The 72,089-nt window shown below is 36.1% G+C and overlaps 1 protein-coding gene across 1 annotated transcript; it reads right to left on the reverse strand.

The window, feature by feature from the left end:
• Positions 1–23,862: 23,862 nt before the first annotated feature.
• Positions 23,863–29,396, reverse strand: LOC114416762 (methyl-CpG-binding domain-containing protein 11-like). Its single transcript, XM_028381756.1, has 3 exons — positions 29,204–29,396; positions 28,993–29,086; positions 23,863–25,008 (listed from the first exon to the last, which is right to left on the reverse strand). Exons 2-3 carry the CDS (start codon positions 29,077–29,079, stop codon positions 24,175–24,177), a joined length of 921 nt encoding a protein of 306 aa, XP_028237557.1. The 5' UTR covers positions 29,080–29,086; positions 29,204–29,396; the 3' UTR covers positions 23,863–24,174.
• Positions 29,397–72,089: the final 42,693 nt, after the last annotated feature.

Here is a 72,089-nt window from a genome sequence, read left to right on the forward strand (position 1 = left end):
AAAGCTCTTTATCACTATGAAGTTTTTCACAAAAATAAGCAATAGGGTGCCCACCTTGTAACAATACAGCTCCAACTCCCACTCTAGAGGCATCAAGAGCTAGAACAGGTGCCTTAGTAAGCTTTTCTTTGAGCAAAGCAAAGGCTTGCTCTTGTTTTTCACCCCAGGTAAATGCCACATTCTTCTTCACCAGCTCATTGAGAGGTGATGCAATTGTAGAGAAATTAGGAATGAACCTTCTATAGAAGCTTGCTAACCCATGGAAGCTCCTAATATCTCCCACACTTTTTGGGGTGGGCCATTCTTGGATGGCCTTGATTTTATCAGGGTCCACTTGGACCCTATTTCTACCAACTACAAAACCTAAGAAAACTATATTATCTACACAAAAGGTACACTTCTCTATATTTGCATAGAGGGTGTTTTTCCTAAGGACTGAAAGAACTTGCCTGAGATGTCCTAAGTGATCATCTAGGCTCCTACTGTACACTAAAATATCATTAAAATAAACAACTACAAATCTACCTATGAAATCCCTTAAGACATGATGCATAAGCTTTATAAAGGTGCATGGTGCATTAGTGAGCCCAAAAGGCATCACTAGCCATTCATACAAACCAAACTTGGTCTTGAAAGCGGTTTTCCACTCATCACCCTTTTTCATCCTGATTTGGCCACCTGTGAAGGTGTTTGAGGATGCAACACAAATTTAGTGCCAAGATGGGTGAGGGTAATCTCATTAGTTAGGCCATTATAAATGATCTTCCTATCAAATTGCCATGGCCTTTCTAAAAGAATATGTCCTGCCTCCATGGGAACTATATCACAATTAACTTCATCCTTATATGTCCCAATGGAGAAAGGTACCTTCACTTGTTGGTTAACTATCATTTCCCCTTGCTCATTGAGCCATTGAAGTTTATAAGGTTTTGGGTAGGGAATGATAGTGAGGTTCAACTAGGAAACTAATCTTCTGCTACAACAATTGCAACAAGATCCACTATCCACAATGAGAGAACAAGTTTTATCTAAAATTTTGCATCTTGTATGAAAGATTTTCTCTCTTCGAGATTGAGATAGATCACAAGATTGACCTCCAAGGAGCCTTCTAACCATTAAGAGGTCACTTTCTTCATGGGGGTAGACTTCTTCACTAGACTCTTCACCCCTTACATCATCTTTACTTCCACTAGAGGAAGGGGAAGAAGTAGTTTCCTCTTGACTACTATAAATGTCTTGACCCCTTATAATCATGGTTTTCTTTGTGGGGCATTGAGAGGCAATGTGACCTCTCCCAAGACATTTGAAGCGTTTAATGTTGCTAGTCCTTTCTTGGGAACTAGTCTTAGGGGCGGATTTCTCTATGGTCTTACCCTTATCTTCCTTGGGTTTTGAAGGTGCAGCCCCCAAAATTCCTTGGGCTTGGTCCTTCCATGGATAAGAGTGAAAGCCATAAGATTTTGAAAAGGCTTTCTTTTAAGTTGTTGCTTCACTCTTATACAAATTTGGACTAGCTCATCTAGGTCCCTATATGGAAGGAGTTCAAACTTATCCCTCACTTCCATATTAAGCCCACTAAGGAACCTAGCTATGCTTGTTCTTTCCTCCTCCCTAAGTCCAGTTCTTAAAAGGAGTAGTTCCATTTTTTGTCTATATTCTTCGACACTCATACTCCCTTGTCTAAGTCTTTGGAGCTTGTCCATAAGCTCCCTTTCATAGTAGGAAGGAATGTGCCTCTTCCTAAGGGCACTCTTAAGATCATTCCAATATTCTACTGGAGGATCCCCATGAATCCTTCATTCCCTAACAAGGGAAGTCCACTAATAGAGGGCATACCCTTGAATGCTAAGGGTAGCCAATGGAACTTTTCTCTCTTCACTAATATGATGGCAAGCAATGAGTTGTTCAACCTTCATTTCCCAATCTATGTAGGCCTCAACATTATCTTTTCCATGGAAATATAGGAGGCTAATGTCAATCTCTTGAGGCCTTCTATCCTTTTCTTTTCTTTGGGAGTGATGTTTAGTATGTGAACTATGACACCCTCTATAATAGTCGCTAAGTTCTTCACTTAAATCTTGCAAGAGTCATGTCTACTATAGGAGGCATATTTTTCTCTTTTCATTTCTTTCATTATTTTTCTTCTTTCTTCCTCTCTTATTTTCTCTCTTTCATCTTGACTTATTTCTTCCACTCTTTTTTTTTACCTTTTTCTTTTCTCTCTTGTTTTTCTTTCTACAACTTAAGGGATCTCAACTCATCTAATATCTTATACAAGGGGGTCCTTAGGAGTATAACCCTCACCATTAACACTAGATGAAGAATGAAGACTCATGTTGGTTCCTAAGTTATGGTTCTTTCTTGTTGGGGTTTGAAAACAAGGTAAAAGAAACTATGGTTGAAACTAGCCAAAATAAACACTAAAAGAGGTGTAAAGGAAATAAGCTATGAAAGTAAGCAAGAAATTAAAGTGCAAGAAATGCAAACTAGGCAGATCCTAAGAGTGTTTGGATGACCTCATTTAAGGTTCCCAACAAAACACTCACTATCCTAAAGGAAATTGACTAAAATTATTACACACAAATGGAAGTAGGGTGACCTATTGGAGGCTCCCAACTTACTTCCAATGAAAGGCCTTTCTGTTACAAAGTTTGAAAGCAAAGAAAATTGACAATTACAAATTACAAAAAAAAAGTCCTCAATTATGGTGGCTATTCTCTCTTTTGTGTTTCACTCAATTTGGAGTGCTTCTTATTCCAATAGCTCTTAAGGTGGTTGGCCCCCTTCTTCTTGACTCAAATTCTTCAAGGGATGACACCAATCCTCCTTTCCAATTCCCTATATGGCAACTCACAAACAAGGAAACAAAGAGACAAGCAATAACCAAAGACCAAAAAATGAGATGAAAGCTAAACCAAAAGAGTTTTGACAAGACACATTTTCAAGGATGATTCAACAATTAAAGCAATGAAAAGAATTCGCCAAGGACTAACTGCCTGAATTCTTTTTGTGTCTCTCTTCTCCCTTTTCCAAAAGAACGAAGGACTAACCGCCTGAATTCTTTTGTGTCTCCCTTCTCCCTTGTCAAAGAATTCAAAACGACACAGTCTGAGAATTCTTTTGATTCTTCCCTTTCCCTAATACAAAAGTGTTCAAAGGACTAACCGCCTGAGAATTCTTTTGTATCCCCATTCACAAAGTATCAAAGGTTTAACAGCCTGAGATCTTTGTCTCAACACATTGGAGGGTACATCCTTTGTGGTACAAGTAGAGGGTACATCTACTTGGGTTTGACTGAGAACAAGAGAGGGTACATCTCTTGTGGATCAGTACTAGGGGAGGGTACATCCACTAGGTTCAAAGAGAACAAGGGAGGGTACATCCCTTGTGGATCTTTGCTTGTAAAAGGATTTTTACAAGGTTGAAAGAAATCTCAAGGACCGCAGGTCGCTTGGGGACTGGATGTAGGCACGGGTTGTTGCCGAACCAGTATAAAAACTCTTGTGTGTTTGTTTCCTTCTTCCCTACTCTTTTACTTTCCGCTGTGCATTTAATTTCCGCTTTTACTTTCTGTTAAGTTTCTCTTCTACTCCATATTCTCTTAATAACATAAGTAAAATCCTTAAAAGAGAAAATTTTAATTAGTAAAGGTTTAGGAATAATTAATTCAACTCCCCCTTCTTAATTATTCTGAGGCCACTCGATCCAACACTTAAGACTTATTTTGATTCACAAATCCAGCCACAACTCAGCACCACAACTCAACTTCATCATAGGCATCATGTAGGAATCTTAGGGAACAAAAAAGAGTTCAACAACAAGACTACTTCTAGGAATTGATTTAGAACATGTTATGAACTAAATAACATGCATGAATTAGACTCAAAATTCAAAAGATAGGCTAAGAATGACAAGAATACATGAACAATGTATCTAGAATTCAATAAACAAAATAAAAATTCAACACATACTTAGATCATAATGTGACAATTACTATGACTAAACATGACTCTAAGACAACATGGATTAAGTGATTTACACTTAAATTTTTGTGTTTTTTTTTCTACTCAATATTTTGGAAGAAAATTTAGATCTAAAGGTTCAGCACAAGAATATTATGAATGAAAATTGATAGAACCTAAAATCAACACAAAAACAAGATTCAAGAGTATATCTACAAAATTTGAACCACAGAAATGCAAGAACAAGTGTAGATCTAAGATTTAATCAATTTTTTTTTGAATCTACTCTAAACAGAACCAAACCACAAGAAAATGGAGGATATACATGGAGAATAAGATGAATAACAAGGAATTAAAGAGAATTCACCAAACAAAAAGATAGAGGAAGCGAAAGAACATCACCTAGATGAAGATGCTCTGATACCACTTGATGTAAGCTCCATTGGAGCTTGTAGGCCTAGGATCTTCTTCATCAATGGATTCCTTTGCTTCTTGGAAGATGAATGGAAGCGGAATGGAGAAGGAAGAGAGGGAGGAGACGCCACTCAAGGAGAAGATGAGTCTAGAAGAAGCTGACCACCATAGGAGGCCATGGATAAGAGCTTGGAGGAAGAAGGAGATGAATGAAGGGAGAGGAAGAGAAGAGCACGAAATTTTATGCTCTAAAAGAGCTCTGAAATCTGAAGTTTAATTTTCAAATGATCAAAGTTGAAAAAAATGCACATACATGACCTCTATTTATAGCCTAAGTGTCACACAAAATTGGAGGGAAATTTGAATTTCAATTCAAATTTCACTTGAATTTCAAATTGAATTTGTGGAGCCAAAATTTGGAGCCAAAATTTCACTAATTATGATTGGTGAATTTTAGTTATCGTTCAGCCCACTAATCCAAGATCAATTCCAAGATTCTCCACTAAGTGTGCTTAGGTGTCATGAGGCATGTAAAGCATGAAGGACATGCACTATATGATATGGAAATGGGGTGTAGTAAGCAAATGCTCACCTCCCCCTCTAAAATTTAATTGGATTGGGCTTCTACCATTTCAATTTAATTTATTTCCAACAACACACATCAAATATTCACTTAGTGCATGTGAAATTACAAAACTATCCCTAATACAAAAACTAGTCTAAGTGCCCTAAAATACAAGGGCTGAAAAATTCTACATTTCTAGGGTACCCTACCTACATTATGGAGCCCTAAATACAAGGACCAAATATAATGACATCCTAGTCTAATATGTACAAAGATAATTGGACCCAACCATGGCCCATGGGCTTAGAAATCTACCATGAGGTTCATGAGAACCCTAGGGTCTTCTTCAGCAGCTCTAGCCCAATCCTCTTGGAGCCTCTTGCTCGTGGCTCTAGTGATTGGTCCCTTCCTGGGAAGGACTGCATCACCTTAGCCTTGCATGTGAGGTTACTCCTAATAGTGTGAGATTAGGAACTTTGAGAATCACTAGTGAGTTACTAGGAGATATCAGGGAAGGCCAGAAGACTGATCCTTTTCTGAAGACCCATTTAGAGGCTATAGAGTCAGGAAGAGATAGTAGTTTCAAGGTTGGATCAGATGGAGTCTTGAGACTTCAAGATAGGATTTGTGTTCCCAATGTGCCTGAACTTAGGAAGATGATCCTAGAGGAAGGACATAGGAGTAACTTGAGCATACATCCTGGTGCTACCAAGATGTATCAGGATTTGAAGATGATGTTTTGGTGGCCCAACATGAAGAGAGAGGTTAGTGAGTTTGTGTATGAATGTTTAGTCTGTCAGAAGGCTAAGATAGAACACCAGAGACCTTTCGGGAAGTTACAACCCTTGGAGATACCCCAGTGGAAATGGAACAGTATTTCCCTGGATTTTGTCGTAGGACTACCTAGAACCCCCAAAGGTTTTGATTCTATCTGGGTTATTGTTGACAAGTTGACCAAGTCTGCTCACTTTATTCCCATTAATATTAGATTTTCCTTGGAAAAGTTGACCTCCCTGTATATTTGTGAGATTGTTAGATTACATGGTGTGCCATCTAGCATAGTGTCTGATAGAGATCCTAGGTTTACCTCTAGATTTTGGGAGAGCCAGAACAAAGTGTTGGGGACCAAGCTTAGACTAAGTTCAACCTACCATCCTTAAACTGATGGCCAAACTAAACAGACCATAAAATCGTTGGAGGACCTTTTGAGGGCGTGTGTCTTAGAGCAAAAGGGAAGTTGGGAGAGTTTTCCTGCCATTGATAGAGTTCACTTACAACAATAGTTTTCACTCTACCATTGGCATGGCTCCCTATGAAGATTTGTATGGTAGAAGGTGTAGGACACCTCTATGTTGGCTAGATCCTGGAGTAAACCTCACCTTAGGACCTGAGGTGGTACAGCAAACCACCGAGAAGGTGAAGTTGATCCAACAAAGGATGAGTACTGCTTAGAGTAGACAGAAAAGTTATCAGGATAAGAGGAGGAAAGACCTGGAATTTGAGGTTGGTGATCATGTATTCTTGAGAGTCACTCTGTGGACTGGGGTTGGTCAAGCATTGAAATCCCGAAAACTCACACCTCGCTTTATCGGTTCTTTCCAAATTCTTAAAAGAGTCGATCCCGTGGCATACCAAATTGCATTACTCCTATCACTTTCTAATCTTCACAACGTCTTTCATGTGTCTCAACTCCGTAAGTATATCCATGATCCATCTCATGTGGTCGAATTGGATGACGTACAAGAAAAAGAGAACTTGACATATGAAACATTTCCTTTGAGGATCAAGGATAGAAGAACAAAGCACCTAAGAGGGAAGGAGATTCCATTGGTTAAGGCGATCTGGGGAGGTACATCAGCAGAAGATGCGAGCAGCCTATCCATCCTTGTTTGAGTCAGGTAAATTTCAAGGACGAAATTTCTAAAAGGGTAGGAGAGTTGTAACACCCTGAGATGTTATTAATTATAAATCGATGTTTGATTGTGTTTAGCTTGTTGTTTGAATATATGTTTGACTTGAATGATTTGAAATATGACTTGAATTAGTCATGTGTGAATTTCTTGATGTGGATGTTGAATTATATGGAGTTTTATTGAACGAAGTTGAAATTATGAGATTTTAGATTTTACCAAATCCTAGTTCAGTGAAATTTCCATACCAGATTCGTTAACCGTTGGATATTCAAATTTTGTCTGCATCCCTTTAAGGTACGTTTCTCCAGTATGATCGTTGGGATTTTGAAAAGAGTAACATTTGGTCTCCTGCTAAGCGAGAATGGCGCGCTAAGCGCAATTCCAACCGAGGGGAATTGCGCTAAGCAACCCAAAGCTATGCTAAGCCCAATTCCAACCGAGGGGAATTGCGCTGAGCGGCCCAAAGGTGCGCTAAGCGAGCCCTAGTGCAGATGGGGCTGTGCTAAGCCTCAATTCTTGCGCTAAGCGCAAGAAGTGAACTTTGGCTTAGCGCAACAGGCCCGCTAAGCGAAAGTTGCAGGTTATAAATACGTCTTCAGCGTTGAAAACACGATTTTCACTATCCTCTTCTCCAAAAACACCACCCAAACCCTAAAACCTCATTTTTCACCACCCAAGACCACCGGTGGCCGCCGTAAGCCGCCGTTGCTTGCCGTTGGAACCCCACACCAAGAGGAACACTTTAATCGAAGCGGAATCCTCAGAATCCTCCTCGAAGATTCGATGGAGAAAATCCCTCAATCCTCCATTTCAAATTTTCTCTGAGGTAATCTTGACTTCTAAGCCTTCTCCTAGCTAGGTTGAGTTCCTCTTAGTGTCTCTCATGTGTTGGGTATTGTAATAGGGTGTTTTTACACTTCCTTTGAAAAACCCTAGAGAATGAGACATTGTAAAAGTTATCTTTTTCTAACATTGAGGTTATTTTTGCGGCATTCACTAAACCCCGGTCACATTGGCGTGATCGGAATTTCAAAATGATGTTTCCATTTGTAGAATCCGAAACACCCCTCATCACTTTATGTTTTGACAGGGGTATTTGACCCCGAATGTTACCTTTGACCTTGTTTTTGAAATCCATATTAAATTCCTTTCATTTTGGCGTAATAGAGACTTGCGTTGGACCGACAAGCGCGAACGAGAGAGGGACCTCTAAGTGACACAAAGAGGAACCGACAGGGAGCTCACGATATGTGAGCGGAGTTATTATAAAATTTACCGTTTTGACACCATAGTTAGGGTCAGGGAACCTAGCTATGAGAATATCTGCCTGTCCCTATTGCATGCTGATTTTCTTTCAAGAAAACTATGTTTTTAACTAATGGGATGCGATACATTTGGTATTGATGTGAATGTTGGTTTTCAAGAAAAACTCTATTTTTAACAAATGGGATGTGATATATCTATTGTTGATGAATAACATTATTGTTTATTAAACTTGTCTTATTTTTGCAGCATTCACTGAACCTCGGTCACATTGGCGTGATCGGAATTTCAAAATGATGTTTCCATTTGTAGAATCCGAAACACCCCTCAACCCTTTATGTTTTGACAGAGGTATTTGACCCTGAATGTTACCTTTGACCGTGTTTTTGAAATCCATATTAAATTCCATTCGTTTTGGCCTAATAGAGACTTGCATTGGACCAACAAGTGTGAACGAGAGAGGAACCTCTAAGTGACGCAAAGAGGAACTGAAGGGGAGCTCATGATAGGTGAGGGGAGTTATTATAAAATTTACCGTTTTGACACCATAGTTAGGGTCAGGGAACCTAGCTATGAGAATATTTGCCTGTCCCTGTTGCATGCTGATTTTCTTTCAAGAAAACTACATTTTTAACTAATGGGATGTGATACATTTGGTATTGATGTGAATGTTGGTTTTCAAGAAAAACTCTGTTTTTAACGAATGGGATGCGATATATCTATTGTTGATGAATAACATTATTGTTTATTAAACTTGTGTTGTTTGAAGACCTGGGAAGTGTGAACCTCAGGCATGAAAAAATATATTTATATGCAGAATGCGACTTATTGTTGATGTTGCTATTGGTGACTTTAATTGATATGTGGTGATGTTGATATTTACGATGATATTGATTTGAGATGACGTTGTTAATGTGATCATGTCAACATGAATTGATGTTATTATTGATGGTTATGTCAATATGGAATGAGGTTGTTGTGGTTATTGGTGATGTCATTGAAATGGAATGTTGATGATGCTAGAAATGCATTGACAAGTGCATGTTATGTATGTTCATGGGGGGAAGGGGGTGCATTGGCCTTGTCGGATGTCCCTTGTGTGGGAAAATAGAGTGGTTAAAGAATCTAAGCATTTCCGAAGGGATGCTTAGGAGCTTTAATTCATCCATGGTCATTGTACTTGATGGTGCCCACGTTCATACGTCGTATGTTGTGTACGTCCATGGGGGTGCATTGACCTTGTCAGACGTCCCTTGTGTGGGAAATTAAAGTGGTTAAAGAATCTAAGCATTTCTGAGGGATGCTTAGGAGCTTTAATTCATCCATGGTCATTGTACTTGATAGTGTCCATGTTTCATATCTCATATGTCATGGGAAATAGTATAAATTGTGGCAATATGTACTTTGTACTAGGGGGTGTGTCACCTGGTAGGGAACTCCTTGTGGCCCTAGGTTGATCACCTAGGGGGGAGTTATGGTGCACGACCGGGTGGCCTCGACAAATACTGCATGGTTTCCTAAGTGAGGTGTCATGTAGACACGCTTAGGGCTATTTCCTTGGTATTGGATACGGTACGTACCGCATTGCATCTAAGAGTTGGGGTCAGGTGCATGCATCATTCTGAGCAATCTTGATTGGATCCATGGATGGATGATGAATAATTGTTGAATGTGAGTGTTGAATAATGAATGTTGTGTAAGCTCATGATGTTTTCTTATGTTTTCTTGCTAAATGTGATTCTTTGGTTTTAGCATTGGTTCTTTTTATAATGAACTCACCCTTGCAATTTTGTATCGTGTGGTTGATACCTGTGATGATCGCGAACCTTGTTCATGGGAGCAGAATGACAACAGTAGGGTGTAGGAAGTGAGATTCTGTTGAGGAGCCGCCAAGCCGATGTGATGGTGTTGGGATTATTTTGGGAGAGAGTTGTGTTTTGTTAATCAACTCCTCCATAGTTGGTTCATGATTTCATTTGTTGGATTAAGGATGTAAATCACAAATTTAATTATATGTTCGAACTTATTTAATCTTCATTATGTGTATGATGTGTACTAAACTACTGTATTAATATTCATGTATTCGGTTAAACATTGGTGCGTGTTTGGGGACATATATATATATATATATATATATATATATATATATATATATATATATATATATATATTTGTGAAATTCAAATTTACTACGATTTTCATAAGCAAGTTTATGGAATTTTCATAAAAGAAAGAAAAAGAATTTAATTTCTTGAGTTATTAGAGTGGTGATATTGTAGCGATGAGGCGGGTCGTTACATCTTAGGTTTTCATACCTTGGGAAAACTATCTTGCGCCTTCAAGTTTATCTGAGCCTTGGAGTACGTCTATCCAATAGCGTTTAGATTTTTTAGAAGAACTTGAAGTCTTCCAAACATGTCATCCACAGACTCTTCATCCTTCATTGTGAAGCTTTCAAAGTGTCTAGTCAAAGTCACAACATTCCTCAGTCTGACATCTTCAGTGCCTTCATGGTTTATGCTCAATGAGTCCCAAATCTCTTTAGTAGTTCTCAGTCTGCAAATCTTATTGTACTCATTTTTTGATATGGCACATGTCAGGGTATATCTAGCTTTTGTGTTAAGCTCCATAATGGCAAGATTGTCATCTATCCATCCAGCTTCAAGTCTGTGAATGCGAATATCCCCATTGGTGATGATAAGCCAAATTCTATACTGAGTGGACTTGATGTACATCTTCATTTTATCTTTCCAGTAGGGGTAGTCTTCTCCAACAAAGCCTGGTGGCCTTGTGAGAGATGTTCCCTCAGTGATAAACTGACATTGGTCATCTGCCATCTAGATCTTTTCCTCTAAACATTGTTAAGTGTTCAACCCTTAAAGGCTGAGCTCTGATACCAAATTATTGAAGTAAATAACACAAGAAGTAGGGGTTGAATGGTGTTTTAAATTCAAAACCTTTTTTTAATATGAAAAAACATTTATCGTCTAATGTAGATAAACCTAAAAATAGATAAAGAAGGTTTTGACACAAACTCTATCAGACAATGAGAAAAGAGTTTTCTTTGTGAATCAAAACAAGATATAAGATCTAACAATAAATTCAAACCCTTTTTCAGTTAAAGAAATAAGAAGAGGCACATGGAAAATTATATTGGTTCATCTCAAACCCGAGACTACATCCAGTTCTTGTCAATCCACCAAGTTTCTACTAACCTATCAAAGTTACAAGTGTTTTTCACTGTCACTTTTGGCTCTTACATATGCAAGCTCTACCCCAAGCTTGACTTAAACCCAATATTCTTTGTCCTACCAAGCCATTACTAGCTCGAAACAAATCAACAAGATTTGTTGGATGTTTGCACACTGACTATGCTTGGGATCATCTTATAGATGGATAAAACACTCAAAACTTTTAGTCTTTTCTCTCAAGGTATACAAAGTGTTCTGAGATCTTAGTGTCTATACAAAGATTTACAAAAGACTTTACAAGAAAGAATGAAAGAATATGTTTATGTAGATGATTTGTATGTTGTTTCTTCAAAGCTTCTTCTATATATAGCCTTCATCTTCAAGTGTATGTTGTCTCACAATTGTTGGATTCTTCAATCTGATCTTCGTCTAAAGTCTTGAGCCCATTAGAGCATTTAAATTAAATGCACTTCCCTTCTTCATGCAAAGTTCATGTTGATAGGCTAGCGTGTCTTGTACTTCAGTAGGGAAGTCACTTTTTTCATCATAGTAGGTCTGCAACAATAGAGTACACCTTTTGATGAGGATCAATATCTTCCAAATTGTGGACTACATTTATTCTTCATTGGATTTGACAGATCCTAGGAGAATGTTTTCTGTATGAAAGAATCTCAGACACAAAATGTTAAATGAAGGTCTTAATTGCACTACTTAATTGATATGCTAGATTGTCTTATGGATGCATCATCTACAAATATAGACACAAAGATACAGATCATGATCTAATAGCACATCAAACACAACTTTTACCATTGATATTTATTTGCATCTAATTAAAATAATTAGGAGTCTAGATTCGTCTTTAAGACAAATTTCTTTTGACTTAACATTATATAAATTATATTTTTATGTACAATAACTTGGTGAGATTATTTTATTAAATTTATAAAAAAATTTAAATTAAATTTTAAGTAAAATTAAAATTATATCCTTAGTTAAAGAAAACTTGACAAAAAAATACCCCTAGGCCCATGAGAGACCAATGTGTGCAGCTATGTGGAATTTATAAGTTCAAGTAGTTTTACCATTAACTTAAGGTTAATATAAGTAGATAATATCAAAGTTTGGATTTTATTCAATTACCTTATTACTACAATGCATCATAAAAGGTCACTAGAAAGGGGAGAAATAGTGACATTTAATTGCCTATGACTTTCTTTGTAAAAGAACATGCAGCTTCTAAAGTTTTAAAGATTTACCAAAGTTTTATCTTGGTTAAATTAGTTTTTAAGTCCTCTGATTTATTTTTTAGATTCAAGTTTGTTCTTTAAATTTTTTGGGTTCAATTTAGTCCTTTAATTTTTTTTAAATCGATTAAATTTGATCCTTCAGTCTATATTGTATGAAATCACACTTGGTGCCCGTTCAAAACCACCACAAAATACATATTTCCCAAAAAATGAATCATTTTAAAAATTAGAGGACCAAATTGAACCCAACAAACTAGAGGACCAAATTGAACCTAAACAATAAATTAGAGAACAAAAAAATTAATTTAACCCTTTTATCTTTTAGAAGCTTTATTAAGAGCAATCTTTATTGTTTGATGGTGTACTTTCTATAAAAATATTTTTCTAGTAAAAAAGATATAATAATATTGTCATTTATTGCTTCAAAAGCTACTAAAAATATTATCATACTCAACATAGGTATAATATGTTTTTATCTTTTATGCATATGTGTAAAGGTTGCTTCTGAAATTTGCTTAAACATGTTTTTCCTACCTGTAAAATTGTTCATTTTGATTTTACTAACTAAACTACTTTTTTTTTCAATTTTAGTACCCAACATTTTTTTATGTTCAATTTAAGTACCTCCAAAGATGAACCACAATAATAAATTAAAAAATTACACATGATAGTCTTAAAGGACACCACATCATCATTTAACGACACACTTTATTTGTCATGTTATGACTTAAATGGATAGTTGTAGTACCAAAATCGAACATAAAAAATGTGAGGTACTAAAATCGAAAAAATTGAAGTTTAGATAGTAAAATAAAAATAACTTATTTTATAGGTAGGAAAAACATATTTAAGTCAAACATTTATCAAGCACTAGAACCAAGTTCTAGTCACCCAAATGCACTAACACATTGAATTCCTTTAGCTTACACCAAGGATTCCATAATAATCAAACCAAAATAAACAACAAAACATCAATATATTTGCATCACATAATTGAGTTTTCATCACACAATTTTTCCAAGAGGGGGTCTGATGCAATCCTACCCCGCAAGGGCATTGGATAGAAGACTCAAAGTAGATTAGGCCAGCGATGCAAGAAAAGGCCCTAAGGTTCTCACGAGCCTTAGGGTAGATTTCGGGCCCATGGGCTAAGCACGAGTCCACTTATCTTTGTAAATATTAGATTAAGATTTCGTTATTTTTGGGTCTTGTATTTAGGGCTCCATAATGTAGGTAGGGTACCCTTGAAATGTAGAATTTTTCAGCCCTTGTATTTTAGGGCACCTAGACTAGTTTATGTATTAAGGATAATTTTGTAATTTCACATGCGTTGAGTGAATATTTGATGTGTGTGTTGGTAAATAAATTTAATTGAATTGGGAGAAGCCCAATCCGATTATATTTTAGAGGGGGAGGTGAAAATTTGCTTGCTACACCTCATTGCCACATCATATAGTCACACTTTGTGCATGTCCTTCATGCTTTACATGCCTCATGACACCTAAGCACACATAGTGGAGAATCTTGGACTTGATCTTGAATTAGTGGCCTGAACCATAGCTAAAATTCACTAATCATAATTAGTGAAATTTTGGCTCCACAAATTCAATTTCAAATTCAAGTAAAATTTGAATAGAAATTCAAATTTCCCTCCAATTTTGTGTGACACTTAAGCTATAAATAGAGGCTATGTGTGTGCATTTTTTCAAATTTGATCATTTGAAAATTAAACTTCAGATTTCAGAGCTCTTTTAGAGCACAAAATTTCGTGCTCTTCTCTTCCTCTCCCTTCATTCATCTCCTTCTTCCTCCAAGCTCTTATCCATGGCCTCCTATGGTGGTGAGCTTCTTCTAGACTCATCTTCTCCTTGAAGTGGCATCTCCTCTCTCTCTCTTCCTTCTTCATTCTGCTACCATTCATCTTCCAAGAAGCAAAGGAATCCAATGTTGAAGAAGATCCTAGGCCTACATGCTCCAATGGAGCTTACACCATGTGGTATCAAGAGCATCTTCATCTAGGTGATGTTCTTTTGCTTCCTATATCTTTTTGTTCGGAGAATTCTCTTTAATTCCTTGTTATTCATCTTATTTTCCATGTATATCCTCCATTGTCTTGTGGTTTGGTGCTTTTTAGAGTAGATTCAAAAAAAAATAAACCGATTAAATCTTAGATCTACACTTGTTCTTGCATTTCTACGGTTCAAATTTTGTGGATCTACTCTTGAATCATGTTTTTGTGTTGATTTTAGGTTCTATAATTTTTCATTCATAATATTCTTGTGCTGAACCTTTAGATCTAAATTTTCTTCCAAAATATTGATTAGAAAAAAAAACACAAAAATCTAAGTGTAAATCACTTAATCCATGTTGTCTTAGAGTCATGTTTAGTCATAGTAATTGTCACATTATGTTCTAAGTTTGTGTTGAATTTTTATTTTGTTTATTGAATTCTAGATATATTTTTTCATGTATTCTTGTCATTCTTAGCCTATCTTTTGAATTTTGAGTCTAATTCATGCATGTTATTTAGTTCATAACATGTTCTAAATCAATTCCTAGAAGTAGTCTTGTTGTTGAACTCTTTTTTTTTTCTAAGTTTCCTACATGATGCCTATGATGAAGTTGAGTTGTGGCTGGATTTGTGAATCAAAATAAGTCTTAAGCTCTCTTGAATTGTGTTATTCAAGATAATTGAGCATAAGCAAACACAAATTGTAACTATCCAAGCCTGAAGCAACATAAACACTACTCTTGATTTCTAGGTTGAAATCGCTGGTGCTGGCAGCTTGAACATATGAACTTGTATAAATTACTGGGAATTGGTCACTACGTGTTTTGAGCTGAAATTTGTACTGAATTTTCTAGACATCTGGACCAAAATTATGAAAAAAGAACCAAGTAATTTGGATTAAAGGAAAAAATAAGAAAAATCACACAGGTTGGCAGAAAAATCAGTGTCCAGGAAAAAAAAGTGAAAGGGAAGTGTGCTTGTTGTTTTGACTCAAAATTTGTTCTATAATTGGTGCCTATTTTATACCAATCCTAGTTCTGAAATTTCAATTGAAAATTAATGTGAAAAAAAAAGTTCCAAAACTAGAGGTTTAGCTTTCATTCTAGGTTTCTCTTTGAGTCCTAGTTTGCTTTTATGTGCTTTTCATTACTTTAATTGTTGAATAATCCTTGAAAATTTGTCTTGTTAAAACTCTATTGGTTTAGCTTTCATTTCATCTTTTTGGTCTTTGGTTATTGCTTGTCTCTTTGTTTCCTTGTTTGTGAGTTGCCATATAGGGAATTGGAAAGGAGGATTGGTGTCATCCCTTGAAGAATTTGAGTCAAGAAGCAAGGGGAAAACCACCTTAAGAGCTATTGGACTAAGAAGCACTCCAAATTGAGTGAATCACCAAATAGAGAACAACCACCAAAATTGAGGACCTTTTTGTAATTTTTTAATTGTCAATTTACTTACTTTCATTGCTTTCAAATTTTGTAACAAAAAGGCCTTTCATTGGAAGTAAGTTGGGAGCCTCCAATAGGCCACCCTACTTCCATTTGTGTGTAATAATTTTAGGCAATTTTCCCTTAGGATTGTGAGTGTTTTGTTGGGAACCTTAAATGTGGTCATCCAAACACTCCTAGGATTCGCCTAGTTTTCATTTCTTGATTACTTTCATAGCTTATTTCCTTTACCTTCCATTGTCAAACCGCCTAGATAACTTGTCTTTTACTTATTAGTTTTTAGCTTATCTTTCACACCTCTTTTAGTGTTTATTTTGGCTAGTTTCAACCATAGTTTCTTTTACCTTTTGTTTTCAAACCCCCAACAAGAAAGAACCACAACTTAGGAACCAACATGAGTCTTCATTTTTCATCTAGTGTTAATGGTGAGGGTTCTACTCCTAAGGACCCCTTGTATAAGATATTAGATGAGTTGAGATCCCTTAAATTGTGGAAAGAAAAACAAGAGAGAAAAGAAAAAGGAAAAAAAAAGAGTGGAAGAAATAAGTCAAGATGAAAAAGAGAAAATAAGGGAAGAAGAAAGAAGGAAAATACTAAAAGAGTTAAGAAAAGAAAAACATGCCTCATATAGTAGTCATAACTCTTGCAAGAGCCTAAGTGAAGAACTTCATGAGTATTATGAAGGAAGGAATAGGTCACATCTTAGTCCTCACTCCCATAGGAGAGAAAAGGAAAGAAAGCCTCAAGAGGCTAACATTAACCTCCCATACTTCCATGGAAAGGACAATGTAGAGGCTAACTTAGATTGAGAAATAAGGGTAGAGCAACAAATTAAAAGGAAGTCTACTTCAAATCTTATGGCTCTCACTCTTATCCAAAGAAAGACCAAGGTCAAGGCATCTTAGGGGTGACACCTTCTAAGCCCAAAGATGATAAGGGGAAGACAATAGAAAAGCAACCCCTTAAGGATAGTATGCAAGATAAGACTAGCTCCATGAAGTGCTTTAAATGTCTAGGAAGAGGACACATTACTTCTCAATGCCCCACCAAGAAAACCATGATTATGAGGGGCCAAGACATTTATAGTAGCCAAGATGAGGCTACTACTTCACCTTCCTCTAGTAAAAGTGAATAAGCAAAAGGGGAAGAATCTAGTGAAGAGATCTACCCCCAAGAAGAAGGACAACCTTTAATGGTTAAGGAGGAGTGTAAGGAGGTAAGTGTCTCCTCCAAGAGGTTAGCTAAGAAGGAAAGACATTTTGAAATAAAGACAAATATTAAAGAAATTTCCCCTCTTAGACAACCTCCACATTTTCTCCTATGTAAAAAGACACTTGTTAGCATTGCCACACCTCTTGGGCTTGAGTTTATTCCTCAAGTAAAGGAGTTGTTGGATGAGGTTTTGGTTCACAAGAGCTTAAATCCTTGTGCTTTGCTGGTGCCCAAAATAGGTATTATTACGCACCAAATCCCTAAAATAGGTGGTATGATGAATGTTTTGAGTGGTGCAACCCTCTTTTGAAAAATCACTCGTGCACCCAACATCTTCATGATTTGTGTACATAGGGACTCATTAGGTAGGTTTGTTCTTATTTTTAGTTTCAATACAAACTTAGGTACTCATATGGGACTCCTTAGGTTTGTTATACTTTTTGGTAGGAATAAAGGTATGTTTTATTGCATTACTTTTCTTAATTTTTTAAATAGTGATCAAGGGGTTCCCATGAACTATAAGAGAATAAAGGTCATTCCTGAGTGGCCTACTCTACCAAGTATAAGGAAAATTTGGGGCTTCCATGACTTAATAAACTTTTACAAAAGGTTTGTCCCATATTTTTCTATACTTGAAGCACCACTCATTGAGTTCGTGAGGAACCATGTTCCTTCATGGAAAGATGCCCTGAAAATGGGTTTTCAGACCTTACCTTACTTCAACTTCCCAAACACCACTAATATGTATGTTTTTGTTTTTTTTACAAGTGTTGAGGAAAAAAACCCAGAGTTTCAAGAACCTCGGGATTTGAGGTCAAATTCTTTTCAAGGGGGAGGGAATGATGCAATCCTACCCCGCAAGGGCATTGGATAGAAGACTCCAAGTAGATTGGGCCAGAGATGCAAGAGAAGGCCCTAGGGTTCTCATGAGCCTTAGGGTAGATTTCGGGCCCATGGGCTAAGCACGAGCCCACTTATCTTTGTAAATATTAGATTAAGGTTTCATTATTTTTGGGCCTTGTATTTAGGGCTCCATAATGTAGGTAGGGTACCCTTGAAATGTAGAATTTTTTAGCCCTTGTATTTTAGCACACCTAGACTAGTTTTTGTATTAGGGGTAGTTTTGCAATTTCCCATGCATTGAGTGAATATTTGATGTGTGTGTTGGTAAATAAATTTAATTGAATTGGGAGAAGCCCAATTCAATTATATTTTAGAGGGGGAGGTGAGAATTTGCTTGCTACACCCCATTGTCACATCATATAGTCACACTTTGTGCATGTCCTTCATGCTTTACATGCCTCATGACACCTAAGCACACATAGTGGAGAATCTTGGACTTGATCTTGGATTAGTGGGCTGAACTATAGCTAAAATTCACTAATCATAATTAGTGAAATTTTGGCTCCACAAATTCAATTTCAAATTCAAGTAAATTCAAATTTTCCTCCAATTTTGTGTGACACTTAGGCTATAAATAGAGGTCATGTGTGTGCATTTTTTCAACTTTGATCATTTGAAAATTAAACTTCAGATTTCAAAGCTCTTTTAGAGCACAAAATTCCGTGCTCTTCTCTTCCTCTCCCTTCATTCATCTCCTTCTTCCTCCAAGCTCTTATCCAAGGCCTCCTATGGTGGTGAGCTTCTTCTAGACTCATCTTCTCCTTAAAGTGGCATCTCCTCTCTCTCTTCCTTCTCCATTCCGCTGCCATTCATCTTCCAAGAAGCAAAGGAATCCATTGATGAGGAAGATCTTAGGCCTACAAGCTCCAATGGAGCTTACATCAGGGTCAATCCCTCTGGACCCAATTTCACAATTATCAACTCATGTTCACAATTGAATGGCATCATACAGCAAGTTAATTCCACAAATCATCACTAGAATTATTGGGATCTCCCTCTAGGTAGAACCACTCGGCCAATAATTTACAATAATTAAATATCACTCCCAAATGATTTATTAAAGCCCATTATCACATTTTACCAAGTATTGAAATGTACAATCCAAAAACATCTCAGAAGCTTGTAAAAATTTATAGGGACACCCTTCAACATACATATAGTGTAACACAAATTCACGTCACTCAGTTTCACTTTCCAAAGGAATTGTTTAATTTAAAAACCATAGTTGGCATATTTTAGAAAAATAAGAGTCTAAGATTATACTAAAATAGGAAAACACTTTAAAAGTTTGTGGGGATTTACAGAGACTATTTACAATGTCATAGTAACAAAACATATTTTTCCAAAACTAAATTTGCATTCCAAGTACCCTTTTCAAACTTATTTTCCTTTTGTTGGCAAAATTCTATTTTAGTCGTAATAAATCATTTTTAATTAACAAAGTACCTTGAAAATTTATGAGAAAAATGAAGCATTCTCTTTAGAGATAACTTTACGACATTCATTTTTCATGCATGAAATATATGCACTAAATCACTAAATATATACTTTTTTTCAATAAATATAGTGTAGGTAAGGGTCACCCACAAACCGAAATTGACCCAAACAATTTGGGTTATGTATTTAGTGTGTTTGATTCAAACTTGAATCAACCAAAATCACTTTCATTAATGGTATACTTTTACCCCTCAATTGCTTTACCCTTCAATCACTAACTCACAAGGGAGTTATTGTTGAGACAAAACTCTCTAGAAGCTAATGTTTTAATGATGGCAAACCACTATGAAGTAAAACTACAAGGACTAAACTTAGATACTAATGGTTGCTCTAAATGTTCTTAATTAAGACAAGACAAATTCAAAAGCATCGTATAGGTGTAAAGCATATGCCTGTAGTGGAAACCTTTCATGAAATAGATTATGCAATTAGAAGCATGACTATTAAAAGGAGAGCTATTCAGAAGCTAAAAAGAAAGTCATGTTTTCCTGATGAAAGTTCAGATATTTAAAACTACTTATGATCATAGCTATGTTGGGGTAGCTTAAGTCAAGGGGTAGATATCAAAAGCTATACATGACTTGAGGATCATTTAAAGTTACATGGCAAGTTGGTAGTGATGACAGACATGTCTCACCAATCCAGAAGCACACCAGTCAAGACATGCATCAATAATTAGACAACATTGATTCTGAAGCTGTGAGTTCCTTTATTATCTTTGATTATTTTCAATCAAAGCAACTAAATGAGACAACTATCCTAGTGAAAGAATCAGCAACCAAGTAGAAGGGAGATTGTAACACATTGCATTATAGTAACAATGCATCTATAGAAGACATGTTACAAAAATAATCACTAGAAGACTTCCTATGATTTGAAATTCAAAATCATGTGGAATAAATATGACCAAAAGCTAGCATAACACCCCAAATTCTGTGTATTAACAATTGTTAGACCAAAGCTTGAATCCCTTAGTTTTGGTTTGATAATTTTGCAATGCCTACCATGTTTGATTAATGATGCATTTGTATTGAATGTTTTAGATTAGGAATGTGTATGATATAGTATAAGTTTGTTTCATTCTTAGTCATAGATCAAATATGAAGTGAATGAAGTATTCTTATTTTCTAAGTTTCTTAAGAACTTACTTATACTTGAAATTTGGCTAGAAGCATTGAATTAATCTATTGCCTAACCTGGTAATCGAGTGCTTAAGTCAGTTTCAGAAGAAGAAATGATTTGAAGCTTAGGATAACCTATTACTCCATTTGATAATCAATTTCCCAACACTTGGAAACAAAGAGAAGCTTTTTGTTTGATTCTATAATTGATTACTGTTCGGCTTCCGGCAAGTGCATCGGATCGCACAAGTAGTATAAAACGGTAAGAACCGAGTATTGAACACTCGGGGGACTTGTGTTATTTGGTAGGCTATTTCAGCAAATAGGTGTCTGGTGTGTAAAGGTAAGTGTAAATATGAACAGGTGTATAAACTATCTGTGCAAAAAGAAAGAAAATCACGGGAGAGAAATAATGTGTAAAAAAAAGTAGAGAACACGTTGGCCTTCCTAATAGGTGCTTGATGCTAAAAAGATATTCTCTATCTAACAATGTTCATGTGCTCTTATGGTGTCTCCTGAGATACTAAACCCCGATTCCTCATGATAGTTTAGCCTAATCCTGATCAAGCATCATCCGCAGATTCTTCTTGTAAGACTAAACTCAACCAGGACTGCATTAAGACACACATACACAACTAAATTATCGCACCCCGATTCCTCGTGATAGTACGACAACTTAGCCCTGTACTATCAAGGACTTTAGAGTCAGACCAGTTTCCATTGTTGAATGACCCTAACAAAGCATGCATCTACGTGATCAAGGTAAAGGCATACAGGAGTAAAAAGCAGATAGCATAGAGAACACACAAAACATCATTAAATAAACAAAAATATATTTACATCAGGTACCTACAGGGAAGATCCAACAGAGGATTTAGCTTTCCATAACCAGGAAGCCTTCTTTACAACAAAGAGAAGAACAAGATGAAAGATTGCAAAAATACAAGTGGTGAGGATGTCTCCTTCACCTCTAGGATCTCACAATCACTCACAAACTCATCTTAAGCTTTCAAACCGGCTCCTGCTTCAAGCTCTGGTCTTTGAGATCTTTTCACAGCAAAATCTCTCAAAACTCTCTGGAACTTGGACCTTTCTCTCTCTAGAAACCCTAGACATGCAAAGCTCTGAATCTTAGTCCAAACTCCCTTCTAAAATCTGATTTCAGGCTTAAATAGGTGGCCTTGTTCGTGCTCGTGCACTTAGCGCATTTATGGACCGCTTAGCGCACATTAGTGAATTTCGACTTAGCGCGTGCCTTTCTCGCTTAGCGGATGAACTGAAGCGGTGCGCTTAGTGAGATGAAGCGGTGCGCTTAGCGAACCTGTACAGCTCATCTTCTTCCAGAGTCTTCCTCGTGCTTACCCAAGAGTGTTGCGCTTAGCGGACGCTCGCTAAGCCAGCGGGTTGGCTTAGCGAGAAGGTGAAAAATAGCACTTTTCAAAGCTTGTCTAATTAACCTGAAATTGAGAGAAAATGATTATTAAACACAAAAAATGGAAGTACTAAGTATTTATTACCTATACTTAACAGAAAATACTCATAACACTACAAAATAACCATAAATTAGGAGAGTTTGATACAATTTATACAAGTTTTATACACAAAAGTTAGTCGTTTTCATCGACTAACAATTACCACACATGATAATCGATTACCCAAACACCACAAAAGAAACAAATACTCAAACTAAAATGAATTAATTGATTACCCCATTTGATAATCGAGTAACTAGTTTTTGGAAATGCAGATCAAATGGGATTTTGACGAATTAATCGATTACCCGATTTTATAATTAATTAGATATATTTTAAACTGTCAATTTATAAATATCTTTGTGTGTCTTCTAAAAGAATTGCATTGCATTTAGTCTGAAGATTGAAGTTGATCAAAAAATCATTCATTCTACAATCATGAATTGATCATCTTGTGAAGAAAACTTGAAGATTGAAGATCTACACATTTCAAGTGTATTCAATCATTTATTTTTCATTCTTTTAGATTGTGTTTCTTGGTTAGAGTTACCAAGAGGGTCAAAGAATTGATAAAGTTTCAATTCTAAGTCTTTTCTTACAAGGTTCAAGAGAAAGATTTGATTTCTATTAGAGAATTATGTGTGCATAGTATTTGTATTTGTTTCTCTATATAGTGGAAGTTCTAAGAGGACTTAGAACAATTAGATGCAAGTCCGGATTAGATTGAACCAGTATAAACTCATGTGTAATTCTCTTATTCTCTTAACGCTGAGTCTTGTATTCATCTTTGTATTAGAATTGATCTCAAGGGCCACCATAAAAGATTTTGTTTTTATACACATTATAATCATAGAAGTTTCTAGTTTATAATAATCTTTTGAAGAAACTTTGATTGATTTAAAGGGGTTGTTTTTAATCTGTATTAAGAACAAATTGGTAAAGATTTTGAAAAAATCTATTCAATCTCTTGATCCAACCGAAATAAATCATGTGGCCTTCTTAGAACCATGCTATTTTATTATATTAAATTGATTGATATGAGATATCTTAGATATAGTTGAGGTTATTGTTCATATTATTATTGTTATTGGTGTTTTATATTAAGTTAGAGGAGTGTTAGATTCAATTCTTATAACACTTAAAAAGTGTTCAAGTCTAGTATTGAGTTTTATGATGAAAATCCTACAAACTCATCCGTTCACCTTATCATTTGTGTCGTTGAAAAGCTTGCTGGAAAAGATACAATTCATCTCTACCCTTGGATATCAAAATCACCTTCTATCTTGGATAAGAATGACCTCAAAGTAAGTCACTTGATCATAAGAACACTTGTAAATACTTCTAACGGCAGACACATGACTGTGTGAGAAAGATAACTTCAGAGTTATATAGCATTTTTGGTTTGAATTTTGTGGAGTATTTTTTCACTAAAATGGAAGCAGTTTCTAGTAGCTTCTACGTAAATTTAGATTTGACCGTGAAAAAATTGGAGTAACACGCTTACAAATCAAGCAAGCGAACATGCATATAGATGTTTCTGTATTTCATGATTAATCACTATCACTTGATTTCAAAAAGTGAGATAATCCAAATCCATGAAAAAGATGGTACTTGCATATGCACCGTTCTTCGGCAGGACCAAATTACTTAACACCACCTATGATAATATAGGATCACTTCCTTATATATATGATTACAGGTCTATATCACATGTCTTACAACATAATGTTACAATAGCAACTAGAAGCTACACGTCTGTCCAATACACCCAAGGATGGTACATGATAGGGCTATGCTCTATAATTGTATATTGTTATTTTAATAAACAATCAGATAAATAACATTAACAAAAACTACAGTCATTTTCAAACAGATCTTTAAGGGGTCAGAATGAGAGCAGAGATGCTGAGAGCTTATTCATCTATTCCCTGCTCCAGGCTTTTGACCTCACCAGTTCAGCTCCCATGATTACCATTCACAGTTAACTCTGCTTCAGCCTTCTTGTTTATCTCATCAAGCTTGTGATGTTCTTCACTATTGACTTTTGTTCCTTCTATTTCCTCCACGTCAAATTCACAAGTACTTTTGACGTGTTCCTCTTTATTCACTCCTTCCACTTCAACCCTTTTGTCTGCAGTAAGGCATGTTTCCAATTTCTCTTGCTCCCCAAATCCACGATATTCTTTTGTCTCTTCCTGTGGGTGCTCAATCTTTTCTTCATCCTTTCTCAGAAAATCTTCAGAGCCCTCAGTTCTTTTGTCATCAACTTTATCTTTCAATGCAGGTAGTTCTCCATCAGCAGCATTGGATTTTTCCTCTTCAATAAGCACCTCAACATTTTCTACCGGTTTAGCTTCTCCAGAATGAGCGGATTTGTTTACATCTGTATTTTCCACACTCTTGTCATCTTGATTTTCCTTTACAAAATCCTTTTCCTTCTCTATAACATTATCATCCTTAGTGGTGTCATCAGCTTCTTGCATTTCCGCTTCCTTTGTCTCCTCTTCTTTTTCTTCCAGGGAAGTTTCCTTTTGTGAAGCTGACGATCTTTTAGTACGCTTCTTTGGGGGCTCGCTCTCTGCTGGAGGAGCTACCTTGGCCTTCTCGCTGATTCTTGTAGATCTTCTTGGGGTCTCACCAGTGCCCCAGTCAAATTCTGATACAGCTGGACCACCAGGGTGTGCTTTCAAATATTTTTCCAGCTGCTTCCTGCTATTGATTTCCTCTCCTGTTGGTGAAGTGAACACAATCTCGTTTTTCTTTGGGGTACCAGCTTTCTTTGGGATGAACTGCAACGAAATACAGTATATGATTTGTGAATCATCTTACAGGAAAAAGCAAGCAACAAAAGAACAATCATAACACATACAAGATTTTGGTTGTTATTGACTTCTTATAGTAGACCCTAACGTTAAAAATAAAGCTCTATTCACTAATTTCACATCACAATTACACTTACAGCCCTTAGTATGACACTCTTGCAAATAGAAAGTTACAGTAACATCAAAGATATAAAGAGCAAATCTATTGAGAAAATTATTGTTTTCTTGGGAGCAGAGTCATTCTTCCATGTGAACTCTGAACTGGTGCAGAGTCAAGCATCATTGGCTCTAATAAACTAGCAGTTTTTATTATTGAACTCAAGGAAATGACAAGCATGGAACTAAATTAACCCTGTCAACCCAGAAAGGTATTCTTTCCCTCTGTCATCTTTCATTCAGGTAATACTTGGGAAAGGTGAAAGTCCATGAAATTGTGCATGATAGGAGCTAAATATTTTACTACCAATATGTAGGGATAAATCCCAATTACAAATATCAGAAACCACCCAAAAAAAAAAAAAAAAACAAGAAAACAAAAGATAGAACACTGCAAAAATTTATGGGTATGCAAAAACCTGCCACCAGCCCAAAGGCCCCAAAACTCAAAGATTGGATGTCCTCTCTCCTACCTTCCCTTCCTTTATCATTTGCTTCTAACCCTTTCCCCTTCCAACCCTCATTGTCATGTATGCAAGGTTCTACAACCCAAATCCCTCTTCTGTCCCTAGCTCAGTGTAATAGTGCATAACAGCATGGAAAAGATCAAGATTTAAAAATATCCAAGGCTTGTACCATGACCAAGAAACAAATAAAAAAAATGCACATATGGACTGCATATGAAGTTACAAACTATTTCCTAATCTTGAATTGCAGTAATTAATAAATAATAAAAAATATAATGTCAAGCAGCAAGTGGTCCCAAAATTTGTCAAAGAAAATAAATACATTGATCTTCTGTATGTTTATAAAACATAGTAACATACACACATATTCCCTCTAATTTTGCACAGTTCAAAGATTGAAATAAATTTTTCAGGGGTATGTAAGTGTTTAATAGGGTTAGTGTATAACTGCCACAAATTTCATTTTTCAAAATTGAAATCCAAAAAATTGTCCCATAAATAAATTGCATATGTAAGTGTTTAATGGGGTTAGTGTATAAAAACCATAAATAGGGCATAATTCCCCTGAAACCCTAGGACCCATAAACTTCTCTGCTAAACGAGTGCCTCAATTGCCACGGGGGGTTTCACTCCACCAGTGCGATTGACCACTATGCAATCCTAACCCATTTTTTCTGTTTCTACTCGCAGGGGATCCCTGATCCCAAAATTGAGCATGGAAGATTGTGATCCCACAGAGATCCCATTCTGTCACAATCGGCGGCAGACACACACACATGGTTTTCTGTGTTCTGATCTTTTTTATAACTTGAACTGTTGCACTTTTTTATTGCATTAACAAGATTGAATGGCTTGCATCCCATATTGATCTTTTACTTTTATGTGGTTTGTATATGTTAATGAGAGCTAATGAAGATTAACAAAACTTAATGAGAACTAATAAAAACCATTTTCATAGTAAATCTGTAAATGTGACTTCCACTAAACATATTATAATATATATATATATATATATATATATATGGGTTACGATCTGTTTACACCGGGTGTCAAACATTACACTTACACCAAATCTCAGCTACTCAATTTGAATAATCTAAAGACTGAAATTAATTCACTTAAAATTGGAAAAAAGCTAATTAACAAGTCACGTGAGATGATTTTATCATTTATAATTAAACTAATTGATCAATATCAATTAATGATAACATCAGATAATATTTCTCATGATATTTGCAAATCTTATCTTCATCAAAATGAGACTTGGAATTCCCAAAAAAAAAAAAGTTAACCATCTCCGAACGTCTTTGTTTGCTACAATAACAAAAACTTTGAAACTCTTGACAATTACTGTTATTAGCGAATTGAAATTAGTTTATTATCAGTCAATTGAGATTCTTATATATACAGGGCACTATTTTTGAGATTGGGTGTCGGTATATGAAAAGTATTGGTTCCCAACTCTGTAATACAGATCACAAGTTTAGCTGCACAAACATGGTGGGGAATTATATGAATTCAATGCTGTTGATATAATTTCAGATCTTATAATTTTATTGAAATGTGGAGGCTACTAAGTATTTTGGTCTTTTTCTATACCTGCATTCTATGGCTTATATGTATTCTGTGGCTTATATGTTTCATAGGGTTAGAAATTAAAGGCTTTTAGCCACAATTTTCATAAAAGAAAAAGAGTTTGCTGTTGGAGTGGTTTTGTTATTGTAGCAAAGAAAGACATCCAGAGATGCACGGTCATCTTTTTTTTTTTTATGGAATTCAAAATCTCATTTTGACGAAGATAAGATAGACAAATATGATGAAAAATATTATTCGATGTTATCATTAATTGATTTTGATCAATTAATTTAATTATAAATGGTAAAATCATCTCACTTGACTTGCTCATTAGCATTTTTTTTTTATTTTTTAAGTGAAGCAATTTCAGCCTTTAGATTATTTAAATTGAGTGACTTAGATTTGGTGTAAGTATACTATTTTACATCTGGTGTAAACGGATCCTAACCCTATGTGTTGATCCATCCCTGATTAAAAACCAGACTCAAAGAATGCAAAATTACATTGGATCTCCAACACAATGATTCTAGACATTTTCCAAATTTCTGTAGCTTTTTTTCTTTTCTCCTCTTGTGAAAAACTAACCACAGTCCCCCAAAAATATGTATTTGCATAAAGCATCAAGGAAAACATAAAATGATGACTTTATTCCAGCAATTCAACCTAAACACTTTTATGTTTTTCTGAAAATATGTTCAACACATTCATTTATCATTGTGAAAAAGGAATTTATTTGGCAATTGATACACACTATGATTGTTTGTGGAGGCTAAAACAAACAGCAAAACCCATACTGCTAGAAAATAAAAATCATTATCCTGTTATATAACACCTACGGCAGCTAATATGCAGGTGCCAGGCAGCAATACTCAAACAAGTTTAATGCAATTAACACATACACTAGAACAAGAACAATCCACTGAATACAGTGATAACACCTTATTACTGGATTAAAAAAAATACAACACTAAAGTAAGCCAAAATATATTGATGTAAAATTTCAATATAAAGCACATCAGTCCTACATGGCCTGAAAAATTGAGTAGTCCTAATTAAAAGTCAAGCAGTGTGAAGGGAAAGCAGCCCTATCTTGGAATATAAAGGTGATAACCGTTTTTTTTTTATTGATCATGGTATTGGTACAAAGTACGGTGACTAATCTTCGTCATGGACCTTGAGCATACAAAGGGAATATTCTCCTCCCAACACAATTTATTTTATATCCAAGGACCATTCAGGATTTGAACCCTGAACTACTAGGTTTAAGGGACACAAGTCATTACCACTTGTATCAACGGTTGTTGGTTAAAGGTGATAAACGTGTCTACGGGTATATTTACATAAGACCAATAAAATCAATCAAAACGCATTTCTTGATATAGAAAAATATTGGGCACGACCGCAAAACCCTAACAGACACTCGACACTCGTCGGGTATTTACTTTTTCTAGATGCATTTCCTGCGAATTTTGAAGCACACGCATTCAACATGACAGAATTCGACACAAACTAGAGAAATCCAAAAAAAGCCCTAATTCATGTATCGTCTCCGAGGCTCGGTAACACGCGGTAGAGGCCGAATATCGCGGGAAAAAAGAAGGCCCACATCGACGCCAAAGCAAGAAGGTGACACAACAAAACCAACGAATTACGGTAACTTAGCACTTAGCAGCGAATTTCAACAAAACGAAATAGTCAAACACAGTGCAAAAAAAAAATGCAGAAAAGGAGAGACAGAAGAACAGTGCCAAACCTTCTTCTTCCAACCAGGTGGAGCAGGAAGCTCCAAAGAGAAAGTTTCCTCGCTCGCACCACCCTCCTTCTCCACTGAGCTCGCCATTTTTCACCTGTGAAATTCAGCAAGAAAAATTTCCCCTTATTTTTTGAAATAAAAAAAATTGAAAAAAGAAGATAGAACAGGAACGCGGAGAGGGAAATTTTAAAAGGAACAGAAAAAACTAACTTTTTTTTTTTGTTATGTGTTTTATTAATTCTGGTGTTTCTGTGAGATTGGGAATTGCAATGCTTGGGTTTTGTGTTTGAGGTTATGAGGAAAAAGATGAATAGAGTATAATTAAGAGGAAGAGGATTGAGAGTTAGGACACATTGTGGAATCACCAGAAGAAAAATAAATGTAAAGAAGCAGTTCAGGTCGATTCGATTTGTGTGTTAGGCACTTACTTAGAAGCGTCAAGGTGCTCTATCCTCCTGCCACCTGTCCCTTCTTATTTTTTCTTCATTATTTCTTTATTTTCTTTTTTCTAGTACTACTAGTTTTTAACTTGTATCCTGCCACCTTTCCCTTTTTCTGAATATATCTCTATTTCTAATACTAGTTCTTTTAAAGTATAGGATAATTCTTTACAAAATTAAAATGTATAATAAATTAAATCATTTTTAGTATTAAAGTTTATTGTAATTAAACTTTATGATAAGTAATTTATATTTATAATAAAAAATTTAAGCTACAAGATTATTTTTAACATTCATGTTTACCATAAAGGTATTAGGCTAGGATTGTCAAATATTTATTCAACCCTCTATGAGGTAGGAAGTCCTTGGTAAGAGACAAGAAAGATTAAGTCCCTAATCATGCTTAGAGCCAGATTACTTAAACAATAATGACAACAGGAAATCTCAATGTCCAAAGCTTAAACATGTTTATATAAATAATAATGACACTACTAGAAAACATAGATATTACATCGTTCAATTAACATCGATTTATATGAAAATTGATGTTAACAAATCCACGATGGTATTTTTGTAAATAAGTGGATGAGATTAACATCGATTTTGACAAAAATCGATGTTAAGAATTGAACTCAACATAGGTTTTATTTAGAATTGACGTTGAGCCTCGTGTCAACATCGTTTTTGTTTAGAATCGATGTTGATATTAGTGCATCAACATCAATTTTTCAGAAGTTGATGTTGTGCTTCACCCTAAAGGTTAAACTCTCATTTCATTCCAACTTTGACGCCCAAACATCTTTGTTCGTGGCCAAACCTCTATGACTCTCATTTCACCCTAAACCTCTGCGCCCAAATCATCTCTTGATCTCGCCTCTCGTTGCAGTCGTTATTACCATCGTGTTCATCCTCGTCGTTCCAGTGCTCGTCATCGTCGCCTCTCAGTTTTGTCATTCTAGTGCCTCTCAGTTTCGGCCAAACCTTCTCGAGCCCTCACCTCTTGTCGACACCCCTATTGGTTTCAGATTCAAAGATTCTCTTCGTGGCTAAACTCTTTGAAGTATTATGTTTGTAAACTCTAAAGTATTATGTCTATATATTCTACATGCTCTTAATGTTGTTTATCATGTGAATTTTTTGTGGTTTTGATCATGTGATTTGTGCCTTTGTGGGTACTGGTATTGATAGCGGGTACTGGTAGTGGATTGAGTATTGTGGAATTTATGACTTTGGGTGTTTGTTTTTCCTGTTTACTGATTCTCACTTGTCTCCAATTAATTGTTGAAATTTGTGAAGCATTATGTCTATATATTCTACATACTTGTAATGTTGTTTATCATGTGAATTTTCATGGTTTTGATCATGTGATTTGTGCCTTTGTGGGTATTGGTATTGGTAGTGGGTACTGGTAGTGGATTGAGTGGGAATTATTGTGGAGTTTATGACTTTGGGTGTTGATTTTCCTTGTTTAATGATTATCACTTGCCTCTAATTGATTGCTGAAATTTGAGGCGTAGTATAGTATAGTATTGTATGGACCTTACAATGCTACACTCTTTTATTCTTCCTAAAGTGGCCAGCTTTCCAATAAGAATGTCTCTTCCTTCAAGCCCTCCTTAGAATTTCTTTCTCATGTTGTAACTTGTCATGTGATAAGGGCACCACCAAGGATAAAAAATTCTACATTGTTTAATCAATGATTGAAACACAAAACACACAAATGGGGTAAGAAGAAAAGCCTAAGGTTTAAGGTCAATGTGTAAAATTTTCAATTGATTCCTTGTACGATCTCCTTAATTTTCTTTTTTGGGTTGAAAAGAGAAAAGAAAGTGTAGTTGGTTATGGATTAGAAATGTTGAAGCAAGCAATGTGATATGAACCCACATGGCACAAGGGCTGACTTAGGATCGTCTAGGATTAAACCTTGATGGAAAATGCGGAAATTGATTAAGGAAAGGATGGAAAATAAGGTGGCTAATTTCGTGGGTCTTAATAAGGTGGTTCTTGGCATAAAATGGATGAATGGGATGGTAAAACGTAGGTTAAGTGGTGGCTGGACAGAAATATAGAAATGGCAATAACTGAAGCTACAGGGCTCCAAATGAGGTGATTCCAAAACGAGGTGAAAGGTCTCGTTTTGAAATTCAATTTAGGCTCAAGAATCACTTAATTTGAGTGCGTAAAATGGAAGTTATGGCCACGAGATAATTCTGGGCAGAGGTGGATTTTCTGGAATTGTGGTTTGAAAGAACAAGGGTGATGATGAAAGGAAGGAAAGAATCACTCTTTCCAGCGAGGGCAACACACAAAGGTTGTGAAAGTCCTTTGATACAGCCAAGGTGTTCTTGAATCACTCAAGAATTTAGGAGAATCACTCTCACTAAGATAAAAGAGATAAACTCTAATTTTCTGAATAAAACTCAACTTGTCTTTATTGATAAAATGGTTCAGCTTAAATAGAAGCTTTACAGCAGATTTTAGTAATGACCCACTAACCTAGAATTAAAATAACTTAATGCCATTAACCTAGGGAATTAAAAAAAACTTAATGGCTGAGTGTAACTGAAATTGTGGCAACCAAAAGTCACCCCCAACAGCCAACAAGTCAGCCACCATTTGGTCTCCCAAAAGGCTGATGCCTAGGTTGCCAATTGGGCCCTTATTACAACTTGAACTAAACCTAACTAAAGCCCTTTTAGTTGATTAACCCAAAACATATTTTTGGTCAGCCAACTTTACAAGGAAAGCCATTATTTAGACAAACTAAACACTCTAAAATTGAAACAAAGTGGTGTCATTTAGTCCTCCTCCATTTGGGCCATGATACAACTCACAACCTTGGACTTTTCTCCTTGAAACTTGGGCTTGTATTCAAATAGTATGGACAGCACTTGTTGAAGAGCTTCCTTGGCTTTCCTTGCTCTAGCCCTTGTCATAGGTCCTCCAAGTCCTTCAAGTGGATCTTTGCCCTTGCTCTTGGTCATGTCCTCATCATTCTCTCCCTCTTGAGAAGGATTTGTCCTCAAATCGGATTCTCCATCTGCATCAAAAAGAGATAAATCAGAGACATTGAAGGTGGAACTAACATTATACTCACCGGGCAGCTCAACTTTGTAAGCATTGTCATTGATTCTTTCAAGCACTTGAAATGGTCCATCTCCCCTTGGTTGAAGCTTTGATTTCCTTTGTTCCGGAAACCTTTCTTTTCTCATGTGCACCCAAACCCAATCTCCGGGTTCGAAGACAACCTTCTTTCTTCCTTTGTTGGCTTGTTTAGCATAGCTTTTATTTTTCCTCTCAATTTGATCTTTGACTCTCCCATGAAGCTTCTTCACATAGTCCGCCTTTGCTTGAACTTCTTTATGCTTAAAAACAGAAACATTACGCATAGGCAAAAGATCAAGAGGAGTTAGTGGGTTAAAACCATAAACAACTTCAAAATCATCAAAAGTGTTAGTGGTCAAAATCTGATTTTTGCAAAACAAGATATATAGTGATTGTTTAGCACGAAACAACCTCTTGACCTCACTTTTTGTGGCTAAATAGCTCTCTCTCACTTCAAGTGTTTCACTCTTCTTTTGTTCACTCTTTTTCCTCTCAAGTGTTTCCCTCTTTTTCTCACTCTCAAGTGTTTTGCTCACTTTTTCTTTTTCTTTTTCTTTTTTCTCTTGAAGAAGTTTTTCTCTCATTTTCTTTTGATCCTCACACACTTCTTGTGGACTCAATGGCTTGAGCACAATCTTTTTGTCTTGGTGCATGAAAGAGATCTTGTTGGTGTAACCGTCATGATTGGCTCTTTTATCAAATTGCCATGGTCTCCCCAAAAGTAAGTGACTGGCCTCCATAGGAACAACATCACAAAGTACCTTATCATTGTATTTCCCAATGGAAACGTCCACTTCAACTTGCTGCCTCACTTGCACCTCCCCATCCTTACTAAGCCATTGAAGTTTGTATGGCCTAGGATGTGGTTTAGTAGCTAAATTTAGCTTTGACACTAATCTAGCACTAGCCACATTGGTGCAACTACCTCCATCAATGATCACCATGCACACCTTGCCATTGATTAAACATCTAGTGTGAAAGATGTTTTCTCTTTGGCTCTCCTCCTCATGCTTCAATTGACCACCAAGTAACCGCCTAATCATCAACAAATCTCCCTCCGGAGTCTCCTCTTCCTCTACGTACTCACTCTCCTCTTCCTCTTCAACATCAGATTCACTTATATATTCTCCATCTCTAAGAACCATGGACCTTTTGTTAGGGCACTCATAAGCATAGTGTCCTAGGCCTTGGCACTTGAAACACTTCACATCTCTACTCCTTTTAGAGGGTTCCTCTTGGGACTTTGAGCGAGTTTTTGATGGGATAGGTGTGGAACTACTAGAAGTAGCAGCCCCATCTTTCTTACCTTTGTCTTTCCAACCAGAAGAATCAAAGTTGGTAAAACTCCTCTTAGCCACTCCCTTCCTTTTTAATTGTTGCTCCACTTGGATTGCTTTGTGAAGCAAATCATCCATTTCAACAAACTCCTGCAGCTCAACAATATCACGGATATCATTAGTCAAACCATTAAGAAATCGAGCCATAGTTACCTCCTCATCTTCTTCAATATTTGCTTGAATCATGAGCACATCCATTTCCTTGAAATACTCCTCAACCCCCTTGTTGCCTTGGGTTAGTTTTTGGAGCTTGAATTTCAAGTCCCTTGAGTAACTAGCCGGCACATACCGCTTCCTCATGATCTTTTTCATCTCCGTCCATGTATCAACCATTGGCTCTTCATTTCTTGCTCTCTCCTTTTGTAGCTTGTTCCACCACACAAGAGCATAGTCGGAAAACTCCGTGGCGGCAAGCTTCACCTTCTGGTCCTCCTCATAGTTGTTGCATGAGAAAACATGCTCTATTTTCATCTCCCACTCCAAGTAGGCCTCCGGATCATTCTTTCCTTTAAATGGAGGAATGTTGAGTTTAATACCATCAATTCGGTTTTGTCTAGGAACACCATCATTCCCTCTTCTCCTCCTTTCTTCTTCATTATGATCTCTATTCTCCATTTGATCCAACCTCTCATGGAGCGCATCATCTCGTTGTTTCATTAACCTCTCCAAATGTTGCATCAAAGCTTGCATTTGGAATTGCGAAAGCCCCACTCCATCATTAGGATTAGCACCTGACATCTCAAACAAACAAATCAAACGTAACAAGACAATTATAGTTGCTGTTTGAATACCTCACCCACTCAAGTGTATCACACAATTATGGCTTTTCTCTAATGAAACACTCTTGCCTTTTACCACTCTAATTCCCCTTGAGTTCTTAGGCAATTCAAGAGATTATGGCCACAACAAAGAACAATTCACCAATATGTGTAAGGTAAGGCTAGAGAGACAAGGAAAAGGTTAACCAAGAAAAAGGCTAACAATGTTTTTAGGCACAAATGAAGGAAATAAAATTCAGAATTTAGGAATTCAAGTAACAATCCTTCATGCAACCAATATATTACCTTAAAGAGATTTTTTTTAAAGTTCTTCAAGCATGAACCATTCAGCCCAATTTTTTTTTTTTTAATTTTGATTATACGAAATTCTGCTTCTTTTTTTTTTTTTATAACAAAGAGATCAAAAGGCTTAACTTTTGCAATGGTTCAGCCTAAAATATATATATATGAATAAGAAGGTAATATAAATGGCAAAGAGAATAAAGAAGGATGTTACCCAATATTTCCAGCAAAGGAAGTGTTGATCCTAGAACCGGAGCTCTGATACCAAATGATATGAACCCACATGGCACAAGGGCTGACTTAGGATCGTCTAGGATTAAACCTTGATGGAAAATGCGGAAATTGATTAAGGAAAGGATGGAAAATAAGGTGGCTAATTTCGTGGGTCTTAATAAGGTGGTTCTTGGCATAAAATGGATGAATGGGATGGTAAAACGTAGGTTAAGTGGTGGCTGGACAGAAATATAGAAATGGCAATAACTGAAGCTACAGGGCTCCAAATGAGGTGATTCCAAAACGAGGTGAAAGGTCTCGTTTTGAAATTCAATTTAGGCTCAAGAATCACTTAATTTGAGTGCGTAAAATGGAAGTTATGGCCACGAGATAATTCTGGGCAGAGGTGGATTTTCTGGAATTGTGGTTTGAAAGAACAAGGGTGATGATGAAAGGAAGGAAAGAATCACTCTTTCCAGCGAGGGCAACACACAAAGGTTGTGAAAGTCCTTTGATACAGCCAAGGTGTTCTTGAATCACTCAAGAATTTAGGAGAATCACTCTCACTAAGATAAAAGAGATAAACTCTAATTTTCTGAATAAAACTCAACTTGTCTTTATTGATAAAATGGTTCAGCTTAAATAGAAGCTTTACAGCAGATTTTAGTAATGACCCACTAACCTAGAATTAAAATAACTTAATGCCATTAACCTAGGGAATTAAAAAAAACTTAATGGCTGAGTGTAACTGAAATTGTGGCAACCAAAAGTCACCCCCAACAGCCAACAAGTCAGCCACCATTTGGTCTCCCAAAAGGCTGATGCCTAGGTTGCCAATTGGGCCCTTATTACAACTTGAACTAAACCTAACTAAAGCCCTTTTAGTTGATTAACCCAAAACATATTTTTGGTCAGCCAACTTTACAAGGAAAGCCATTATTTAGACAAACTAAACACTCTAAAATTGAAACAAAGTGGTGTCATTTAGTCCTCCTCCATTTGGGCCATGATACAACTCACAACCTTGGACTTTTCTCCTTGAAACTTGGGCTTGTATTCAAATAGTATGGACAGCACTTGTTGAAGAGCTTCCTTGGCTTTCCTTGCTCTAGCCCTTGTCATAGGTCCTCCAAGTCCTTCAAGTGGATCTTTGCCCTTGCTCTTGGTCATGTCCTCATCACAATGAGTGTGTGTGGACAGTTTCAAAGTTGAAGTAGTGACCCCACTAGTGGTTTAATTTTTCAGTTGAGTGTTGAAACAAATTGCCTGTTACAGGTTTATTGTGTATCTTTCTTGCTTCAATGAATGCATTAGATTGTTAGAGATGTAATGCCACAGGCATGGGTCTATGCACTAGAATAAGTGTATGTGTTATACTAAAGCACAATTGTTTTAGCCTGAAAAGCAAAAATGAGGTGAAATTAATTATTTATTGCACTAATTAATTATGCTAAAGTTGGGATACATGAAAAGAACTTAAAACATAAATCTATCTCAAAGGACAATTGGGGTTGGCAAGTGATATCAGGAAAACTTTATTTTACTAATTAGGTTAGACCTAGGATGCAAAGAAAAAAAAAGATCAGCACACAAGCTTTTAAATTCAGTACTTTGCTTTCGAGATGCTAATTAAGCCTACAACATCTAGAAGTGAGAGGTTATCCTCCAAGAAGTTGATAAAACTTGCCAAATACAGGAAACTATGTTTACTTTAGGATCTAATTAGAATTCAACATATATATGAACTAAGCTAACCACTAGGACTATAGTAGCAGCTCCTATAAATAAAGATTTCAATGTTGGCATGTTTTTATAAACCTTATAAAATACCAAATGAGCACCAAAACGCATTACGTTAGATTATCAAGAGGTTTTAAGGAATACCTGGATCCATAAAGCTTGATCAACACGTAGCAGAATCTTACAGCGGTCACGAACAATTGGTTTAATGACCTTCCTCAACCAAATCACCTTCTTCCTTGTGGGACCTTCATTTTCTCTTCAGATAGGGAGAGGAGAAATTGTTTCTTGATTTGGTATGTTAGGGACCATAACCATGCCTTAGGTTTTAACCTATTAGGGTTTTCATTATCCCCTAATGGGTCAAACTGGTTTCCGCTCATTAAGCCCATATCAATTTTCTGTTGGCAGTCTAATGGACTCATTGAATTAGATCACTTTATATTGAACCCATCTAAATGTAAATAACTGATATAAATGTTATAATATAATGTGTAGCCCATATTAATTAATTAGGAATTATAAAATTCCTAACAATCTCCAACTTGGGCTTCATATTAACATTAGACATTTATATCACAAAATTCTTTAGGCGCGCAACCGTATGTTATTTACTTTTAGAATCCTTTTATACAATCTAGTCCATCTCATATAGCAACAGGAAACCACTGCAGTTTTTCATCATAATTCAACATGACTAAGCCACAATAATCACCACTGTTACTCATACTCGATGACATAGATCAAATATGGATAACCGGCATGGAAATTACATACAATGTGATCTTAATCATGTTTATTTCCAACTAGTCCAAACTTTATTCTTTATAGAGATCAATCCAAAGTGCAATACAAATATTGCACACAAAACAAGCTCATAATAGAATGATAAACATCAACTTTATTTCTGCAGAAAATCCAAACAATACAAATATCTGGCAAACATAAGATATAAAACATAAATGGGACTCCCACTAAACTAAGGTATTGTTAGGAACTACACCCATATGAGCAGTGTGCTCATGAAAAACTCTAGGTACCAAACCTTTAGTAAGTGGGTCAGCTAGCATGGAATCAGTCCCTATATGTTCTATGGAAATCTGCCTATTCTGAACTCTTTCCTTCACAACCAGAAACTTGATGTTAATGAATTTTGACTTGGTTGTACTCTTATTGTTACTGGAGTAAAGAACTATAGAGTTATTGTCACAATAAATTTTCAATGGTCTTTCAATGCCATCGACCACATGCAAACTAGTGACAAAGTTTTGCAGCCATATCCCGTGATTAGATGCCTCAAAACAAGAAATGAACTTTGCAGCCATGGTTGAAGAAGCTACAAGAGTCTATTTAGCAGACTTCCAAGAGATAGCTCCTCCAACCAACATATATATGTATTCAGAAGTGGAGCGTTTGTTGTCTTGACATCCAGCAAAATCAGAGTCTGAGTACCCGATGATCTCCAAATTGTCAGACTTCTGATAAGTGAGCATGTAGCCTTTTGTTCTCTTCAAGTAACGTCTTACGCATTTCACTGCCTTCCAATGCTGTAATCCAGGATTACTTAAGTATTTGCCTAGAACTCCTATGACAAATGCTATGTCGGGACGAGTACAAACTTGAGCATACATCAGACTTCCTACTGTTGACGCATAGGGAATCTTCTACATCTCAGTTCTTGATGGAACTTGTAATACCATTGATGGGAAGCCTATTTGAGACCATAGATGGATTTCTTTAGTTTGCATACCATGGACTTTGAGTCACCTAACACAAAGTTTTCTGGTTGTAGCATATAAATCGTTTCTTTAATGTCACCATTTAGAAATGTAGTCTTGACATTCATCTGATGTAGCTCTAAGTCAAAATGACCTACCAGTGCCATTATATTTCTAAAAGAATCCTTTGAAGATACTGGAGAAAAGGTTTCTTTATAGTCAATGACTTCCTTCTGAGTAAAGCCTTTAGCAACTAGACGAGCCTTATATCTCTCAATATTACCCTTTGAATCCTTTCTGGTTTTAAATATCCATTTACAACCAATTTGTTTCACACCTTCAGGCAATTCGACTAGATCCCAAACTTCATTGTCTTTCATAGACTTCATCTCATCCTTCATGGTGTCAATCCATTTTTAAGAGTTAGAACTGCGCATAGCTTGACAGAAGTTGATTGGATCATCTTCTGTTAAACCAATGCCATCCTCATGTTCATGGAGAAATATAATATAATTATTTGAGATTGCACTTCTCCTCTCTCTAATGGATCTCCTTAATGGCACTTCTCGAGGTTGTTGAGGTTGCTCTAAAGGTATTTGAGGGAGAACCTCATTGTTGTCTTGTTCTGGAACAATGTTAATAGTTTGAACATTGTCTTCTATTATTGGAGTTGTGTCTTAAACAATAATAGGTATGAGGACTTGATCACTGTAAATAACAGGTTCTTCCTTAAAGACAACATTCTTTATGTTCTCTTCCTTCCCAAACTCAACTTCCGCAAGAAATCTTGCATTTCCGGTCTCGAAAAAGGATCTTAAGGTGGGATTGTAAAATTTATAGCCCCAAGAGCATTCAACATAGGCAACAAAATAACAGCTAATTGTTCTTGAGTCTAGCTTTCTTTCATGTGGCTTATAAGGCCATGCCTCAGCCGAAGAATCCAAAATGTGCAAATGTTTAATGCTTGGCCTTTTACCAGTCCAAAGTTCATAAGGGTTTTTGTTAACTGCTTTACCTAGCACACTATTAAGGATGTAAAATGCGGTCTTTAAGGCTTCTCCCCAAAGTGACTCTGGCAAAGAAGAATGACTAATCATACTTCTCACCATATCCTCAAGAGTTCAATTTCTTTGTTTTGCTATACCATTTGATGTAAGCTTGCTTGTGGAGCTTCTATGGAGGCTGGATCTTTGAGCTTCAATGAGGTCCTTCAATGGTGATTTTCCACCATGGAGATGCAGCGAAAGACAAAGGAGAAGAGGTGAGAGGAAGTGTCATCCACTAGGGAATAAGCCATGGAAGAAGCAGCTTCACCACCAAGATTATGCCTTGGATAAGAAGCTTGGAGAGGATGCTTCAATGGAGGAAAAGAAAGAGAGGGGGGGGAGCACAAAATTGAAGGAGGAAAAGAGGGAGAGAATTTGAACATTCAGTTGTGTCTCACATGACTCTCATTCATCAAAGTTACCGCAAGTGTTACACATACTTCTATTTATAGCCTAGGTAGCTTCCTTGAGAAACTTCCTTGAGAAGCTTCCTTGAGAAGCTTTCTCGAGAAACTTCCTTGAGAAGGTTCTTTGAGAAGCTTCCTTGAGAAGCTAGAGCTTAACTACACACACCCCTCCAATAACTAAGCTCACCTCCTTGAGAAGCTTCCTTGAGAAACTCCTTGAGAAGCTAGAGCTTAGTTGCATACACCTCTCTAATAGCTAAGCTCACCTCCTTGAGATGAGAAGCTAGAGCTTAGCTACACACTTCCTATAATAGCTAAGCTCACTCCCATGCCAAAATACATGAAAATATAAAAAAAGTCCTTACTACAAAGACTACTCAAAATGCCTTGAAATACAAGGCTAAAACCCTATACTACTAGAATGGCCAAAATACAAGGCCCAAAAGAAGGAAAAACCTATTCTAATATTTACAAAGAAGAGTGGACCCAAGCTTGACCCATGGGCTCAGAAATCTACCCTGAGGTTCATGAGAACCCCAGGGCCTTCTTTAGCAACTCTAGCCCAATCCTCTTGGAGTCTTCTATCCAATACCCTTGGAGGTAGGATTGCATCATCCCCTCCACCTTGGAAAGGATTTGACCTGAAATCCTAAGGTTCTTCATACTCTGGGCTCCTTCCCTCGACACCTATAAAAGGAATAAAAACATATGTTAGAGTAGGGTAAGGTCTGAAAACCTCTTTCATGGACATCTTCCCATGAGGGAACATGGTTCCTCACCAACTCAATGAGTGGTGCTACAAGTATAGAAAAATATGGGACAAATCTTTTGTAAAAGTTTGTTAAGTCATGGAAGCCCCAGATTTCCCTTATACTTGGTGGAGTGGGCCAATCAGGAATGACCTTTATTCTCTTAGGGTCCGTGGAAATCCCTTGATCACTATTTAAAAAATTAAGGAAAGTAATGCAATAAAGCATACCTTTTTCTATATTTTCATGTTGATTATTCCTACAAAAAAATATGACAAACCTAAAGTGTCCCATATGAGCACCTAATTTTGTATTAAAACCACAAATAAGAACAAATCTACCTAATGAGTCCTTATGTACATGAATCATGAAGATGTTCGGTGCATGACTGATTTTACAAAAGAGGGTTGCAACACTCAATACATTCATCATATCACTTATTTTGGGGATTTGGTGCCTAATAATACCTATTTTGGGCACCAACAAAGCACAAGGATTTAAGCTCTTATGAACCAAACCCTCATCCAACAACTCCTTTACTTGAGGAATAACCTCAAGCCCAAGAGGTGTGGCAATGCTAACAAGTGTCTTTTTACAAATGAGAAGATGTGGAGGTTGTCTAAGAGGGTAAGTTTCTTTAATATTTGTCCTTATTTCAAAATGACTTTCCGTCTTAGCTAACCTCTTGGAGGAGACACTTACCTCCTTAACCATTAAAGGTTGTCCTTCTTCTTGGGGGTAGATTTCTTCACTAGATTCTTCCCCTTTTGCTTCTTCACTTTCACTAGAGGAAGGTGAAGTAGTAGCCTCATCTTGGCTACTATAAATGTCTAGGTCCCTCATAATCATGGTTTTCTTGGTGGGGCATTGAGAAGTAATGTGCCCTCTTCGAAGACATTTAAAGCCCTTCATGGAGCTAGTCTTCTCTTGCATACTAGCCTTAAGAGGTTGCTTTTCTATTGTCTTCCCCTTATCATCTTTGGGCTTAGAAGGTGTCACCCCTAAGATGCCTTGACCTTGGTCTTTCTTTGGATAAGAGTGAGAGCCATAAGATTTTGAAGTAGACTTCCTTTTAAGTTGTTGCTCTACCCTTATTTCCCAATCTAAGTTAGCCTCTACATTGTCCTTCCCATGGAAGTATGAGAGGTTAATGTTAGCCTCTTGAGGCTTTCTTTCCTTTTCTGTCCAATGGGAGTGAGGTCTAAGATGTTCCCTATGTCTTCCTTCATAATAGTCATGAAGTTCTTCACTTAGGCTCTTGCAAGAGTTATGACTACTATAGAAGACATTTTTTTCTTTTCTTAACTCTTTTAGTAGTTTCCTTTTTTCTTCTTTCCTTATTTTCTCTTTTTCATCTTGACTTATTTCTTCCACTCTTTTTTTCCTTTTTCTTTTCTCTCTTGTTTTTGTTTCCACAACTTAAGGGATCTCAACTCATCTAATATCTTATACAAGGGGTCCTTAGGAGTAGAACCCTCACCATTAACACTAGATGAAGAATGAAGACTCATGTTGGTTTCTAAGTTGTGGTTCTTTCTTGTTGGGGGTTTGAAAAAAAAAAGGTAAAAGAAACTATGGTTGAAACTAGCCAAAATAAACACTAAAATATGTGTGAAAGATAAGGTAAAAACTAATTGGTAAAAGACAAGCAATCTAGGCGGTTTGACAATGGAAGATAAAGGAAATAAGCTATGAAAGTAAGCAAGAAATGTAAACTAGGTGAATCCTAAGAGTGTTTGGATGACCAGATTTAAGGTTCCCAACAAAACACTCACAATCCTAAGGGATAATTGCCTAAAATTATTACACACAAATGGAAGTAGGGTGACCTATTGGAGGCTCTCAACTTACTTCAAATGAAAGGCCTTTTTGTTACAAAATTTGAAAGTGTTGGATCAAGTGGCCTCAGAATAATTAAGAAGGGGGGGTTGAATTAATTATTCCTAAACCTTTACTAATTAAAAATTTACTCTTCTAAGGCTTTTACTATGTTGTTAAGTAAATGAAGAATAGAAAAGAAACTTAACCATAAGTAAAAGCAGAAATTAAAGAGTGTAAGGAAGAAGAAGATAGATACAAGAGTTTTATACTGGTTCGGCAACAACCCGTGCCTACATCCAGTCCCCACGCGACCTGCGGTCCTTGAGATTTCTTTTCAACCTTGTAAAAATCCTTTTACAAGCAAAGATCCACAAGGGATGTACCCTCCCTTGTTCTCTTTGAACAACCGAGTGGATGTACCCTCCACTAGAACTGATCCACAAGAGATGTACCCTCTCTTGTTCTCAGTCAACAACCCAAGTAGATGTACCCTCTACTTGTACCACAAAGGATGTACCCTCCAATGTGTTAAGACAAAGTTCTCAGGCAGTTAAACCTTTGAAACTTTGTGAATGAGGATACAAAAGAATTATCAGGCGGTTAGTCCTTTGAAATCTTTTGTATATGGGAAAGGGAAGAATCAAAAGAATTCTCAGACTGTGTCATTTTGAATTCTTTGACAAGGGAGAAGGGAGAGACAAAAGAATTCAGGCGGTTAGTCCTTCGTTCTTTTGGAAAAAGGAGAAGAGAGACACAAAAAGAATTCAGGCGGTTAGTCCATGGCGAATTCTTTTTGGCAAAGGGAGAAGGGAATGAAAAAGATGAATAGCACAGTTTTCAAGGTTTGGAAAACCAGAAAACTTTGGAAAGCTTTTGGCAAAAGGAAGAAGAAGAAGTTCAAAGAGACTCAGAAATCAATTGGCAAAAGTTTGTTGTCTAAAGAATGAATTGAAAAGATACTTTGAAATGCAAATCAAAGCCTTGCTTTTATAGACTCTTCATGCCTGGTCAAGAGAACTATTAGAAGAGTTATAACCTTTACAAAAACTTAAAAAAAACATTTGAAAAAGTTATAACTTTTAGAAAAACTTGAAAACTATTGGAAGAATTACATCTTTTTTTTTGTTCAGAAACTATCATTGGTAATCGATTACCAAATCAGTGTAATCGATTACACAAAGCTTTTTTATGAAAGGATGTGACTCTTCACAATTGAATTTGAATTTCAACATTCAAACACACTGGTAATCGATTACACCATTTTGAAATCAATTGGAACGTTGTAAATTCAGTTGAAGGCTTTTTTGAAAAACCATTTTGCTACTGGTAATCGATTACAACAATCTGGTAATCGATTACTAGAGAGTAAAAACTCTTTGGTTAAAGGTTTTTTTAGAAAAATTCATGTGCTACTTAGTTTTTGAAAAACTTTTTAATACTTATCTTGATTGAGTCTTCTCTTGATTCTTGAATCTTTAGTCTTGAATCTTGATCTTGATTCTTGGAACTTGAATCTTGAAACTTGATTCTTGATTATTGAAATCAAATTTCCTTTTGAACCTTGAAGTGTTCTTGATTCAATCTTGAACTCATTCTTTGATTCTTGAGATCATCATCTTTGTTATCATGAAGCATTCTTAGATTCTTGAGATCATTATCTTTGTTATCATGAAGTGTTCTTGACTTTTGAGCTTTTTGTCATCATCTTTGTTATCATCAAAACTCTTTGAATCAATCTTGATTCATCATGAAGCTTGCATTTATAGAAATAAATGAAAGTAAGTAAATTGTCAATTACAAAAAGGTCCTCAATTTTGGTGGATGCTCTCTCTTTTGTGATTCACTCAATTTGGACTGCTTCTTAGTCCAATAGCTATTAAGGCGGTTGGCCCCTTGCTTCTTGACTCAAATTCTTCAAGGGATGGCATCAATCCTCCTTTCCAATTCCCTATATGGCAACTCACAAACAAGGAAACAAAGAGACAAGCAATAACCAAAGACAAAAAAAAATGAAATGAAAGCTAAACCAATGGAGTTTTAACAAGACAATTTATCAAGGATTATTCAACAATTAAAGCAATGAAAAGGACATAGAAACAAGCTAGGACTCAAAGAGAAACTTAGAATGGCTCTAGAGTAGAGTAAAAAAACTATAAAAAAAGAATCAAAAAACCTCTAGCTTTGGAACTTGTTTTCACACTAATTTTCAATTGAAATTTTGGAACTAAGATTGGTATAAAATAGGCATCAATTATAGAATAAATTTTGAGCCAAAACAACAAACACACTTCCCTTTCACCTTTTTTTTTTTCTGGATACTGATTTTTCTGCTAACTTGTGTGATTTTTCCTATTTTTTCCTTTTATCCAAATCACTTGGTTCTTTTTTTATAATTTTTTTTCAGATTTCTAGAAACTTCAGTAAAAATTTAAGCTCAAAATACATAGTAACCAATTCTCAGTAATTTTTACAAGTTCGTATGTCCCAGCTGCCAACATCAGCGGTTTCAGACTTCAAATTTTTTTTAGCATGGAATATTGATTGCCTTGGGCTTACTTTCAACCTTCCTATGTATTTTGAACTCACTAGGCTTTTTTACCACAGTTTTAGGAGTTCAATATTCACTTAGGATCAAAATTTCAGCCAGCAATTCATTCACCAAAACTCAAATTCACAATAGACACAATTATAAGGAAACCTAAAAGTTCAAGAAAAGGTTCACAATCAAAGACTCTCTAAGAATTTTGAATGAACATGTTAAGGACTAATTAACATGCAAGATTTGACTCGAATCAAATAATAGGCTAAAAGAATTTCATACACTCATGAACAAATGAGTTAGACAAAGAAACAAGAAAAATAAAATTCAGCACAACATAAGAAATCTTATGTGACAAGTTTCATGACTAGACATGACTTCTATGACAAAACTACAATAGGTGAACAAGTCACTCTAGATTTTTGAGGTTTTATTCTACTTGAATGTTTTTGTAAGAATTTTATGGTTTAGGTTTCAGCCACAAAAAATAGCAAGACAAAACTCAAAGGAACCTAGACTCAACACAATTCATGGTTCAAGAACAAGACCAAAAATTTGAACCATAGAAAATCAAATCTAGCTTCTATAGCAAGATTAATTAGTGGAGGTTTAAGGAGCACCTACTTGAAGCTCTTTTGCTCTAATTACCACTTGATGTAAGCTTGCTTGTGGAGCTTCTATGGAGGCTGGATCTTTGAGCTTCAATGAGGTCCTTCAATGGTGATTTTCCACCATGGAGATGCAGCGAAAGACAAAGGAGAAGAGGTGAGAGGAGGCGCCATCCACTAGGGAATAAGCCATGGAAGAAGCAGCTTCACCACCAAGAATGTGCCTTGGATAAGAAGCTTGGAGATTATGCTTCAATGGAGGAAAAGAAAGAGAGAGGAGGAGCATGAAATTGAAGTAGGAAAAGAGGGAGAGAAGTTAAACTTTGAGTTGTGTCTTACAAGACTCTCATTCATCAAAGTTACGACAAGTGTTACACATACTTTTATTTATAGCCTAGGTAGCTTCCTTGAGAAACTTCCTTGAGAAGCTTCCTTGAAAAGCTTTCTTGAGAAACTTCCTTGAGAAGCTAGAGCTTAGCTACACACACTCCTCTAATAACTATGCTCACCTCCTTGAGAAGCTTCCTTGAGAAACTCCTTGAGAAGATTCCTAGAGAAGCTAGAGCTTAGCTACACACACCTTTCTAATAGCTAAGCTCACCTCCTTAAGATGAGAATCTAGAGCTTAGCTACACACACCTCTCTAATAGCTAAGCTCACCTCCTTGAGATGAGAAGCTAGAGCTTAGATACGCACCTCCTATAATAGCTAAGCTCACCCCCATGCCAAAATACATGAAAATATAAAAAAAGTCCCTACTACAAAGACTACTCAAAATGCCTTGAAATACAAGGCTAAAACCCTATACTACTAGAATGGCCAAAATACAAGGCTCAAAAGAAGGAAAGACCTATTCAAATATTTACAAAGAAGAGTGGACCCAACCTTGGCCCATGGGCTCAGAAATCTACCCTGAGGTTCATGAGAACCCCAGGGCCTTCTTTAGTAGCTCTAGCCCAATCCTCTTAGAGTTTTCTATCCAGAGCCCCGAAACGCCTTTGGAATAGAGCGCTTCATGATCATAAGGCATATTCGGTTGGATCGATCCCACTTCTCAATTTTTACCTCATTAGAGGTTTCCGGGGTGGAAATGGGTCGTTCCGTCCTCAGTGCCAAGTCCAAATCCATACAACCAAGAACAATTTCTACGGGTTCCTTCTAGACCTTAAAATTTGTCCCATTCAGCATTGGGATAGAATTCACTTGGGCAATAACATTTGCAACACTAGCAATATTAACTAAAGAGAGAACAAAAACTAATAACATGTTCAGAAATAATCAAGCAAGTCATATAAAGTATATATATAATAAGACATGCAAATATTTCCCATAACAAATCCATCACAACATACCCAACACAACATTAATTATAGTCTTTGGACAGAGAAATTAATTTGTAATTGGTACTCTCAACGCAATGATCAAATATTGACAACTAGTTCTGTCAAATAATAGTCTTTCTTTGGACCGACTATTATTCACATGAAAAAAAACTTTATAATTGTCACATATTTATCATCGTAGGTATGTTATTATTTGGTCAAATTGTGTCTTCCTTTGGGCCAAACACAATTCGCATAAATAATTTCATACTAGCATCCATGCAATTTAATTAAATCAATTTACACAATAGAGGATACTTTGACAACATAATGGTTCAATCAATTTAATTAAAATTACCGGACACGCAGATAAATGGAAAGGATCCATAATGGTTAAATTTGCACCCAATTATGAGAGTAGTAAATATTTGAAAACAACATCATGGTAAACTAATTACGCATCCGAAATGAACATACCACGGTACTATCACAAATTTATACTAACCACAAGAATATCATAAACTATCAGCCTATCACCGATTCATGAAGGAAAAACAATTGGCAAAAAAATAATAAATTATTCATATAAAACAAAAGACCATTGCCTTATTACTAATTCATATAAACAAAATATGTATATATATATATATATATATATATGAAATTGTGGCACGTACAAAACATCATGATGATGGCATACATATAGATTCACAAATCACACACAATGACCTTATATAAAAATATAAGTCCCTGTGGCTTTGTATTCGACGTAAAGAGTTTTTGAAAACCTTATATATATAAAACAAAAGAAAAATTCTTGCTCACGAAATATATATTGTTCAAGAAAACCAACGCCGGATACGTAGAACCTTTATCCCAAATAGAACAATATGTAAGCACACGCGACACAAACAAAAACTGTGTACAAACCCGTAAATCAAATGCAGAGGCCTTTTATTCATTGAAAAAAAAATTTACGACCATAACACAGAAATTTACAGGTTTTACAATTTTATTGATCGAAATAGTTTCTCCCCAAAATAAAAGTAGGGTTCATATAACTAAAATGATCCAAATATAATACATATCAAACAACTTTAAATCCCAATAATCTAATAGTAATGGTGGCTCTGATACCACTTGTTGGCATTTTTTGATAAACCTTATAAAATACCAAATGAGCACCAAAACAAATTACATCAGATTATCAAGAGGTTTTAAGGAATACCTGGATCCATATAGCTTGATCAACACGTAGCGGAATCTTACAGCAGTCACGAACAATTGGTTTAATGACCTTCCTCAACCAAATCACCTTCTTCCTTGTGGGACCTTCGTTTTCTCTTCAGATGGGGAAATGAGAAACTGTTTCTTGATTTGGTGTGTTGGGGAGCATAATCATGCCTTAGATTTTAACCTATTAGGGTTCTCATTATCCCCTAATGGGTCAAACTGGTTTCCGCCCATTAAGCCCATATCAATTTTCTGTTGGCAGTCTAATGGGCTCATTGAATTAGATCACTTTATATTGAACCCATCTAAATGTAAATAACTAATATAAATGTTATAATATAATGTGTAACCCATATTAATTAATTAGGAATTATAAAATTCCTAACATTCAATACACATTCTTGGGCGTAATTCTAGTTACAATTACAACAAAATTGACTTGTGGATTGAATAAAAAGAAATAGAAGATAGCTACTACTGCACCATTGCAACTTGAAGAATTAATCAATTAGAAGCACATGAATAAGGAGTTATCTCCTGTACTACGCAATTGCTTCACAGAGATATGGGTTCCCCCTATTAATGATCTAGTTGAGCTTTAATGCATTACTCTGAAAAGGTACCTTTTCAGTGTTTGGATATATGTGAATTTTGTTTCCTATTTATTTGATTTTTTTTTGCAAAATTTTCAAATTTAAATTGCAAGCAACTTAGGCCCCACTAATCAAGAAAAAAGGCTACAACTATGATAAGTTTTTTTGAGGTATATTATACAGAGATTTACTATTGAAGTCATTAATTGTTCATTTTTGCATGCAAAATATTCATTGATGTGCTGATATAGGTGGTGTATGTTTCTCATTTACTTCAGTGTTGGCATTTTGTGTACTTGTTTCCTATCATAAGCAAACCATTCTCTTCATTGGTGTAATTTAGGTTCTTGCTTGTATTATTTTTATCATGTAGTTACTTGTTGTAGTGATTAATTCTTTGATCTATTAATACTATTATTATTATTATTATTATTATTATTATTATTATTATTATTATTATTATTATTATTATTATTCATTTGCTATTTATTTCTTTAGTTGACTTTTTTAATGCAATGGAAGAAAGCTTAGGACTTGAATATGCACATCTTCTTGGGTTGATTTAAATTGTCCTAATTTGTTGTGGAACAAGAACCATTCTTTGACCAAATGAAGATGGTGAGATTAAGAACTTGACTGTAGAGTCTTTTTACTTCACTATAGAAAAAGCTTCAAGCTGAGATGAAAAGATTGAGGCTTGAACTAAAGCAAACTATGAACATGTATAGCTCTGCTCACAAGCAGGCAATCTTAACCAAAAATCAGGTCATGTTTAATTACTATATATATATGTATGTATGATAAGCTTAACTTAATAATTACCTCACAAGTTGTACCTAATTAGGTGATGTCTAATTAGTTCTCAGTAAAAAAATATTTATACTAATTAACAATACATAAAAATAAATTTTTTTTTTTGTAATAACTACTTTAAAAAGTCAAATTTAGGATGATATAGACATTAATTGATAGTATGAAGAGATTTGATGATAATTAAACTCTTAGAAAATTTCTATAGATAATTTGTGGTAAACACAAACTAATTTCTAAAGAGTAAGTTTCATCGTCTATTAACCATGATGCTCCATAGTCAGGTTGTTATGGTTTTAACTCTTAACTAAGGTTGTCAAATGAAAAATTATGAAATGAGTCTAGAATATAATATATGGATTGGTTAACAGACATATTAGATTCTTCAATGGAAAATGGAAGAGGACTGTAAGGTTAAGGTAGTTAGGTTGTCTCAAGAGGTAGCTCTTGCACTAACAGAAAAGGAGAACATTAGATCCTAATCTGCATTGGATCTAGCTAGGGAAGCCAAGAGGAGGACTGAACAGGAAGCACAGAGAAGAAATGATGCAAATATGAAGGCCAGAATAGAGGCAGAAGAGAAGGATCGAGCATTTTCTACGTTGGCTTATAACGATAACCGGTTTAGAAAATACACCATATTGGAGATTGAAGCAACCACAGAAAAGTTCTACCAATTACAAAATTGGTGAGAGTGGACATGGACATATGTATAAAGGCCACCTTGATAACACCTCAGTTGCAATAAAATATTTAAGGCTTGATGTTGTTTAGGGCATGAAGCAGTTCCAGCAAGAGGTAATGAGACTATTTTTTTATATAAAAATATGTGACTTTTAAATATTTTTGCACAAATCCGTAGCATAAAATTATTGTTGAATTTACCGTGCACCATATGCCTGGTAAGTACGTTTGCATATTCTAACTAGTATCATTTAATTTGAAATATGAGGTTGCTATATATTCCAATTTTCAAATATCTTTTAATAGAAGAATAACATATGAAATTATGCTAATCAGTGTCCTTAATCTTTATGAAGTTACATCAATCTCCCTTTTTTAATGATGACAAACTATATAAATTCTGAGCAGTGAATATATCAAGTATATATCAAAATAGTTTTAGTATGAAGGATAACACATCAGATGCTATGTTTGGTAGCTTTCAACTCCCCCTAAGTCTAATATATATGTGCATGAGTGGATGCAGCTGTAGACAAAATATATCTTTCAAAACATCTTATTCTATTGATTGACTGATGTTTACATAAAAAATTTCTTTCATAAATTTCTCCCTCTTTTGTCATTATCAAAAAAGATAGTGGGTTTGAAGGTGAAAGAGGTGATGAAGGACATCATTGCGGACCCTGAGTGGAGGGGTGGTGGTTGGGATGGTGGTGGATTATCAGAGTGAGTAGGTGGCAGAAGTGTTTGGGAAAACACTATTTGTGATGGAGGGTCAAGGCTAAGTGTTTGGTTTGGATCAGGGGTTGGAAGAGTGGGTGGAACACTTGCTGGTGGTGGAGGTTCGCTAGGTGGAAGTGGCATTGGTGTAGCAGCAACACTGAATATACGCATTTGGGCTTGTTGCAGATTCAGAGTGAAAAATTCACCAAGGCTACTGAATTGAGTATCAATAGCTTGTTGCATGGTGCATCTTGTAACGACCCGCCTCGTTGCTATGATATCACTTACTATAAAATGTGACATTTCAATTTTTAAGTGAATGCTCCATTAGTTAGATTGTGAAAATGATGGTAAATTTTTCGCGATGTGCATTCATCAAACAACTCACAAACACATGAACAAATACATACTTATATATATATATATATATATATATATATATATATATATATATATTATACACCACTACACATCTTTCAAAAGTCAGAACATAATTCAGTTTTTTTTTATATATATCTAAACTTGGGACTTACATGTCCAATAAAAAAGATTCAAGGAACCAACTAAGGAAGAGTTCATAAAAAAATACAACTCTCCCCCAAAATAAATTCCAACGTTATCATGTCGGTTTGGCGGCTCCAACAAAAGACTTACCTCCAAGTCACCTATGGTTGCTCATCTTCTCTCACGAACGAAAGTTCGAGATCATCACATACACCAATCACATGGTACAAAAATTGAAAAGGTGAGTTTATTATAAAAGATCAACAAACACTAAAAAACAATGATTAACCAGAAAACAATAACAATGACCACAATCATTCTTAATAACCCATCGATTCAATGTACACTTAACAAACTAGTCTTCAACTTTTCCATAATTCAAATCAATTATGCTCAGAATGATGCATGTACCTAACTCAACTCTAAAATCAAATGTGATACCATTTTTCAGGAAATAGCCTAAGCGTGTCCACATGACACTCTCACTTAAGAAAATTAGGCACCAAGTGTCGAGGTCACCCTATCGTGCATAGGAAACTCCCCCCCATGGTGATCAACCTGATCTCAAGGAAGTTCTAAATCGAGTGACATGCCCCCAAGTACAAGTATTTTTCCTCATGAAAAACTATGAGTACTTATTGACAAAGTTTGTACTATTTGCATGCAATATGAAGTATGAAGCATGAGCATTATCAATGCACTTACCATGGATAGTTAAAGATTCTAAGCCATTCCCTTCTCCCTCTAGGAATGCTTAATACTCTTTATAACACTTTATTTCCCCCCTCTAGGGATATCCAACATGGTCACCACACCCCCCATGTACATACACAACATACATCATCACAATAACATCATCAACATCAACATCATCTCATCTTAATGTCATTATCAACATCAACACCATCTCATCTCAACATCACAAGCAATCACATTCCATATACATACATATAAATTCATGTCCAAGATTCACATTCCCTAGGTCTTTAGGTAACATAAACCTCATACAACAACAATTCATAATATCATGAGACTCATATTTTTAAGGAAAATTCTAAATTAAAGAGGAGAACTATGGTATTCAAAACAAACTCTTATGCCCATTTAAAATTTAATAAAGAAGTAAATAGAAGAACAAATATAAAATTTTGGGCAGAGTCTCCTCTATAATTAAGACTTTTCCCAAAAATTCTAATCAATACAACAACAACAACATTGACAATTTCAATCATCAATAACAAACATATGACATCCCATTAGTTAAAGAAAACACAATTTTTCTTGAAAACCAGCATGCACATCAATCACAATTATATCACATCCCATTAGTTAAGAACATTGTTTTTTCTTGAAAACCAGCATGCACATCAAGCAAACCGCACATGGCTAGTTCACACAATACCTTAACTCATCCAAATTAAGCAAGTAATCAAAATAACACAAGAAAAACATCAAACTTCTCTTTTCAATTATCGAAAATTCAGGGTGTTACACATCTAAACTCATCATTCTTAGCCTTTTGCTTCTCAATAAAGCTATCCATAGCCAGTCCAATCTTCTCCTTCACTTCAGCTTTGATCACTACCTCTGGAGGAGCAAAGTTGATTAGAGCTAGTAGTGTAGACAATGACTGCAGTTGCGCATTTAGAGATAGCTTCATGTGAGGTTAATTTGATTGGAGCCTTACTACCTTAGCTTTTGATTTCGTAGCAACTATGACTGGATTTGTTTAGCCATTTTGGGTGCTTCAGCAGTTACAATAGTTTGTTAGGAAACCATCTTGCTGGGTCTTGTCGTCTCTGCTTCTGCTTTGGCTATTATCTTGACAACACCTATGCATTTGGCTTATGGATTAGCTTTGTACTAGGTTTCTTTTTCAAGCATGATTTGCCAAGTTGCTTCATAGTTGGCCTCTTAGCTTGTTGCAATCTATGAAGGTGTTGGACACTAGCTTCTAATTTCTCCATTGTCATCTTGCAGATGTCAAAAACATGATGGCAGAATATAGTGGGTAGCCAGAACAGATGCTTCAGGAAGTCATCCTTAAGGTTCTTCACAAAGCAGGCATTTGCATCATCAAAGTGGAAAACTTTTGTTGGACGCAATACCTGAATGGCTAGTTCTGTTGGTTTCATACCACACTGTGTGATTCCACGAGGTCCTAACATCATCCGTGTCAAGCTTTATGATGAGTTTTTGGCCTCGAAAGAGAGTCTTCCAATCACGAGAGTAGTTGACCAGCTAGATCTTCTGTTTTTTGCTATGAGTATCTTCATTGAAGTAGAGCTTGAAGCTCTTCTTCCTTTCATCATAGATGGGAAGTCTTAGGCAGACTCTATTAGGCACTGTCTTGATATCAGTGCATCTGCTGATGTGGAGTCCAAGGGGATAAGCAGTTGCCTGGTACGATATATATATCAACTTTAAGATGCCTCCTATCATGTCTAGATCTTTTCTGGAGGGTCTTAAGTAGGCAGGATAAGAGGGAATGAATCTGGTGTGAAGAGTCCAAATTTGCACCTCGTTGGACCATAATGTTTGAGGAGTAGGATTCTCCTTTGAAGGGTCCATGTTAAAGATTGTTGCAGGCAAAGTGAGCTTTGGTGCCTTGTCATATGGATCACTAGAAGTGATTGATTGCTTATGTTCAGTTGGCACAGGTGATGGACGAGTGGTTCTGGTCGTACCCTTGGGCAATCACCGAGGACTCATCCTAACTAAGTTGGGATACACCGGTCTCGTCCAAGAGGGGATATTTAGAGCTAGTATGGCATCTAGGGGCAAAGAAACATATTTGGATGATGGAGTATGGACATATTCGTATCGCGTCTATTGAGGTGGAATTACTACCTCATGTTGTCTATGGATGGGTTCCATGTTTGACCAGATTTTAGCCATATCACATAGAAGGTTGTATTAAACTTTCTTCTTCCCATTTGCCTCCTTAAAGTTCTTCCCGTAGAGAGCTTTCAGGATGTGGCTCTCATAGGACTTCTGATGGAAGCTTACTTGAGAAGCTTCTACGGAGGCTGGATCTTTGAGCTTCAATTTGGTCTTTCAATGGTGATTTTAAACCATGGAGTTGCAGCAGAAGATAAAAGAGAAGAGGTGAGATGAGGCGTCATCTACTAGAGAATAAGCCATGGAAGGAGAAGTTTCACCACCAAGAGAGTGCCTTGGATAAGAAGTTTAGAGAGAAAGCTTCAATGGAGGAAAAGAATGAGATAGAGAGGGGGGGGGGCACAAAATTGAAGGAGAAAAAGAGGGAGAAAAGTTGAACTTTGAAGTGTGTCTCACAAGTTTCACATTCATCAAAGTTATGGCAAGTGTTACACATGCTTCTATTTACAGCCTAGGTCACTAACTAAATGAAAGCTTCCTTGAGAAGCTAGAGCTTAACTACACACACCCCTCTAATAGCTAAGCTCACCTCCTTGAGATGAGAAGCTAGAGCTTAGCTACACACACCCCTCTAATAGCTAAGCTCACCCCCACGCCAAAATACATAAAATTACAAAAAGTCCTTACTACAAAGACTACTAAAACAATCCCTGAAATACCAAGGCTAAATCCCTATACTACTAGAATGGCCAAAATATAAGGCCCAAAACAAGGAAAACCTATTCTAATATTTGCAAGGACAAGTGAACCCAACCTTGGCCCATGGGCTCAGAAATCTACCTTGAGGTTCATGAGAACCCCAGGGCCTTCTTCAACAGCTCTAGCTTAATCCTCTTGAAGTCTTTTATGCAATACCCTTGGGGGGTAGGATTGCATCATCCCCTACCCCTTGGAAAGGATTTGACCTCAAATCCTAAGGTTCTTGATACTCTGGGCTTCTTCCCTCAACACCTGTAAAAAGAATAAAAATATATATATTAGTGGTGTTGGGTATGTTAGAGTAGGGTAAGGTCTGAAAACCCCTTTCCTGTGCATCTTCCCATGAGGGAACATGGTTCCTCACCAATTCAATGAGTGGTGCTACAAGTATAGAAAAATATGGGACAAACCTTTTGTAAAAGTTTGTTAAGTCATGAAAGCCCCAAATTTTCTTTATACTTGGTGGAGTGGGCCACTCAGGAATGACCTTTATTCTCTTAGGATCCGTGGGAACCTCTTCATCACTATTTACAAAATTAAGGAAAGTAATGCAATAAAATATACCTTTTTCTATATTTTTATGTTGATCATTCCTACAAAAAAGTATGACAAACCTAAGGTGTCCCATATGAGCACTTAGGTTTGTATTGAAATAAAAAATAAGAACAAACCTACCTAATGAGTCCTTATGTACACGAATCATGAAGATGTTAGGTGCATGAGTGATTTTACAAAAGAGGGTTGTGCCACTCAACACATTCATCATATCACCAATTTTAGGGATTTGGTGCCTACTAATACCTATTTTGGGCACCAACAAAGCACAAGGTCTTAAGCTCTTTTGAACCAAACCCTCATCCAACAACTCATTTATTTGAGGAATAACCTCAAGACCAAGAGGTGTGGCAGTGCTAACAAGTGTCTTTTTACAAAAGAGAAAATGTAGAGGTTGTCTAAGAGGGGAAGTTTCTTTAATTTTTGTCTTTATTGCAAAATGACCTTCAATCTTAGCTAACCTCTTGGAGGAGACACTTACCTCTTTACACTACTCCTTAACCATTAAAGGTTGTCCTTCTTCTTGGGGGTAGATTTTTTCACTAGATTCTTCCCCTTTGGCTTCTTCACTTTCACTAGTGGAAGGTGAAGTAGTAGCCTCATCTTGGCTACTATAAATGTCTCAGCCCCTCATAATCATGGTTTTCTTGGTGGGGAATTGAGAAGTAATGTGTCCTTTTCCAAGACATTTAAAGCACTTTATAGAGCTAGTCTTCTCTTACATACTAGCCTTAGGGGGTTGCTTTTCTATTGTCGTATTTTCCTTCTTTCTTCTTCCCTTATTTGTTCCCTCTCATCTAGATTTATTTCTACTGTCTCTTTTCTGTTTTCTTTTTTTTTTTAGTTTTTCTTTCCATAACTTGAGGGAACTCAACTCATCTAAGATTATAGATTGAGGGTCCTTATGACTAGTACCCTCACCATTAACACTAGATGAATGATGACTCATGTTGGTTCCTAAGTTGTGATTTTTTCTTGTTGGGGGTTTGCAAAAAGGTAAAAGCTAGGGTTCCAAAAGAACTCAAGATAAGCATGATAAGCAAGAAGAAAGTATTATGCAATAACAAGATAAACTAGGCATGACTAGTAAAGAAAATACGCTATGAAAGTAACCAAGAAATTAAAGTGCAAGAAATGTAAACTAGGCGGATCCTAAGAGTGTTTGGATGACCTCATTTAAGGTTCCCAACAAAACACTCACTATCCTAAGGGAAAAATTGCCTAAAATTATTACACACAAATGAAGTTTGGTAACCTATTGGAGGCTCCCAACACAGTTCCAATGAAAGGTCTTTTTTGTTACAAAATTTGAAAGCAATGAAGATAAATGTACAAGTGTCCAATTACTAATAAATTGCCAATTAAAAAAAGTCCTAAATTTTGGTGGCTATTATCTCTTTGGTGTTTCACTCAATTTGGAGTGCTTCTTAGTCCAATAGCTCTTAAGGTGGTTGGCCCCTTGCTTCTTGACTCAAATTCTTCAATGGATGGCGCCAATCCTCCTTTCCAATTCCCTGTATGGCAACTCACAAACAAGGAAACAAAGAGACAAGCAATAACGAAAGAACAAAAAATGAAAAGAAAGCTAAACCAATAGAGTTTTAACAAGACAAATTTTCAAGGATTATTCAACAATTAAAGCAATGAAAAACACATAAAATCAAGCTAGGACTCAAAGAGAAACCTAGAATGGCTCTAGAGTAAAGTAAAAAAACTAAAAAAAAAGACTCAAGAAACCTCTAGTTTTGGCACTTGTTTTCACACTACTTTTCAATTGAAATTTCAGAACTAAGATTGGTATAAATAAGCACTAATTATAGAACAAATTTTGAGCCAAAAGAACAAGCGCACTTCCCTTTCACTTTTTTTCCTGGTGCCTCCAAGTTTTGATAATTCTTATGGACTTGTGAACATTCTTTCGATAGATTACACCTTTCCTTATTTAGGCAATCATGAAGTTTATTGAGTGTGGTATACTCATTTTGTAAGCCTTCCACTTGATTTTTCAACTTTTCAAGGTATTCCAATAGATTAGATATTTCTTTGCAAATTTCCTCATTTTCAAGGTGAAGCTTTGTGGTCTTTAGCTTTAGTCTTTCAAAGTCAACACATGGTTAAGTGGAAATTTATGAAGAATCATCTATCTTTTCTTCATGTTTTCTTTGAAGTTGTTTGTAATCTTTTGAAAGGCTTTTGAAGTCCTTTCTCAGATTTTGCTATCATATATGATAATTGAAGAGTTTCAAGGTTTTTTATATTTATCTCTTCATTTGATTCAGAGTCTGATCCTTCTAATGCAGTGTTTCCTATCACAAGGCTTCTCCTTCCTTTTATGTTTCCTCATCGGATGATTTGTCGTCTAGTTCTTCCCATGTGCTCATCAATACTTTCTTGTCCTATTGGTTTGAAGTACCTTTTCTTGTGATCTATCTTATCAATGTCTGGACATTCTGACTTGTGTTGGATCAAGTGGCCTCGACATAATTAAGAAGGGGGGTTGAATTAATTATTAATGAGCCTTGAGTAATTAAAAATTAATCCTTCTTAATATTACTAGATTCAATTAAGCTTTTACTACAAAGTTAAGAGGGTAAAGAACCGAAATTGAAACTTAACCAAAAGTAAAAGCGATAATTAAAAGTACACAGTGGAAATTAAAGAGTGTAGGGAAGAAGAAGACAAACACAAGATTTATACTGGTTCGGCAACAAACCGTGCCTACATCTAGTCCCCAAGCAACCTGCGGTTCTTGAGATTTCTTTCAACCTTGTAAAATCCTTTACAAGCCAAAGATCCACAAGGGATGTACCCTCCCTTGTTCTCTTTGAATAACCAAGTGGATGTACCCTCCACTTGAACTGATCCACAAGAGATGTACCCTCTATTGTTCTCATTATAAAAATCCCCAAGTAGATGTACCCTCTACTTGTACCACAAAGGATGCACCCTCCAATGTGTTGGGACAAAGAATTCTCAGGCGGTTAGTCCTTTGAATCTTTGTAAGGGAAAACAAAAGATATCTCAGGTGGTTAGTCCTTTGAAATCTTTTGCTTAAGGGGAAGGGAATAATCAAAATAATTCTCAAGTGGTTAGTCCTTTGAATCTTTTGTAAGGGAGAAGAGAGACACAAAAGAATTCAGGCGGCTAGTCCTTCTGTTCTTTTAGCGAAGGGAGAAGAGAAGAAAAGATAGCACACTTTTGTTTTCTGCAGAATTTTCACTTGCAGAAAAACAAGGTTTGGAAAAAAAAACTTAGAAAGCTTTTTGGCAAAGGAAGAACAAGAAGAGATATGAGTATAAAGAAATTCTTAGAAGTTCTCAAAAATTGTTAGAGTTGTAAAAGTTCTTTTGAATGCAAGTCAAGGTCTTACTTTTATAGACTCTTCATGCCTGGTCAAGAAAACCATTAGAAGAGTTATAACCTTGAGAAAATCATGTCAAGAGTTACAACTTTTGACCTTTTATTCAAAAGTTATCACTGGTAATGTAATCGATTACACAATGCATTTTATGAAAAGTTGTGACTCTTCACAATTGGATTTGAATTCCAACATTCAGATACACTGGTAATCGACTACCAATATAGTGTAATCGATTACACCATTTAAAAAATATTTTGGAACGTTGCAAATCAGTTAAAAACATTTTGAAATCAAATTTGGTCACTGGTAATCGATTACATGAAACTGGTAATCAATTACCAGAGAGTAAATACTCTGGTAACTTCGAAAATTTTTGAGAAAACTCTTTTGTAAAACAAAATTGTGCTATGTTTGGATTTTTGAAACATACTTCCTTTGTGAAGTCTTGACAGTTGCTTCTCGATTTCTTCTCTTGAATCTTGAATCTTGAGTCTTGAATCTTGATCTTGATTGTTCTTGAATCTTGAATCTTGAATCTTGAAACTTAATTGTTCTTGAATCTTGATTCTTTGAGACTTGATTCTTGAAGCCTGATTCTTTGGAACTTCCTTAACTCTTGATTCTTTGGCATCATCAAAATAATCTTGGAAGATATTGCTTCCACAACTTGAAGTGTCCTATTTTTGTACACTCATAGCATATGATGGAACTTTTTTACTTGTCCTTTCTTTCTCTATATGGTTTCTTGGATCCTTTATAGTTTTATCCACTCATTCTCTTCCACATGTTGCTTATCATCCTTGAGATAAAGGCTAACTGATCATTTGCATTTGAGCTTTCATCATCGGACTCATCACCATAAGATGTATCAATATTGATTGCTTTGGATGAGCTTGTAGACACAAGTCTGGATGAGGATTCTTCACATGTTGGAGAGGCTTTTGCTTTCTGTGCTATTAGAGCCAAAGACTTCCCCTTTTTAAAGCCTTTATCTTGTTGAAGTTTTTGCTCATGAACCTTCAAGGTTCCAATTCATTCTTCAATGGACATGAAGTTAGGTTTTTTTACAATTTTTAAAGTTGTCACCTGTGATCTCCACTTCTTAGATAAGCTTCTTAGAATTTTGTCAATGTTATCATAATTATCAAATGTTTTGTAAAGACAACATAATTCATTTAAAATAGTTTGGAAGTGTCCAAACATGGTTTGTATATCTTCACCATCTTCCATAGTGAAGAGTTCATACTTACGTGTCAAGAAGTTGAGCTTGTTGCATTTTACTTGTGATGATCCTTCATACATCAGAGTTAATGTGCCCACATTTGTTTTGCATTTCTGTAGTTATGGATCGTTGTATATTCTTTCTCAGAGAGGGAGCACAATATAGTGTTTCAAGCTTTAGAGTTCAACAAGAACCTTTGTCTTTAAGTGTCTATCCAAAAGGTTCGTGGAATGTCATTCAGTTGATCATCCAGTGGTATGTAGTTGCCATGTTCTATGATGTCCCATAGATCTATATGAATATTGTAAAAATGAGCTATCATACATTCCTTCTAGTAGTCATGTTTGACGCCTTTGAATAGTGGGGGCTTGTTTGTGGAATATCCTTCTTCCATATCTTTTTGTTTTCTCTGTATTTGTGAAAATACTCAACCTAAGAAACCTGGCTCTAATGCCAACCGAAATACAACAAATCACACTAGAAGGAGGGGGGTTGAATAGTAGGTTAGTCAAAATATAAAACCTTTTCCACCTGGAAGATGTTATAATAAACAAGGTTATAAAGCCCTCATCCAGTGACAAAAGATGGATTATCGTCTCGTGAGATGAAAAACTTGTCTTCTAGTAAAAACCTTATGTGCAAAGTGTGACAGTCATGGACAATGAAATACTTTAACAAGCTAATGATGAACAATGAAAATACTTTGTTTTATACTGGTTCACTCTACCTAAGCTTCGTCTGATTCTCCTTTACCAACCAGTAAAAGGTTCCACTAATCAACCTTGATTACAACAAGTATTCTTCCCTACCACTTCTAGCTTACAAGTATTCTCAAGGCCACTCCTGGCACACCCCTTAGACTCCTCCTGAATCTAAGAACACCCAAGTATTATTTTGTCTAAGCCATTCCAGGCTTTCTTGGCTTTCACAAACCAAAGTTTGATATAGAATCAAAGGTTCTTTACTACACTCAAGGAGTGGATTTACAATAAGGTTCTTATCTCTCACTAATACTTTGTATACAACAAAGGATAAACTCTCTTTGGCTCAGTGTGTTTCTCAATAGTTCTTTTTTTTTCTCATTTCTTAATTCACGAATCTTTGTCTTTCTATATATGTTCGCCAATTTCCTTCAATCTATGATGTCATATTTATAGGTAGAGAGACACTTGAAATTGCCAAGAGTCTCTTCAGAATTGAATGTTATGATCATTGTGTAGATTGACCCTTGTTTTCTAAGTTAAGTGAGTGTCGCAACCTATCCTTCGGCGGGAGGGCGACGCGAGGACTCATGGGTGCGTCTTCCATTGGAGGAAAATGCGCGGAGTCGCCACCAACGTTTATTTGAGGAAAACGTCGGAAAAACCGAGAAAAGTGTGGTCTACGAACTTTAATCGTGAAAGGTTTGGGAGTTGTATTTACGCACGGGGAAGGTATTAGCATCCCACGCGTCCGTCACAAAGGACGACAGCCTTTAATCAAGTGTGCAAATATGACTTCAATTTGTTTTATTTCCCTTTTATGTTTTTTATGTCTTTTTATGCCTTTTTTGTATTTTTTATCTTTTTGTGGTCGACAAGGGTGTTTCCCTTGCTCCTACGTATTTCTCAATTGTGATAAGGAAATCAGACCTACGTAGTTCTTTCAAAAGGGGCGAATCAAGTGATTCTTTTTACTTGGAAGGTGGTCATTTAAGGCGTTGGACCTTAAAATGATCCATTTTACTTGGTGAGAAAGCTAAGGCGTTGGACCTCTAACCATCTCACAAGGTCGACAAAAGCGGGGCTTTTGCTCCTACGTATCCTCCATCGAAGAGGAAATCAGACCTACGTAGTTCTCGCAAAAGGCAGTAAAGTGATGTGTTGATTTTATGCTTTTGAGCGGTCCATGTTAACCGATAAAAGCAAAGAGGACCGTTTAAGGCGTTGGACCTTAAAACAGTTTTTATTTTTATTTTTTGCGGACAAAACTTGATTTGTGAGTTGATTTTAGCCTTAGTTTCACTTTGGTTATTAGTCAATTCATTCAAGGAAACTTCCAAAGAAAAACGTCCGATTGATTTTTTTGATTATTTTATTCGAAGATATTTTGATTATTTTATTATTACTTTGGTTTTTTTTTAATCGTGGTTACAACGTGAACGATCGGTTAGATTTTGTTTTAACAGTGATTAAACGAGATTACAACACAAATGATCGGTTGAAATTCATTTTATCATTTATTAGGTGAGAAAACATCTTCAATAAACGGTTAAAGCACATTAAAAACGGAAGAAAAGAAAACTGAAAGTAAACGAAATTAAAGTGAAAGTACATAAAACAAGAAATGAATTGAAAGTCTCGAATTCAAAAACTTACCCATTGAAGAACGAAGAACGAATGAAGAACGGATGAAGAACAGTGAAGAACGATGAAGAATTTCCATAGAATCGCTTACGGAAGCGTTATGGAAGCACTTCGACTCGATTTTTCTTCACGAAAACATGTTTTTTTCCCAAAATAGCCGAAATGCATAGCCAAGGGGTCTTGAACATTTTGAAACAGCTCCCCCCTCCCCAATTTATAGGAAAAAAGGGAGGTGCTTGCCGCCCAGAGACTTAATGAAGAAGATTTCTAAGTGCACCCGAATTACTAAGTTCACCCCCTTTTCGTATTTTACGGAAAAGTTATGGAAGCCTTATGGAAGTGTTTCGGATTTGATTTTCATCTTTTTTCTCTTCCCTTTCATCTATGTTAAGTGGAATATGCTTACCCAAGGTTTTCGGAAATTTTACGGAAGCATTACGGAAGCCATGGAAACCATTTTTCAAAAACGTGGAGGAGCTTGCTGCCCAGTTGCTTCCTCTTTAAGCAACCCAACTTCCAAAATGTTTCAAAAGGGCCTAGACTCAAATTGCTATTTACACCCCTATCTTGATAAGTTCACCCCCCTTTCTTTGCTGATTCTTTTTCCGTAACGTTACGGAACCTTACGAATTACGTAACGATACTTGTTTTCTTTCCGTAATGTCACGAAACTTTATGGATTATGAAACCATCCCCTCTTCGGCTTCTGAAATGTTACGGAACTTTACGGATTATGCAATAATGTTTCCTTTCGACTCCCGACATGTCGCGGAACTTCACGGATTGCTTAACGATGGGTTTCAAGTTCCTCGAAGCACTCAAGCGAAGGTTGCATGCCATCAAACAATGGTCCCCGGACGAAATTAGGGTATGACAGTGAGTATTAGGCATTTTTTTCTCATAGGATCGGGACTTTCCATTTCTATCAATCATGACTCAGTATGACCATTAATCATCTAAAAGGAAATAAAGGATAGTTTCACAAATATGTTCCTTTTCTCGCAACCTACCCTTCGGCGGGAGGACGACGCGGGGCTCACGGGTGTGTCTTCCAAGGGAGGAAAACACGCAAAGTCGCCACCACCGTTTATTTGAGGAAAACGTTAGAAAAACCAAAAGTGGGTCTACGAACTTTAAGTATGAAAGGTTTGGGAGTTGTTTTTATGCACAGGGAAGGTATTAGCACCCCACTCGTCTGTCACAAGGGACGGCCGCCTCTAATCGAGTGTGCAAATCATGACTTCAAAATTATGTATTTTGCCTTTTTATGCTTTTTAATGTATTTTCTTGCCTTTTATGTTTTTTACTTTTTTGTGGTTGACAAAAGCGGGGCTTTTGCTCCTATGTATCCTAAATTGCAATGAGGAACTCAGACCTACGTAGTTCTTTAGAAAGCAAGAAAGTTATGCGGGGCGTTGATTTTAGACTTTTAAATGGTTTGTTTTCACCTATAAAAGTAAAAAGGGACCGTTAAGGCGTTGGACCTTGAAATGGTTTCAAATGACCTTTTTGCGGGAAAATGCTTGATTTGTGAGTTGATTTTAGCCTTAGTTTCACTTGGTTATTTCTCAACTCATTAAAGAGGACTTTCGAAGTAAAATGTCCGGTTGACACTTATTTTATTATTTTTTTATTTAATCGAGGTTACGACATGAACGATCGGTTGAATTTTATTTTAAAGGCGATTAAACAAGATTACAACACAAACGATCAGTTGAAATTCATTTAAACATTAATTTAGTGAGGTTACGGTTTAAACGATCGGTCGAAACTCACTTAAAACGAAGAAAAAGAATACCGAAAGTAGAAGAATGAAGATGAAAACATACAAAGCAAGAATGGACCTCTAAGGGTGCATAGAATGAATTCAAAGCTTCAAAATCAAAAACTAACCGGTTGAAGATCGATGAACGATGAAGAACGGCGAAGAACGGCCACGGAATTGATCACGAAAATGTCACGGAAGTGCCTCGGCTTGGATTTTTTTCTTCTTTCTTCTTCTCCTCACTAATTTTAAGTGAAAACTGAATATCTAAAGTGTTGAACCCTTCATACTCAGCCTCCCTCCCCTATTTATAGAAAAAATAGGGGAGGTGCTTGCCGCCCAGCTCACCCAGGTGAGCTGCTTGCTTTCTGATGAAGCTTTTTGATGGCCCCCCCAGTTTGATCAGTTCACCCCCATTTTATGTATTTTGCTCATTTCCTTCCGAAACATCGCGAAATTTTATGGATTACATGGCGAAGAGTGTTAAGCATCTCAACTCGGTTGGCAAGAATTTAAATGGTGGTAAACAAACATCCCAGGACGAAATTAGGGTATGACACCTTTTAAATAGAATCATATAAATGGGAGTAAATAGATAATTCAAATAAATGCTTATTCCACTTGTTGTTTGGATGCATTGGACAAGTGCTTCATGCTTCTAGTAAACGAGTTATCTAGTAATGGATAGGTTTCTTCTAGTGTTGTTTCCAGTCATTAAACCTGTTGACTTACATGTAACAAAATGGTTAACATAAATTTATATCTTTGTTTTAATCCAAACCGTAAGAGATGTATGGGTCATCCAATGATGGATCATCCAGTGTCTTACATTTACCCTTACTTGGTATTTATCAAAATTTATCACTTCTATAGTTAGGTATGCATTCATCAAATCATAAGCTTTAGCTTTAAACATATCCTTACACTCACTTTCTACACTAGTTCACCTTCACTCTTATTCGAGCTTATACTCGACTTTACTTTTACTACACTAGCTCTTTTTCTTGGGTAACTCACTCCACTTTCCTTACTCGAACTTATCTCTTAAATACTACCCTTGCTTTAGTCTATGATTGAAAACAATACAAACATTCTAACCTATGGTCACATAGTGTCATTCTAGATAGACCTTCATGCCTTTAAAAAGTCACTTCTCATCCATTCCAAGTCATCACAATAGTTTCCCATCCCAATATATATCATAACTAAGGAGGGAACCATCCACCCATTACACAAGTACAACCTAAGGCATTCATGGCATCCACATCATCAATCACACAAGTCAGACTAACTCACAATAATGCAATATGCAATGCAATGTTCTTTTGTCTTTTCGTGTGCATTTGGTACCAGAAAAAACATTTTGCAATAGAAGCTCGAAAGGACATCTTGTAACAGACCCAAATGATCTCATCACTACACTTTCACTGAAACGAGACTATTGGCAATGCGTTATGGTTAACTTGTTTCTCAAGGATACTCCAACCCATGGGATGGTTTGAATAGCCAGGGTTGGACTTGGTTCCCCCTTTTTCAATGCAATAATCCAAATTAATCTAGTTCTTCATGAAATTTATCTCCAACTCACAATTATATTCTAACCATAATGTCTTAGGCAAAAGAGTCTACATTATTTAGATCAATTCCCAATGTCTTGGAAAATAAATCTAAATAATTTAAGAATTAACGGAGCCTAATTGGTATTGACCTATGTCTAGAATAAATCCCAAGCAGGTACTCTTCTCAGTTCAAGAATCAAACAAATGCATGTCGACTAAACTATAGACTCCTTGCACTTGTGATGTAGCTCCTTGTGGAGCTTGTAGGCCTTGGATCTTCTTCATCAATGGAGTCCTTTTTTCTTCTTGAAGAATCAAATAAGGTCTGAACTTTGAAGTGTAATTCCCAAATGATCAAAGTTGAAAAAATGCACACACATGACCTCTATTTATAGCCTAAGTGTCACACTAAATTGGAGGGAAATTTGAATTTCACTTGAATTTGAAATTGAATTTGTGGAGCCAAATTTTGGAGCCAAAATTTCACTAATTATGATTAGTGAATTTTAGCTATGGTTCAGCCCACTAATCCAAGATCAAGTCCAAGATTCTCGACTAAGTGTGCTTAGGTGTCATGAGACATGTAAAGCATGAAGGACATGCACAAAGTGTGACTATATGATGTGGCAATGGGGTGTAGCAAGCAAATGCTCACCTCCCCCTCTAAAATTTAATTGGATTGGGCTTCTCCCAATTCAATTAAATTTATTTCCAACCACACACATCAAATATTCACTTAATGCATATAAAACTACAAAATTATCCCTAATACAAAAACTAGTCTAGGTGCCCTAAAATACAAGGGCTGAAAAATCCTACATTTCTAGGGTACCTTACCTATATTATGGAGCCCTAAATACAAGGCCAATAAATAATGAAACCTTAATATAATATGTATAAAGATAAGCGGGCTCATACTTAGCCCATGGACCTAAAATCTACCCTAAGGCTCATGAGAACCTAGGGCCTTGTCTTGCATCTCTAGCCCAATCTTCTTAGAGTCTTCTACCTAATGCCCTTGCAGGGTAGGATTGAATCATTCCCTCCCCCTTGAAAAGGATTTGACCTCAAATCCCGAGGTTCTTGAAACTCTTGGCTTTTTCCCTCAACACCTGTAAAAAGAACAAAAACATATGTATTAGTGGTGTTTGGTATGTTGAAGTAAGGTAAGGTCTGAAAACCCATTTCCTGGGCATCTTCCCATGAAAAATATGGGACAAACCTTTTTTAAAAGATTGTTAAGTCATTGAAGTCCCAAATTTTTCTTATACTTGGTGGAGTGGGTTACTTAGGAATGACCTTTATTCTCTTAGGGTTCATGGGAATCCCTTGATCATTATTTAAAAAATTAAGAAAAGTAATCCAATAAAATATACCTTTTTCTGTATTTTCATGTTGATTATTCCTACAAAAAATTATGACAAACCTAAGGTGTCCCATATGACACCTAAATTTGTATTGAAACTAAAAATAAGAACAAACCTACCTAATGAGTCCCTATGTACACAAATCAAGAAGATGTTGGGTGCACGAGTGATTTTACAAAAAAGGGTTGCACCACTCAAAACATTCATCATACCACTTATTTAAGGGATTTGGTGCCTAATAATACCTACTTTGGGAACCAACAAAGCACAAGGATTTAATGATGCAATCCTACCCCGCAAGGGCGTTGGATAGAAGACTCCAAGAAGATTGGGCCAGAGATGCAAGAGAAGGCCCTAGGGTTCTCATGAGCCTTAGGGTAGATTTTGGGCCCATGGGCTAAGTATGAGCCCGCTTATCTTTATACATATTAGATTAAGGTTTCATTATTTTTGGGCCTTGTATTTAGGGCTCCATAATATAGGTAAGGTACCGTAGAAATGTAGGATTTTTCAGCCCTTGTATTTTAGGGCACCTAGACTAGTTTTTTGTATTAGGGGTAGTTTTGTAATTTCACATGCATTAAGTGAATATTTGATGTGTGTGGTTGGAAATAAATTTAATTGAATTGGGAGAAGCCCAATCCAATTAAATTTTAGGAATGACCTTTATTCAAATGATGTAAGATGGATTATCCCCTCCAATTTTTTGTGACACTTAGGCTATAAATAGAGGCCATGTGTGTGCATTTTTTCAACTTTGATCATTTCAAAATTAAACTTCAGATTTCAGAGCTCTTTTAGAGCACAAAATTTCGTGCTCTTCTCTTCCTCTCCCTTCATTCATCTCCTTCTTCCTCCAAGCTCTTATTCATGGCCTCCTATGGTGGTGAGCTTCTTCTAGACTCATCTTCTCCTTGAAGTGGCATCTCCTCTCTCTCTTCCTTCTCCATTCCGTTGCCATTCATCTTCTAAGATGTAAAGGAATCCATTGATGAAGAAGATCCTAGGCCTACAAGCTCCAATGGAGCTTACATCATTTAAGCTCTTGCGAACCAAACCCTCATCCAACAACTCATTTACTTGAGGAATAAACTCAAGCCTAAGAGGTGTGGCAATGCAAACAAGTGTCTTTTTACAAAGGAGAAAATGTGGAGGTTGTATAAGAGGGGAAATTTCTTCAATATTTGTCTTTATTTCAAAATGTCTTTCCTTCTTAGCTAACCTCTTGGAGGAGACACTTACCTCCTTACACTCCTCCTTAACCATTAAAGGTTGTCCTTCTTCTTGAGGGTAGATCTCTTCAATAGATTCTTTCCCTTTTGCTTCTTCACTTTCACTAGAGGAAGGTGAAGTAGTAGCCTCATCTTGGCTACTATAAATGTCTTGGCCCCTCATAATCATGGTTTTCTTGGTGGGGCATTGAGAGGTAATGTGTCCTCTTCCAAGACATTTAAAGCCCTTCATGGAGCTAGTCTTCTCTTGCATACTAGCCTTAAGGGGTTGCTTTTCTATTGTCTTCCCCTTATCATCTTTGGGCTTAGAAGTTGTCACCCCTAAGATGCCTTGACCTTGGTCTTTCTTTGGATAAGAGTGAGAGCCATAAGATTTTGAAGTAGACTTTCTTTTAAGTTGTTGCTCTACCCTAATTTCCCAATCTAAGTTAGCCTCTACATTGTCCTTCCCATGGAAGTATGGGAGGTTAATGTTAGCCTCTTGAGGCTTTCTTTCCTTTTCTCTCCTATGGGAGTGAGGTCTAAGATGTGACCTATGTCTTCCTTCATAATAGTCACGAAGTTCTTCACTTAGGCTCTTGCAAGAGTTATGACTATTATAGGAGGCATATTTTTCTTTTCTTAACTCTTTTAGTATTTTCCTTCTTTCTTCTTCCCTTATTTGTTCCCTCTCATCTTGATTTAATTTTACCCACTCTTTTCCTTTTTCTTCTCTTTCTAGTTTTTCTTTCCATAACTTGAGGGAACTTAACTCATCGAAGATTCTAGATAGATGATCCTTATGACTAGTGATGCAATCCTACCCCGCAAGGGCATTGGGTAGAAGACTCCAAGTATATTGGGATAGAGATCCAAGGGAAGGCCCTAGGGTTCTCATGAGCCTTAGGGTAGATTTTGAGCCCATGGGCTAAGTATGAGCCCGCTTATCTTTGTAAATATTAGAATAGGTTTTTCCTTCATTTGGGCTTGTATTTTGGCCATTCTAGTAGTATAGGGTTTTAGCCTTGTATTTCGGGGCATTTTGAGTAGTCTTTGTAGTAAGCACTTTTTTTTGTATTTTCATGTTTTTTGTCATGGGGGTGAGCTTTGCTATTATAGGGGGTGTGTAGCTAAGCTCTAGCTTCTCATCTTAAGGAGGTGAGCTTAGCTATTAGAGAGGTATGTGTAGCTAAGCTCTAGCTTCTTTAGGAATCTTCTTAAGGAAGCTTCTCAAGGAGGTGAGCTTAGTTATGAGAGGGGTGTGTGTAGCTAAGCTCTAGCTTCTCAAGGAAGTTTTCTCAAAGAAGCTTATCAAGGAGGTTTTTGTTAGACAAATGGCCTTAGTTATCTTAAGAAAGGGGGGTTGAATTAAGATAACAAGAACTATTCCCGAATTAAAATTTTACTCTCTCTTTTTAGATTAACAATGCACCCTTAACATGAATTACTCAAAAGACAATTCAAAATAAACTTCTTTCAAGCCAAAGATAAATAGCAATAAATAAAAGTTTAAGGGAAGAGAGAAATGCAAACTTAATTTATACTGGTTCGGCCACTTCCCGTGCCTACGTTCAGTCCTCAAGCAACCCACTTGAGATTTTCCACTCTCTTTGTATAACTCCTTTTACAAAGTATGAACCACACAGGGACAACCCTTCCCTTGTATTCAGGAATCCTTTACAACAAGAGACCCTCGGTCTCTTAATCCCTTTTCAGAAGTAAGAAGAAGAGAAGAAGAAATCTCTCTTGAAATAGATAGATTGTACAATGAAGATCAATCACAATTCCTTATTGAGTATGCAAATGTTTGACCAAGGAATCTTTGAGAGGATAAGACATTTCAATTCAGAAAAACTCTCTTAATCTTTTGAGAGGATAAAACTTTTTGGGCAATGAAAACTCTCTCACAATTCGTGTTTCCAAGTCACATATAAATAGACCTTTGATGGCCATTCATAAACCATTTGAATAGACGTGACTCTTAGAAGTTATTTTCAGAAAATCTCTTCTGGTAATCGATTACAGGTTTTAAAATTTGAATAAAAATGTTTATTAACTGCTGGTAATCGATTACCAATATTGTGTAATCGATTACATCCTCTGGTAATCGATTACCAGATAGTAAATCTCTTGAAAAACACTTTTTAACTTAAATTACTTGGCCAAACCTTTTGCTATATCAATTAGGAATTCCCTTCCTAAAATACTAGTGATCATCTTGATGTTGTGGCTTGTATTCTTGAATCATTGTCTTGAATTTAAACTTGAAAAGCCCATTTGCATCATTTGCATCAAATCATCATGATCATCATCAAAACACCAAAGGAATTTGCATCTACAATCTCCCCCTTTTTTATGATGACAATATAAGTCCTGAAATCAAGATTCAAGCAAGCAATGTATATATATAAAATTTACGTTCACTCCCCCTATGTTTTGGAATTGATGATCACTTGATTTCTAAGCTTTTTCTAAGCCTTTCTACACCCCATTTTTCTCCCCCTTTGGCAACATCAAAAAGCCAAAGTACTTGGGAAACAAACCAGATATAATAATGAAGTGGAAACAGATCAATTATCAAAGTATAAGGCATAATCAACCAAACTCACAAATAAAACATAACCAAACCAGAATCCAAACAGTTCAAAATTCAAAAACACATAGTATCAAAGCATAAAAGTCTGAAATTCAAATACTACAAGATAAATAAAGTACTGAACATAATAATCTAAATATCATGGCCAAAATACACGGCTTATAAGAAACATAGAATTATAAACTCAATTCTAAGAAGGTGGAGGTGGTGGTGTGATGTGCCATCATTTTCTTCTATTTTCTAAACCCTTTTTGCACCATTTTAATTATTGATTGGTCTTAATTGTCAATTAATTAGGCAGTTTTATTATTTGGGCCCATTCATCTAATTTGATGTTTTTAATCTAATTTCAGGAATTAATGAAGCATTGGGCTTGAATCTAGAATTGGGCTTGGACTTGAAGATGGCAGACTAATTTATTCTATAAAATTAGATCTTATCTTATCTAGATATTATTTAGATTTGATCTCATCTAGATATTATTTCATCTAGATCTTATCTTATCTTATCTTATCTAGATTTGATTTGATTTTACTTATGGGCTTGGATTTAAAACATATTTGTAAGCTTTGGGGCTGAAAAAAACTATATAACAGCACCAAGGTTCTAGTTTAGGAGACTCCCTCTCTCCCTCGCGGGAGACTCTCTCTCTCTCCTCTCTCTCTTCTATTTTTCGTTTTTAGTTTTAGTCTCTCTTCTCTTTCTCTTTTATTTTCGTTTTTTTTACAATTCCAGTTCAGACTTTTAGTTTTATCAATAAAATTTCATTCTCTATTTGATTAATGGAAGGCTAAGTCCGCAGCGTTGTTTTCCCTTGAGGATCAAGCACAGTTCTCTTTGAGGTTCTATTATTACTGTTAAAT

This window comes from Glycine soja, chromosome 6 (assembly GCF_004193775.1).
Source record: "Glycine soja cultivar W05 chromosome 6, ASM419377v2, whole genome shotgun sequence".
Taxonomy (NCBI): Eukaryota; Viridiplantae; Streptophyta; class Magnoliopsida; order Fabales; family Fabaceae; genus Glycine; species Glycine soja.

Bases quoted from the DNA above. Each gene is read 5' to 3' on its own strand.
- LOC114416762 (XM_028381756.1), bottom strand. From the start codon at position 29,079: ATGGCGAGCTCAGTGGAGAAGGAGGGTGGTGCGAGCGAGGAAACTTTC. The intron at 25,009-28,992 runs GTTTGGCACTGT...ATTTCGTTGCAG, and splicing joins CACCTGGTTGGAAGAAGAAG to TTCATCCCAAAGAAAGCTGG.